Source organism: Talpa occidentalis, unplaced genomic scaffold (genome assembly GCF_014898055.3).
Source record: "Talpa occidentalis isolate TD23 unplaced genomic scaffold, MPIMG_talOcc4v2.1 talOcc4.13, whole genome shotgun sequence".
In the NCBI taxonomy this organism is placed as follows: Eukaryota; Metazoa; Chordata; class Mammalia; order Eulipotyphla; family Talpidae; genus Talpa; species Talpa occidentalis.
In genome coordinates, this window is record NW_023601322.1 from 81390721 (window position 1) to 81450778 (window position 60058).

Here is a 60058-nt window from a genome sequence, read left to right on the forward strand (position 1 = left end):
AGACCTACCCCATATTAGACTTAACTCCTTAGATAAGTGAACAAGGAGTGGACAAGAGCAGAACCTCAGAACCTAGCCCAAATGGAAATCATATTACCACACACTGATAAAAACAGTATCGACATCTCAAACCATTAGGCATGTTATCATAAGATTATCTATTTGTGGTCTGAGTAGTACTATATATTCATCTTCTAGAGGGAAAACAAAAAAGGTTAGCACAAATTGATATTTTAATCTATCTCCCTTCACCTCTATTCCAATCAACATTAAGGGGCATAGTAGGAAAAAAGATATATGATACAAATCATCACGTCAAAAATTCATGCTTGAAATTTGCTTTTAAGAAGACTCTTGAAAGTAGACCAGTGACATTTTGATTACCTTGGAATAATTTCTATTGTACACTCTTCACCAAAACCTTAATTGTTATAAAAAGGATAAAGCTGGCTGCGTAGAGAACTTACATCATGATGTGGTTCAGCACAAAGAAATGGAAAACAGCTATAGCATATGGCTATGTTCTTCTTATAATTTATATTTTCATTGAAAAGTATATTTTTGAGAACATAAAATTTCTAAATTTTATGTTGAATGGAGAAAATGAGAAACTCGTTAAAATATAATTTGAAATATTTTGGAAGAACTTGAACTTCTACTTTGGTTTTTATTCAAAAATACCACAAAATTGTCAATAACTGACATTAGGAATTTTATCTACCAGTTTTCTAATACTTGGTTAAATCTCTATCAGACAACAAAGAACACTATTAGGAAGGTGTGAAATCCCCTAAAGTGTGAGTAGAGTGATGAGCTATACAGAGTACCCTAATTGCTTCTAGGAATCCTTTATGGATGGATCATCTAAATAAAATTATCTCAAGTTATTTTATTCCATCCCTGTCAGCTTCTGAAATTAGACCAATATTCCATGCCTGTCACTCAGCTTCTGTAACTAACTTTTTTTAAAGTATCCTAAATTTACCAACTTCAAGGCATAAAGCTGACTTTTACTTTTTGAATTGAAATATTTACTGAAATAATTATAAATTCCTAAGCCATTGTAAAGAATAATACACTTTTATATTATTAAAAAAATAATATAAAATAAATATATTTTATATTATTATAAAGAATAATACCCTTATACACTGAAATCCCTTATACACTATTCCGTTTACCCCAATAAATCTTTTTGCATAATTCCGGTATACCGTAACCAGGATATTGACATTAATAAAATCCGCCAGTTCTATTCAGATGTTCTTAGTTTCACTGTACTCGTATGTGTGTACGTGTGTGTGTGAAAGAAATACTATATATTTTATCACCTGGGTGTGTTCATGTATCTACCATAATTATGATACTAAATACCATAAGGATCTCTTTTTTAAAAAAACTAAAATTTACCCTTTTATAGTCACACTCACCTTCTTCCTATCTCCCCCTCCAAAGTGCCTTTCCTCTCCCTCACCCCCAAATCCTGGCAACCATTAATCTACACTTTTAAAAGTTTGTTTCATTAAAACCCACCCTTGAAAGCTGAGCACAGATCTGAGACATCCAGATGGAAAGGGGGAGGTGAAGAAGCAGAGGTGAGGCAGAGTGGTGCCAGGGGGGCTAGCAGAAAGGACAGTGGACCTTGGTGAAGGACTGTGGGTACCCTGATGTGGGAGTGCTATGCTGACTACACTCGCCTGGGGAAATCCAAGTTGTTACATTTACCAATAGTCCATTTCCTCTTATTGCTGCATGTGGCATTCCACGCAATGTATTTGCTACAGTTTGTTTATTCCCCAATTGAAAGATACCCAGGCTGATTCCAGTTTCCAGCTACTATGAATGAAGCTGCTGTGAATACTTGAGTACAGGTTTTTGTGTGAACGTGAATTTTCATCTTTCTGGGAAAAATGCCCAGGAATGCTATTGGCTGGACTGTGCAATAGTTAGAGGTTTAATTTTTAAAGAAACTGCTAAATTATTTTCCGGAATAACTGAAGAATTTTACACTCCCATCAGCAGTGTATGAATAATCCAGTTTCTTCACATCTTTGCCAGCATTTGGTGTTGTCACTGTTTTTTCTTTGCTCATTCTGATTGTGGTGTAGGATATCTCCTTGGTATTTTAATTTGCATTTCCCTAAAAATTAATGATGTTGAACATCTTTTCATGGAATGACGTGCCATCTTGTATATTCTCCTTGAACAGAGCATAGACAAAAGTGTCTGGTTATGTCTTCTGTCTATTTTCTAGCTGGATTGTTTATTATTTTACTCTTGAGTTATGAGAGTTCTGAATACCAGGCTTTTTTGTCTGATAGGCAATTTGAAAATATTTTTTCCAATATCTACTTTGTCTTGTTTTCTTAACAGGGAACTTCTCAGAAAAAGTTTTAAATTTTGATAAAGTTTATCAATTTTCACTTGTATGGAAAGTGCTTTGGTACCAAACATTTTCTCCTGTCTTTTTCTAAGATTTACAGTTTTACATTTAAGTCCATGATTCATTTTGATTTAATTTTTGTGTAAATAGAGGTTTAATTTGGATTTTCTTTGTTTTCAGTTGCTTATTCAGCTGCCCAACCTGTTTGTTGAAAAGGCAATCATTACTTCTTTGGATTTGTTTTGTCCCTTGTTCAAAACCAGTTGTGCTTATCTGTATTAGGTTTATTTCTGGGTTTTCTATTCTGTATTACTGACTTACACATATCCCTTTGCCAATACCACAGTCTTGATTACTCTAGCTATATAATATGCTTTAGTATAAGGTAGAGTAATTCCACTTTATTCTTTTTTATCATGATTTTAAAGCTATTCTAGGGCCTGTGGCTTTCCATATAAATTTTAAAATAAGCTTGTCTGTGTCTACAAAAAGCTTTGCTGGAATTATGATAGGAGCTACATTAACCATATAGATGAATTTGAGGAATATTGACATTTTTATTCAATTGAAACATCAAACCATGAATAATTTATATCTCTCCATTTAGTTAGATCTTCTGTGATTTCTTCTATCAGTATTTTATAATGTTCATCTTTTAAGTTTTCTACATATCTTCTTAAGCATCGAAGTATGTCTATGTAAGTATTTACTTTTCTTTTTCTTTTTTTAAATATTTATTTATTTAAGCACAAAAACAGGGGTACAGGCCAGAGGTGTGGGGATGAGGGAGGATTCACCAAAGACAGAGAGGGGAACAGAACAAGCAGACTGACTGAAATGCATTGCTGAGGAGAGCAGTGGGTGAGACAGGAGAAGTCTGCTGCGCCATGTGGGTAGCTCCTTGGCCGGCAGGGGGATCAAACTTGTGCTGCAGAGGCTGTGGATAGCTTCACAGTGCTGTGCTTAACCTCTTGCACCACCAGGGAGGCCCTGTAAGTATTTAATTTTCTTAGGAGCAACTGTAAATGGTGGTGTGTTCTTAATTATAGTTTTGCTTGATAGTAACATAAATAAATGTGATTAATCCTTAAATGTTGATCTTTGTACCTTCTGATCTTGCTGAATTGCCTCACTAGTTCTGGGGGTTTGTAGGGTTCTATTTTATAGATTTCCTGGAATTTTCTGTGTGGACAATCATGTCACCTGCCAATGGAGTTTATTTTATTTCTTCCTTTCCAAACTTCATGCCTTTTATTTCTTTTTCTTGCTTTATCACACTCAGAACTTGAGTACTATGTTGATTAAAATGATGAAATTGGACATTCTTGCCTTGTTCCCTATCTCAGCCTTTCACCATTAGTATATTGTTAGCTATTGGTATGTTGCTCATACTCTTTATTTATTATTCATTGAGAGTTGTGGTCATGAAAAGATAATAGGTTTTTGCACCCAAATGTTTATCCTGTGTCAACTGATTATAATCTTATGACTTTTCTTTTTTAACTTGTTGATGTAGCAAATTACATTGATTGATTTTTTTATTATTTAACCAAACTTGGACACCTAGAATAAGTCCTAATTGGTCATGGTATATAAATTTTTTAGCATATTTCTGGAATTGGTTTGCTAATATTTTGCTGAGGATTTTTGGCTCTATGCTTATGAGAAATGTTGGTCTGTACATTTTTGTTTTGTTTTGCTTTCTGGTGCTGCCTTAGTTCTGATTTTGTTATCAGGGTAATACTAGTCTCATACAATAAGTTTGTAGTCATCTCCTTCCCTTCTGTTTCTTGGGAGACATTATGTAAAATTAGTATTACTTTCACCTATAAAAGCATAGCACTACTGGTCCCTCCCCACCACCACTTTACCTGTTGCTTTGGTGTTTCTGTGTGGGAGAGCACAATGTTAGCTCTGTGAAGACAGAGACTTTCCAAACAAAGCTACTGGGTCTCCTTTGCTACCTCTGCCTGCCTACATTGGTATTTCTCAGTGGAAAAAAGGTATCTCTGGTCCAGCAGAAAAGGAGAGTACGTTCTTGGGTCATTGGTTTCTCATAATGTATCCAGTCTCCCCTGCTTGCTGGTGGTGTCAGGTTCATCTAATGTTGTCAGAGACACTCCATTGTGATCCAGGGAAGGGGTGGAGCCACGGGCTGCCTTCTATTACTAGGTTGAAAGTCAAGGAACTCCGAGTCTGAGTGGCCTTCCTCTGTTGGGTAAGAGCACATGACACACCTGCAGCTTTCATGTTGCTACCATTCTGGAGTCCCAAACCCCCTTTTACTAACCACATTAGTAAACCATGTTTCACATTTCTTCCTTGGCTGTCTTTCACACCATTTCCAGCATTTATACTTGTACTTTGCAGGGAGGAGTAGGGAGATACAGTTCTAGGCCACCTTGTCCTGTTTAGAAGTGACCTTTACTTTTGGTCATAGAGGCACAAGGACTGACTCAGTTCCAGAACATCTTGAATTACTGGAATTCTCTGTTAGTAGGCAAGGGTTTAATATGGAGATGAAGAAGAGGAGAGAGAACCATACATCATTGGTATTGATCTGAAGCGAATACGGCAGAAATAGGCAAAGAGGAAAAAAACCAACAATATAAAACAAGGAACAAAGTTTTTTGTTTGTTTTTTGGTTGCTGTTGTTGTTTTATAATAGCTTCTCTCCAACTGGTATGACCATTCCGCTTCATGTTTTTAATATTAAGTAGTTTTTTTTGTACTTAACAATTTACTAAGAGGATTGTGACATTTGTGAAGCTTGGAGAGCAACTGGACAGTCCAATTAAACAATAGATTAAAAAAGAAGGTTCAGTCAAACTACTGGGTACAGAACATTGTACTATCCATTAGTCATAGATGAAATGAGATATCAGGGTGGTGTTAGCAATAATGTGTTTGTTCTTTATCTTACCACCTTTTCTTCTTTCTTTACTTTTAATCATCATTTATAGAAAAGACATTTTACTTTCTAAAGAAGCATAATGTGGATATTCCTCCCTTGAAGAGAAACTGTTTTGATTCCGTATAGTCATTATTGATCAACTTCTGCCTGTGAACATGAAACCAGATAAAATTTATTGAAACTCCTTATTGAAATTTCATTTAAATAAGCCACCGTTTGAGATTCTTAAAGAGAGTTATACATGCTTTAGCTGAGGTAGATAGCACTGAAATGATAGCTTTATTATGGTTTGCATAGACATAGTTTATATTTGCTATTTATGAATCCAGCCCAGTTACTACATCACTGATAACTTTTAAACTCTCTATTGGTGCATTCTAATTTACTTTTGAGAATGATGCACCGCCTTTAGGTCGAGTAATTCCATTTGCAAACAATGACCTACCAGAAGGAAATTGCTATGATCAACTCTTCTTAGTTAAACTATACAATAATTGTTTTCATAACCCAGTTCAGTATGATGTAGTACAAGAAGTACTTTAGTTATACTCATAACCAGGTAGCATTCCCATAATATTAAGGAACAAATTTAAATCACTACAAAAGCCAACTGAATTTAAAGTAATTTTGCTAAGTATTACTACTCTTAAGAAAATGTTCATAATGGCAACTGTACTTTGGTTCTAAAAATATCATTATCCCACTCAGAATATACTAGCAGCAGTAGCAACAGAAGTTCAACTGGAAATTTTGTGAAGAAAAAAAATACTTCAGAAATAAATGCCTGCAAAAGAGCTGCAGTTTCTTTTACTTAAGTAGGACATTTTAGAAATTGTGCTATACTTACTATTTTTTGTCCTTACTATTTTTTGAATCACAGAAGAATGTTTAGATTTTTAAATGACATGAAGAGGAAACCTAGCGGTTATAAGAATTTGTGAAGTGAAAAGCACAGCTAAAAGCTATCTAACATTGATTGTATACTGTCAATTACTGAAGAAATAAATTACTTTATTTAGTATAGTTGATATGAATATATTCTGGTAAGGTGACATTATGTGCCATACTTTACACATGAATTAACTTTTCAAAGAGCTAAGTAACATAACTTTCTATTCCAGATGAAAAAAACCCAATCTCTTCTTGCTTAGTCTTTCCTCATGATATTCAAGAAATTATCCAAAGTTTGGTAGATGCCAGTTAGTAGTTTATGACCTCTTGAGAGCAGGGATCCAGTCTTACTTACAGCTTCATAGTCCTGGAACTCGGTGCCTCGCTTGATATATACTGACATAACGGTGTGCACAATGAATTAATAGAGAAATGCTATGTGAACTAATATTTATATACGAAGCACTGCACTAGAACATAATACTCAAAACTGGTTAACAATCTTTTGGTGACAAAGTAGCAAAAAATGTAAATCAAAATCTAGCTGAAGTAATAAAGAGAATTCACTGGTTTGTATAATCGGAACGCTCAGCAGTTAGTGAGGTTTCAGGTACAATTTTGACATTACTGTGGCTGAATTTCTCTGCAACTCTCTCAGTTTTGCCCTTTCATGTTCAAATTCAACTTCGGCTAACTTCTTTCATGGTAGCAAAATGGCTCTAGTCATTCCCTGACTCACATCAGCACATCACATCATACCTGAGGTGCAATAAGGGTGCCTCTTACAGCAGGTATCTTAGAAGAGTTAGTATTCTAGAACACCCCCCTACCAGAAATGTTTCATTATATGGCATTTGCCCAAATTGGATGAAATGATGGACTTGAGGCCATCAAAGCCAGCTCTTAGATTCAGGATTGAGTTTTCAGCCTTTCAAAACTGCCACTTGCTGGGAAATATGGGATTTTCTAAAGAAAATGCTGGGTAGACAATTAACATGAGTCCACTAGACATGTTAATTCCAGTCAGGCTCAGAAAGTTTAACCTGCCTGAAGTGGACAAATGTTAAAAACTAGATTCTAACACTAAAGCTCGTAAGTATTCTTTGCACTTTAAATTGTATAAAGAGTTCAGAGAAACTACCAGATAATGTAAAATATCATTCTTGTACCAAGATTAGAAAACTAAAACTGAAGTACTCTTATCCTAAGGGAAAATGTAATTTAAATACAGCGTCTTTTCCTCCCCAATTCCTTCCATCCTTACTTCTCATTTCTCTAACATATCAGAATCCTCCCATTTTCCCAATCCCAACCAAATGTTCCCTGTCTCCAGGTAGTGATTCATGCTCCAAAATTATCTTCTCCTCTTAATTCTCATTGAATTTCCATTCCTTTAGGTGTTAGATACAACATTTCAACATTAACAATAACATAATGCATTGCCACTTCCAGAAATATTTGCTATTTATATCGTGACACTGCTGGACACCCCACACACACCCCACACCCCCCCCACACACACACACACCTTACCCTGAAAAACCTCTCCAGGAGGAATTTAAAGGGGAAAAGATACTGAAAGATTGGTGAGAATTTTGTTGTAGACAAATGTTCCCAGAAATCACACTCAGAAATTGATTGCTCCCATCACCTCCATGAAGGGGTTACCTGGCATGCCAAATTGTCTTTTTCCTAAGCAAGTTGTCTTTTTTCCTGAGGAATTCCCATTGGCTAATCCTCTTCTTTTTCAACCTCTATACATTTTCAAGTGCTTTTTTATACTTAAAAGTTATTTGACTGATGCTTCTTATGAGGTGGTGGTTCATTGTTCTCTTCTCTACTGCACTTAACTTCATTATTATCCCCACTAACAAGTGGCTTCCAGAATTCAAATTGCTTTCAAATGTGACTTTATCGTGCCCATCCTCTAAAATAAGCAGGTTTCACTTGCTTACAGCCTTGAATACACAAGTATTGACAATGGAAGACTGAAAGCCTCATATGCCAAAAGGTCTCAGAGTCATCTTTATGAGAGTGACAAAATATGGGATTTATTTTTAAAAATCAAATTTTTATTTTTTTATTTATTCATATTTTACATCATTGTTCATTTTAAACAATGTTTGCTTTCCCCACCCCGCCTCAGGTGTAGTCCCCATAGAGTTGTCCTTCCCCAATGCACCCATGCACCATCACCTCAGTCCCCTCTGCTCCTCCCTCCCTCCCTTTGACCCCTCTCCCTCCTCCTCCCCTGCAGGATGTCTCTGGTTTATAATTGTCTGTTTTTGTTTTGTCATGTTGTGTTTTGTATTGTTATTTAAAAAATCAAATTTTTAGCATAGTTGAATTCTAATTTCCTGAATCTGCAGATGTACAGTACCTAAGCTATGACATGAGGCCAGCTGTAGTGTGGACTGGTGAGAACTGCATCAAGGGTTGTGTTGGACCCTGCTGTGAACCAGAAGTGGCCTCGGGGTTCTAGGTTGCTGACCCTGACTTTCATGCATGTAGGCCGAGTGAGCGGAGTCAAAAAGTAACTCTGACATTATATTCTTGACATTATCCTCAGCCCACTCTCCCCTTTTTCCATTACAGTCTCAACCCCTAATGGATTTTAAAAATCAGCTTTGAGAAGACGGTATTGTGACAAACTCTTCTGTTAATCTACACCTTGAGATTTCATTCTAGCCCAGGCTTTGCCATGTTACTGAGTTCCATTCTTCTTGTTGATGATACATTATCTTCTTGATAATGTCAAGAATATGGCGTTACTCTCATCAGCTTTACCAATGTTTCCCCAGCATGGCCATCACAAACGTGGTTGCCTCTTAGCTGCCTAGCTCGTAGGACATGTCCCCTTCCTGCCCACCACCCGCGCACAAAAATGCTGCTCTTTTCATGTTCTGAGTTGTTCAGCCACTGCAGAATCAGCCCCCACACAATAACTCTTCAAGTACTTATTCTGTCCTCCTTAGGATCTGATATATTAACTTCTGTTGTTTTTCCTAATAGAAAGCAACATTTTACATATTTACAGACTTTTTCCCAAGTTGGCTTTTAAAAGGCCTTTAATGATCTTTGCAAGACAATGTCACAATTGTTGAAATTTTGAGTAATTTTTACTGCTAGTAGAATGAGGTTTCTTTTAAGGAAAGAAAAAAAGGGTACTATAAAAATCAGGGAATTTCAGATGTGGGTGGCAGCTCACTTCGACATATTCATTTAAGCTCAAATTAACTTATGGGTGTGATTCTGTCTGCCAACATTTATAGAGCATTCTCCACACTCATAATGTGATAGTTAGCACAGTGGGGGTAGGGAACACGCGGTGTGGGTGGTGGTGGTGGGAGGGGGAGATTCAGTGTTCCCATTAAGAGCTCCCGCTCACCGTTTTAGGCTGAATATAAAGTATTCTCCCTGCCCACTCAAGAACAGACAAGGCCAGTCTAAAACAGAGAGTCAGAATTATGAAATAGATCATGTTAGAATAATAACGCACAAGTTTGGAATATAGTCTAAGGATTTGAAAATGGACACCAAAAAACAAGTTGATACCATTGTATGTTAGCAAATTTGATTATTGGTTCTTTTTACTTATTGAAGCAGCAATCTCAGAACTAATTTCTTTGTGCAACTAATACTTAAATGCTATTTTTAGATCAAAGCTACGTGAAGAAAGACTGGGTGAGCTGAACCCTCCCTCTGTGCTTTTAATGAAAGAAACATTTATTGACTACCGACTGTTTGCCAGTTGTTGAATATAGGGAGGTAAAAAGATAAGTAAGAAAGATTACTGCATTTAATCATGTGTAGCTTGAAGGGGAATGTCTAAACACATAATAAACATCTAACCTAGTAACTTCTATAATTGAGCCATGCTCTCCAGGAAACATTGTGCACCATAGATGATTTAATAGGCTGGAATAAATGCTAGTGTTAGGACATGGTTAAATGGGATGGTTAGATGTGTGATGTGCTAGATGTGAATAACTTCCTGGTATGATACCTTCTTACATAACCTTACATAACCTTTTAATTTAGTTTCTTACATAACCTTTTAATTTAGGGGTATGTCTCATGAACCCTCAATGAGTGTGGCTCTTTGTGTATCCATATTGTCCATAGCCTGGACCCCTAGATTCCTATTAGACTCTAAGATCATTCTTTTTTTTTTTAAGATTTATTTATTTATTTATACAAGCACTGGGTACAGTCAGAAGCGCCGGAGGGTGAGAGGATTCACCAGAGCCAGAGCGGGGAACAGAACAGGCAGACTGATGAAGTACACTGCTGAGGGGAGCAGTGGGCGAGGCAGGAGAGGTCTGTTGCGCCATGTGGGACCTCACCGGTGGGGGATAGAACCGGCGCTGCAGAGGCTGCGGGCAGCTTCGCAGCCCAGCACTCAACTGCTGCACCACCAGGGGAGGCCCTCTAAGATCATTCTTACACGCAACCGGCCAGAATTTAAGAATCACTGATTCAGTTACCAATGAACGTCCTATGGAGGAACAAAGTGGGCTTAAGCAAACTGGTTATAGCCTGGGGAGCAGGCATAAGAGGAGGGCGGAGTGCTAGTCAGGTCACCAGAGCATTCAGATAAAGGAAGTATCTTTCTATCTATGAAATGTTACCTATGTTGTCATCTAGGGTTTAGATTGAGGCTCAGAGAGGAGCAGTAACTTGTCTGAGATCACACAGGCAGTATTAGAGCTGAGGTTCTAACAGTTTCCCTGACTTCAAAGGTGAGACAGGCCCGTGCTAGCCAGTCAGGTTGAGTGGCTGTAAGAGAGGTGCAGTTACTGCATCCTGTTTCTTAAACTGGGTAGTGAGTTCATCCAAGTTCATCCTTTGGTCTTACTTTAAACCTTACACATACTATCATTAGGATTTTGTATCTATTCAATATGTACTAAAATGAAAGTAAAAGGTAGAATTAGGTGGGAATATTGGATGAGTCAGAGCTCTCTAAAGAGGTATTTCTGAATTTAAAAAGGGGAGAGAAAATTTGGCAGATAATCAGTTGGCATCAGCAGGATCCCACCAGGAATATCAAGTTTTCTGAGGAAATCACAGTACTGGGAAATCCAGAAGCAATCAGGCAGAGAACCCCAGGGAGTTTGGTGCTGGGGAACAGGACACCAGGCCCTATTAGAAGTGAAAGAAAGCACACAAGCCTGTGGTAGGGAAGAGGCACCTGCAAGAAAGAAAGCAGGATTCTAGTGCAACTCAGATCCAGGTCCTGCTCAGTAAGACTGGAATCTTGAAACAAGAAGAGTGGAACTCACTAACATGGCAAAGCCTGGGCAAGAATGAAATCACAAGGTGTAGATTAACAGAAGAGTTTGTCACAATACAGTCTTCTCAAAGCTGATTTTTAAAATCCATTAGGGGTGAGACTGTAATGGAAAAAGGGGAGAGTGGGCTGAGGATAATGTCAAGAATATAAGGCCGTGAAAAGAGGAGTGTATTGGGATAATGAATCAGACAAGGCCTTAAATGATAGGGTGAGACTTGTAATCAGGGAAATGCAAATCAAAACTACCATGAGATACCATCTTACACCAGTGAGAATGGCACATACTAAAAAAACTAGCAACAACAAATGTTGGCAAGGGTATGGAGAAAAAGGAACTCTTCTGCACTGTTGGTGGGAGTGCAAACTGGTCCAATCACTATGGAGAGCTGTGTGGAGATTTCTGGACCTACTAAACATAGAGCTTCCATATGATCCAGCAATTCCACTCCTAGGTATTTACCCAAAGGACACAGAAACATCAATTCCAAAGAGCACCTGCACGCCTATGTTTATAGCAGCACTATTTACAATAGCTAAACTTTGGAAACAACTCAAATGCCCAAAAATAGATGACTGGATCAAGAAGATGTGGTACATATACACTATGGAATATTACTCAGCCTTCAAAAAAGATAAACACATGCAATTTGAGCAACATGGATGGCGCTGGAAGGGATCATGCTCAGCGAAATAAGCCAGAAAGAAAAAGAAAAATACCGGATGGTCTCCCTCATAGCAGGAATCTAGAAAACTTAAATAAGAGACCAGGAAAATGAATAACTATAAGAAAGTGAAAATCAAAATCAACAAAAAAAACTATGAACCAGAGACTGTTTTTGGGGAGTGGGGGGCGGGAGGGGAGGGATTGGGGTCAGAATGGGGGGGTTGCAAATGTATGGGGAATATAAAAATAAAATTTATTATTTAAAAAAAATAAATGATAGGGTGAGAATATACTGCAAAGGCTTTATCCATTGCTTTTCTCCTGCCCTTCTTATAGTAGCTTCCTACAAGACTCCCTCCCCGATTCATGAATAAAGGTATAACAGTATGTCCGCAAGTGTGTCTTGCTCACCCTCAGTTCAGGGCCTTAAGTTATAATAGCTCAGAATTTGAATCTCAAAAGGAAGAAAGGAATGGGAAAAAATTCAAGTTTCATTCCCAAGTCTGGTCTTCAGTGGACTCCTAGATCACCAAAGGTATTCTGGTTCCAGTCCATTTTGAAGAGTGTATTTTCAATATTTCCTGCAATTTGGAAACATTCATAACCCTCTAGTGAATTACTCTTCCATTTAAATTAGCTAAGGTCATTTCTGTTGCCTGCAACCGAAGCATAGTAAGTGACTCAGTATTGAAGATGACAGCAGAATTCCGGTTCTTTTCAGAATCAGCCTTCCCAAAGGTAGAGTCAGGATCAATGTCCCTGAGTCTGCAGTTTAGAGAGCCCCAAAGAGCTGCCCACTGTCTACAGAATCATATTTCTCCAGGAGCCTGCCAGGCCAGGCAGATTCCTCCATCTTAACCTCCTCCTACCCCACTTCCTCGCAGCTAATGAACACATTTTCCCAAGGTCCAGAATGCTGAAAGCATGACCTAGTTCTCCATGATTTCTCTAAAATTTAAAGTATTTCAATGTTTATATTATCTTTCATGCTCAAAGTTTGAAAGAATATCAGATCTAAAACAAATAAATATATTTTCAATATCTGAAATTGAGTACATTATTTTTATGTTAAAATACATCAGGCTAAGCTTGATGATCTTGTTATAAACGTGACCAAGAAAGTGATGCTTTTCTTATTTAAAAGCTAAAGAATAAATAATCTTTTTTTTTTGGTTCACTATGAAAGATCTTTTTTAATGTACGTCATTTAAGAATTTATAAACTTGACATAACTATTTTTTAGGCCTTTGATTCAATCACAGTATTTTCATTACAAAAACTTAGAAAGCCATAAATGGGGAAGATAGAACAATGAACCTTCAACTACAAAGAGGTAACTGAAGTTATTAATAATCATTTTCACTGACAATCAATACACTATTGATTTTTCTATTCTTGCTACTCTTGCAATAAAGCCCTTGGCTTGCAACTCACCCTAGCTAGAAAATATTAGCAAATAAAGCATTTCCAACCTAAGGAAATGGAAAGCAAAAGCAAGACAGCAAATGCCTGGATATAGTTCAGAGATGAAAATAAGTGTCAGCTGTCAGTTAACTCTGCTGATTCAAAGAAGAGGCCAAGGTGACCCAGGCTTAGAGAAGACCTGCTGTGAAAAATCCAGGTTTCACTCTGTGCTACAACTTTAGCTATACCAGTAGCCTAACCCATCAGGAACATTTTATTAAGAAGCGGCCAAGAGAGTGAATTTCTAGATGGATTCACATCACCAGTAGTACAAAATCTATTCAAAGTACATGCCCTACTGACCCTCAGTCAATAGCATTATCTGAGTACATGAGGAAAAGCAGAGTCTCATTCAAATTTAAAAGGAATTGATCAAATTGGAAAAATTTTAACTATTGTGCATTAAGGCGCAACCATTAAAGAAACCCTAGGGAAATTCATTCCTGAAGTGGAACACAAGAGTTTCTTACAAAACTAAACATGTTGAGACCTGTGTTGAGTAATACAACAGATAAAGATCAAAGCTCTGATTTTCAGTAAGGAAAACTGGATTCAAAAATAACGAAACATTGAATCATGCTGTTTTATTTGTAAGTGTAATGTATTTTTGAGCAATTTGATAAAAACTACTGTCAAAGGACAAATCTGTACCTTCCTGAGCGCGTACTATTTTTTTTAAGATTTATTTATTTATGCATATAAGAACTGGGGTACAGGTCAGAGATGTGGGGGGTGAGAGGATCCACCAGAGAGTGAGTGGGGAATGGAACAGGCAGACAGACTGAAACAAACTGCTGAGGGGAGCAGCAGGTGAGACAGGAGAGGTCTGCCTCGCCATGTGGGTTTCTCCCTCGCTGGCCAGGGGTCGAACTCATGCTGTAGAGGCTGTGGGTTGCTTCACAGTGTGGTACTTAACCCCTTGCGCCACAAGGGAGGCCCTCTTAGTTTTTTTGTTTTTTTTTCTCATCACTCATCAAATCCAAGTCTTTCTCATATACAAAACAAATATAAAAGATGAACTAGGTCGGGCCTCCCCAGTGGCGCAGCGGTTGAGCGCTGGGTTGCGAAGCTGCCCGCGGCCTCTGCGGCGCCGGTTCGATCCCCGGCTGCTCCCCAGCCACCGGAGGAGGGTCCCACATGGCGCGCAGACCTCTCCTGCCGCCGACTGCTCCCCTCAGCAGTGTACTTCGGTCCTTCTGCCTGCTCTGCTCCCTGCTCTGGCTCTGGTGAATTCTCTCACCCTCCTGCACTTCTGACTGTACCCAGTGCATGTATAAACAAAAACAAAACAAACAAACAAATAAAAATAAAACATGCCTCTATAAAAAAAAAAAAATTAAAAAAAAAAAAGATGAACTAGGTCTACTCTAAATCACTATAGCAGTTGTAAGATATCTTACTTTAAATATTTTTATTTCTATTTCCTTTAAAAACTAGTATTCCCAGGGGAATATTTGCTGTCAGACAAGACTTATCTGCAAAAGAAGATGACAATTATTTGGCACCAAAGTCATTTAAATAACCTTTGAAGACCTTTCCAAAGTACTAATAATGAATTTTCTGGAATTTTCATTTAATTTTCTGGAATACAACATTTGGGACATGAATCGTGTTCTTTTTCACAAAGCAAAATGTCTGGTGATCACAAAGGAAATATGCACCTGTTGCAAATGGTAGAAAATCCCACATTGGGAAGGTTTGAAATCCAACATGGCATGTAAAGGGTATCATTCAGTTCAAAAAGGAGTAAGTCCACAGTACCACACATCTAACCTGAAAGCTTAGGGGCCACATGTGTGGTTCCCTCAAAGTCACCCCCCCTTGAAAAACACCACTTCTCAGAATCTTCCCACGGGTGATAGTGATTTCCTGAACTATATCTGCAGATTGCCTTCTGCCAAAATGTGGAATAAATCTAATAGCTCTTTTCCTTTTAGCCCACCTTTCTTACAAGAAGTACACAAAAACAAAACCAAAAAACAGCACAAACTTTGTAAGCATGCACATTTTATCATTTTTCCCCACCATCATCCCTGATATCCCTTTCTCCCTCTTAACCTCAGAGCCCTTATTTATTCATGCCCACTAATTTTTGCAAGTAGTTTGCTTGCAAAATAAAATAATTCATAATATAAATGTCCAATAATGTAATATAATTTATAATGTAAATGTCCAAAGTTTGTTTTTATCATTCTGACTTGCTTCACTATACATCATTCCCTCAAGCGACTTCTATTTTTCTATAATGGCTGCACTTTATCTTTCCTTATTGCTATACCTTCCCATTTTAATTAACAACAATAACTATCCTTTTCTAATATTAGGTGATATATAACTACTCAGGTATTTTTTCATGCTGGCATTTCATAAACACGGAATAATGGATCTGGAAGTTACTTTATAGTTCCCCTACTCCAGCGCTTCTCTTATTGATAATCAATAATCTGGGGGCCTCCCTGGGTGGTGCAAGGGGTTAAGATGCAACTTATGAAGCTATTTGCAGTCACTACAGCATGAGTTCGATCCCCGACCAGGGAGATACCCACATGGCACAGCAGATTTCTCCTGTCTCACCAGCTGTTCCCCTCATCAGTGTATTTCAGTCAGTCTGCCTGTTCTGTTCCCCACTCTGTTTCTGGTGAATTCTCTCACCCCCCCACCTCTGACCTGTACCCCCATTCTTGTATGCATAAATAAATAAATCTTTAAAAAAAGACAATAATCTTCTCTAGAGCCAAAGGCTTGGTTCTGGTCCCCTGCTCCTCCAAAGCATGAAAATGATAGCTTTTACCACATTTTCCATTCCATTGTTGTTTACTCTCTGTAGACAACATTGGAATCACTCATTTATTCTGGGTAATAAAAGAAAGATTAAGCTCTAAACTAGGCAATTAACTCTGCTCATTAAATGAATATATTGCCTTGGCTAAAACGTCCACTCAAATGACTAAATAATATGCTCATTAATGTAGAAAGGAACTAAGTGTAATTTTTTTTGAATAGGTGATAGCCCATTAGAACACATGATAATAATTTGATGTCAGAAATATAATTCAAGGAGTTGTTATGCAGTCTCCCTGGTAGATCTGATATTGGTATCAGTTATAGCAAAACCTCAGGACCATATATCTACCCTCCTAGGAATGCAGAAAAATGCCATCCTATGAAGAAAAAAGTTTGCTAGGATGAACACAGTTACTCCAACATTCTCTGTCAGGTGCCATTTGATCCTTAGACCCTCAACTGATAAGAAACTGGTACAATGAATGAGTGTAGGGAAACTTCTGAGAACAGACCCTGATGGAAATTCAAGAAGTTTATTATCTCATATATTTGGACTTAAAGAGAATAAAATTAAACTATTATTAAGGCCTACTACTTTGGCGGCCTATTCATTAATTATAATCAAATTATTGCTTAGAATGAAATACCCATGGAAGTAAAGACTTTGGACAACCCCATGGCTAATGCCATAAAGCAATATAAAAGAGCATGAATAGAAAGATTATATGTCCAGTTTGTTCTGGATATTTTATGCCTTTTTTCCCAGTGTAACTTTCATGAGCATCCCCTTTCACTCTCCAGAGTTCTTTGGTGTGGACAATAAATCCTATGGTCAACTCAAGATAAGGAAATTGATGAAAATAAGATGGAGTAGTTGTTTCAGTTGCTTCTGGATCTTGAAGTTAGTTAATGGCAACAGACTTCTACAGAAGTGCTTTAAAAAACAATCAAATAAAGAAACCTGCACTCCTCTGTTTATTCTAGCACTGTTTACAATAGCTGAGATATAGAAACAATCTAAATGCCCCAAAACAGATGACTCGACCAAGAAGATGTGGTATATGTACCACATGGAATACTAAATGGGATATCCATACCACAATGGAATACTATTCACCAATCAAAAAAGATAAACTCCTGCCATTTGCAGCAACATGGGTGGAGATGGAAGGGATTATGCTCAGTGAAATAAGTCAGAAGGAAAAAGAATAGTATTGGATAGTTTCATAGGTGGAATATAGGGAAAACAAATAAGGGATTTGTTAGTTTAATAAAGATAAAACTAGCAGGCAAATTATAAACCAGAGACATGCAGCAGGGGAGAGAGAGAGGCAGGGATCTAAACAGGATAGGGAAAAGCACAAGGGACTATGGTGACAGTTCACAGGTGATGTGGTGGTGGGAATTCCGACAGGAGGAAGGAAACATTTTACAAAAATGAACAATGATGTAAAAAATAATTTTTTTCTTAAAAAAGCAAGTAAATAAGATAGAAATCCTTGTATCTCTTGAAGTTGCTGGACCAAAACGGCCAAGAAATGAAACTCAAAATCATTTCAGTGGGGGTGAAATATGTCAAAAGAATTGATAACTTCTCCAGCCTCTCATGAAAATTAGAGCTGTTATTAAAAGAAATTATTGCTTACGAATAGAAATGGGCTATTCGGAAGGATGAGGTTGTAACTGCTTTGCTTGAAGACCCTGTAATAGGTTTAGCTGAGGAAGTCATCAAACAAGGGAAATCTGAATCCATGGGTCTGACCTCCACCCACCTTGATTGTCTCCAGACCTATAATTAGAGTCACCAGAGAATAGCCCCTGGCCGACCTGTTTGACTTATGTAACAACTAAAACACCTGTCTAGACTTGGAGAGCCTGCTTGAGCTACCACAAGAGAGCTACAGCTCTTGACCTAATTCTCAGACCTGAGTCCATACATAGACATCCCCAGAGCATTAAGAGGAGGCGGGATGCGCTGAAGAAAGGACCCTGTAATAACTTCATAAAAATGTTCTATGATTTTCTTTGTAGCACAAATAAACTGTAATCATTTACCAGACTGACTAACTGTACTGGGGAAAGGGAACCCAGACTTTTCAGAGATTATCAGACATGAATCTGACCTATCGCTAATTCCAGGGGTTGAGAGATGGAGGAAGATTATCAGTGGGGTTCACTGGTTAGAATGGAGATTAAAAGAGATGAAGTGATAAATATAACGATGAACCAAATGCAGCTCACAGAGACCCAGTGGATTTCTGCATGTATTTAATATTTGTTTTCCTGGTTTTTAAATGTAATATTGGTACAGGTAATCTCAAGAAATGACCAAGCCCCCACACTGGATCCTTATCCTTGAAATATCAATTCGTATCTCCTTTTCTAGCATAATTACTAATAGGACTCTATTTAGCTATCAAAAATATATGGGTTTAACTACAAATAATGTAACTACTCTGTTATCAAAGAAAACTCTTAGAACTCTCCCTCCCTAACAGAAAGTAAACTGAAAGCTATATCGTATCCTTGGGAAAAGACCAGGAGAGGTGACAAAGACATGGAAAATTAAATGCTACCTTCAGAGACTTAAAAGATGCCGAAATAGCTGGTTTGACCTATGCAGAAATCACTTGGAACTCAGAAAACATTTCATAAACGCTCATCTACTTGGCTATCATAAGCCTCAAAATTTTTTTTCAAATCATTGTAGTCAAACCAGGTAAAGTTTCTTTCTTAGAGCAAATAAAAAGTTTTTGGTTTGCCTTTATTCATCTAAAAATGCTATTTCAATAGAGAATCTCCAAAGTTTATTTTCACTTGGAAGGAGCAATACTATCCTTGTCTCATGATTACAAAAACTCAAACTCTGTGCCACAGTTTGATCCACAGGACATTGTGCTAATCTATACATCATATCTTGTGTTGATAAGACCTAGGAATACAAAGTAGGAGTGACTTTAGGGCAACCTGTCTGAAGCTCGTAATGTTATCTTCATCACTATGAAGGACACGTTTCTGTACCTTGCATCTGATACATTAAGCCCAGAGGCATAACACTTAACAGGGTTCATTGGATTTTGGAAGCAACATAAAATATGGGTGTGTTTCTCTGGTGACCCAAACACTTGGTAGCTTTAACTGGGACCTGAAACCTAGGTAACCCAGATTTCACTGCAGGCAGCTCTGCTACTTGGTCTTCATGATCTAGTTAGTAAACAGGACTCAAAGTTTCTGTAGCAGATTAGAATGCTCCTGAAACCCTATGGAAATCCAATAAACAAATGACAGCAGAGGCCTCCAGGGTTTTGGAGCATAAGCACATCCTTTTTGCCAATTAGTAACTGTTCTTCAGAGAAACAGCTTTTGGCTGGTTATTGGGCTCTGGTAGAGACTAACTACCTGTCTTGAGGACTCCATGCACGAACTTCCCATCATAAATGAGATATTTGCAATTCCCTGAGACACTCTTCTGCTTGCTTGATGAGCTCATAAACAAAGACACCGGAACACATAGAAACCAGTAAGGACTCAACTGTGGACTGTGCCTCACCAAGGCAGGTCTGGTGATTGTCACTGCTAAATGTGCTATTTGACATATGTAGTGTCCAGACATGCACCTCTGATGTGATCTCTAATTTTGGGGGGACCAGAAAGGCAATTGATATCAGGCTGATTACATTTGTTCACAGAGGGGCAGTCTTGGACTTCATTGGAATACACATTTATTTGGAATTGAATTTGCTTTTCTGACCATAGGCAATACTCTCTATGGATTGAATGAATGTTTTATCCATTAACAACTTCTCTTTCCAAACCTTACCTTTATTCAGTTTGCTTTTTAGTGAAATAAGGCAATATACTGATACCCATGAGACCAGAGGTCCATGTGTGCCATTACTTGAAAGTAGTTTGTCTTACAGAATTGCAGGATGCCTGTGGAATATTCAATTATGTAGTTTTGGAAGCAAGAGCTTGACAATCTCGGTGTGATTCAATAGATTCACTGTGTGCTTTCAACAAAGAAAAATGTTTGGCACCTTTCTCCTCCTATAGTAATGTTTGGGTGAGGACCAGTGGGTAGAATTGAGAGTAGCACCTCTTGTTATCAAATCTTATGGCCCATGTGTCCTTCCTTCTTAGGGCTCTGGTGATTTAGAATTCTTAGTCTTCAAAGAGTTTTTTCTACCAGATAAATAATTGTGGTTCCGCTGAACTGGAAGCAACAATCTTCACCTAGTCTGTTGGGACTTTTCTTGCCACTGGAAAACAAGCTGATAAAAGGGATGGCAGTTATGGAATCTTGTATCGATGTCACCTTTCTCATCTTAAGGCAGTGAAGTGTCTTGTTCTAATAAAATTAACATTTTATAATCACAATTTTTCTGACAGATGTCATTAAAGTGTCTTGAAGGAGACTCTTTTCCTAATTTGTACAAAGTCACCATATTAGCTAGTGGAATCTCTGATTACAGTGAGGGTTAGGGGAACTGAATCTGACTATCAAAAGTAGTGGCTACTAGACGTGAGGGCAAAGAGGTGTGTAGATGCAACACAAGGAATATCTGAGATTCCTGTTAGTCACACAAAGTTGTGTCGTGTAGGATTTTTCCTTATGTGTATGACTTGATAAACCTCCCAAATCATTTTGAAGCGTGGCTCTCTGTAAAGTCTTGTAAGTCTAGAGAAATGAGTTTCAATAAGGGTGGATGGTAAGGACAATTGCCTTCCTCTTTTCAGAAATATCCCTTGGATAAATCACTGTGAATGATGTTCAGCTGTCCCCACATTTCTCAAGAGAAATTTCTGTTGAACAGAGTCTTAGTCATGTGTCTGAATGAAAGCCTCCAGGAGCATGACAATAGAATATTTGATGGCTGTGGTTTCTGTAGCAGAAGAGATTCACAATGGGATATTCTGCCCAGATAATAAGGGGCCTGAGATACTGGAAAACTTCCCACTGAAAAAGGCAACATAAAAGCTTACTTTCTAATATCGCACTAATTAATGTCTGCTTTATTTATGAAAAATAATTACATCAACCTATCAGTAAAATAACAAGAAAAATCTTTTCTAAAAATCTATGATTCTGTGAAAGCAATTTATATTTATAACAGCCTTGTTTCAATTAATTCCATATTGAAAAAGAATTTTGGCAACCCCTTACAATTTATTGAAATGAGATTGTCGGTGGGGGGCCACAAAATGCAGTGACAAGGTGATGTCCTTGTGATGCTGAAGGTAACTGATAGTATGGGGTTTTTTGTATGTAGTCTCTTGAATCTCCTAATTACTTATCTATATTTCATCTAAGGGATTGGGGTACACTGCAAGAAGCCTGAGAGAAGGTGGAGGCCAAGCAGGCAAGGTGAAGTGCTTCCCCTAAACAGACAGAGGCAACATAGTCAAGACGGTGAGGAGAAATCCTCATGTAGAGAAATCCTCAAGAGAAAAGTTAAGCGTGAGATCAGCTGCTAAAAAAAGTTGGGGGGAGGGCAGGAATAAATCTGAATGTGGAAGGGTTAGGAGAAAAGCTTTTCTCAGCCCACACAGATGTCAAGATACCAGCTGTGCGCTATATGTACAGCCCAGAAAGTGTGGAGGCCAGGTACGACCAGGCACCAGTTAGAAATCTTCTGAGCCAGGGTGGAAATACTGAGTTACAGCTAATAGTTTAGCTGGTAAAAGCTCATGATTTCAGCCCAGGCTCCAGCAACTATTAAAATAAGTCGTCCATAGAATTGATAAGGTAATGGGCCTCCCCTGGTGGCGCAGCGGTTGAGCGCTGGGCTGTGAAGCTGCCCGCAGCCTCTGAAGTGCAGGTTCGATCCCCAGCCACCAGCGAGGGTCCCACATGGCACGCAGACCTCTCCTGCCGCCCGCTGCTCCCCTCAGCAGTGTACTTCGTCAAGTCTTCCTGTTCTGTTCCCCGCTCTGGCTCTGGTGAATTCTCTCACCCTCCCGCGCTTCTGACTGTACCCAGTGCTTGTATAAATAAATAAATAAATCTAAAAAAAAAAAAAAGAATTGATAAGGTAAGCTTGTCCCCTCGCCTATGGCCATAGTGTAGTTAGCAGGAGGGAAAGCTCTGCTAACTGGCGGAATGACTCCCTTATCTCTTTCTGGGTCACTGGGCTACCTTTGCCTGTAAAGAAGAAAGGTGATTCCCTCTGCCTCATCAAGTTACATGAGGGTTCTCTCAACACCTTTGTTTGGAGAGAGAACTGGGTTGTTTACCTTTAAAGGGATGCCGCCACACAAAGCAATTTGTCTTCCTCTTACATGTTTAAGAGATTAGAAATTGTTCTATGACACATGATAGAATTTGCATGGTTTGCATGGTTAAAACATCCTCAAAACTCTCAAGAAAAAGAATGGCGATATTTATTGTGGGCAGTGCTATTTGTAGTGTATGCAAAATTAAACACACACACACACACACACACACACACAAAGAGAAGAGACTGGAACCAAGCCTTAGTAAATTGAAACAAATGAATGCTATTGTTCGGAAAATTCTAAATAAAACAAACAAAACACAGGAAAATCTTTACATAAATGCTATTATACCCTAAATCCAAAATTATTTCCTATAAAGTGACTTCTAAAATAAGTTTTACATTTTTCTAGGTAGTCATTAAGTTACAAAGACCTTGAAGTCCTAGTCATTGAATATTTGATAAACTTGAAAGTGTTGTGTTTCATTCCATAGTTTTGTGGTCCAATTTTATCTTTTTTAAAAATATATTCTTATTAAACAATTACCTGCAGTAGAAGTAGCAAGAAAACAAAATAAAGGAATCATGTAGAAATTTTATTATATACAAAATAAAAGATATTACCTACTCCTAAAAATAGTGCAAATTGCAAAGGACAAATCCCCGCCATCGATGATGTAAGGAGACAAAAATTCTTGCCTTCACAGAACTTCTAGATGGGTTTGTTTGATTCTGCCCTTCCCCATACTCCTAATACTTCCCAGCTGTCAAATCTTGTCCATCTGATTTCTGCATGTTTTCTCAAATTTATTCTATTCTTTCTGACCTCCTAACCATTTTTACCATGATTTTTGATGTATCTTGACACATTCAGTGCCTATGTTTACTTGTATTTTATACAAGTGTTACCATACTATATACTTTATTCTGTGTCTAGCTTTTTTACAGTTAAAATATATGAAGAATCTTTCTATATTAACACATATCAACCTCATTCTCTTTTTTTTTTTTTTTTTTTTTTTTTTATTTATTTATTTATTTATTTATTTATACAAGCACTGGGTACAGTCAGAAGCGCGGGAGGGCGAGAGAATTCACCAGAGCCAGAGCAGGGAGCAGAGCAGGCAGAAGGACCGAAGTACACTGCTGAGGGGAGCAGCGGGCGGCAGGAGAGGTCTGCGCGCCATGTGGGACCCTCCTCTGGTGGCCGGGGAGCAGCCGGGGATCGAACTGGCGCTGCAGAGGCTGCGGGCAGCTTCGCAACCCAGCGCTCAACCGCTGCGCCACCGGGGAGGCCCATATCAACCTCATTCTCTTTTAATAGCTGCATGATTAATGAATGTCTACTGACCTACAATTTGCTTAAATAGTCTACTATTGTGTTAATCAGGACAGACTAGGTTATGTTACAAGAACAAAGAATCCCACCAATCTCAGTGGTTTATTTGTTGCTTACAAAATTGTCTATTGAGGCCCAAGGCAACTTTCCAGAGTACCTGCCTTCCATATGGCTAATCAGTGATCATTGTTAGTGGTTGCTCTAGCCTATAGCTGTACCATCTGGAACTAGTGGCCTCCTTAGTTGATTGAAGCAAAGGAAGAGATAGCTTTGGCCCAGAAGCACACTCATATTGCTCCAGCCTGAACAAAAACAGTCTATTCTGCAACTCATTCAAAAACTAGTCTCATAGCTGCAAAAGAAGAGGGAGGTAAAATTCTCCCAGGTGCCCAAACTAGAGGAGAGTGAGCTATGCCATATATTAGAAACCCTTTGAAAAATTGTATTTGAAGTCCATATTATTAATCTGAGCTTTCTTAAGAAAACGCCTTACACACCTTTCTTTACATGTTCAACAGACACATGCCAGCTAGCCAGCATTAACAGAGTAATCCTTGATAGCACATCTAACTTGAAAAATTGCATTTTGCAAGTATAAAATAGCTTAAGCAAAAATCACCATCACAATCTGGATATGAATAATCACTACCATTCTCAGACAAAGCAGAGGTAGATGATAAATGGCAAATATTTAAAGAATTGTTTTAATGATGGTTTAGTTCATAAATAAGTTACAGAGCCTCAAAAGTAAGTTATTCCACCTCAAAAAAGGAAGGAAATTTGTAAACATTCTACAACATGAATGAAATTTGAGGACAATATACTAAGTGAAATAAACCAATCACATGTATGATTCCTCATGTATGAAGGACCTAGAACAGTCAGATTCATAGAGACACAAGTAGAATGGTGGTTGCCAGGGGCTGGAATTGGGGACGTGAGTGGGTTGGACACGGAGCTCTTACTTAATGGGTATAGAATTTCAGTTTTACAAAAGGAAGAGTTCTGTAGATGAATGGTTGAGCAACAAGGGGAATGCACATCACAACACAGATTTGTACAGTTAAAAATGGTTAAGATGGTATGTTTTCTGTTGTATTCATCTTATTACCATAAGAAAGAAAGATGAATGATTGAAAACCTTTACAAAAACAACTACAAAAGTCTTTGAATTGCTCTGATTCCTTAAGGAAACTTAAGAAGCAGTTGACTTGCAGGTAGTGAGTTAGCAAAGTAGAGAACAAGATATCAGAGTTAGAGAACAAGAAATCAAAGTTAATGTTTTGAAATGAAAAGCAGTTTCAGGGGATGACAAGATCTAGGTCATGGGAACTAGTAGCTGGGGTGGTAGAGAAGAAAAGCTAATGAAATATGGGCATGTCAGAGAACCCAGAGGCCAGACTGTCAAATATAACATCCACATAGTTACTGAAAGTTCCACAAGCATGACAGAGTTTGAAATAAACGGAGTGTGTGCAAGCAAGGGGCCAAATTCTCTGATGAGTAAGATAGTTAGGAGATCTCACTCTGTTTAATCAACATTTCTAGATTGTGTTTAGCCCCTAAATATCAACATATAGCAGATGAGCTCTTTTGAGATTTTTTTTAAAGATTTATTTATTCATGCATACAAGAACTGAGGTACAGGCCAGAGATGCGGGGCATGAGAGGATTCACCAGCCACAGAGTGGGGAACAGAACAGGCAGACTAACAGAAATATACTGCTGAAGAGAACAGCTGGTGAGTCAGGAGAGGTCTGCTGCCCCATGTGGGTATCTCCCTGACTAGGGATCAAACTCGTGCTGCAGTGCCTGCAGATAGTTTAATAGGTTGCGTTTTAACACCTTGTGCCACCAGGGAAGCCCTTTTGAGATGGTTTGTATAAATGAGAATCACAGCTAGCTGAGAGGGGAAATAGAGCTCTCCCACGGACTTTTCAAGTCTGCAAGAGCAGCACATTCCTTCCCTATAGGAAATCTGTGTGGGAAAGCACATTGCCATCAGAAGCTATTGAGTGAATACGGAATGAGAGACAGGGTGGTGGTTGTGGGGAGGGAGATGGTAGTGTTTAAGTGCCTAATGACATCACCCAGAAATAACCTGATATATTAGCCTCTACAGGAGGGTCACCGGCCACAGGGACTGGTTAGAGCAGTCAGAGAGAGCATCCCCTCAGTGGACATATGGAATAGCGAGAGCCACGTTTTCTCCCTGGCATCTCCTTTTTCCTAGGCATTCATGCTAGCATTCTTAATGGGTCCATTTTTTTCCCCTTTATAAAATCAATGACATCAATTAATTTGTTACCAGTGATGATGTTATTGAGTAATCATTCTGCCTTAGTATGTTATGTTGTATTCATTATGTACTGAATATTTGTGTCCCCCCAGATCTCATAAGTTGTAGTCCTGATTCCCATTGCATTGATGTTTGGAGGAGCATTTTGGGGAATTAACATGAGGTTATGAGGGTAGAACCCTCCAGATGTGATTAATGATTAGGCCATGTGAGGATATAACCAGGAAAGAGAGTGCCTACCAAGAGACTAAGCTTACCGGCACCCTGACCTTGGACTTCTGTCCTCCAGAACTGTGAGCAATAAATGTTTATTGTTTAAGATACACAATTCTGCAGAATTTGTTGTAGCACGCTGAGCTGACTGAGACATTTTTCTGACATCATTCAAAGGTGTCACTTTTAGTAGACTCAGAGATCTATGCATTTACATTAGCTTTTAGCAACTATTTTACTATTTTTATGATATTATTTTGTCATAATCAGCTTCTCAAAATTTCTGATGCTTACACTCTGCTATTCTTTCATTAATTTATTGAATTCAGTGAATCTGCCATGCTTACGACAGTTTCATGAAAACTTTACGTATTAAGTTCCTAAGTGTCCTAAACTGAGCTGGATCCATCATGGAGTGACCTCTGTTCCAAAAAGAATGATCTCTGATCTGAACCAAAAACCACTCTAATGGAAATGGGTGCCTAGTCTCAACTCTGAAGGAGGTTGCCACTAATTGGATCTTACATGAGCATCTTTCCAGTTTTGAAGGGCCATTTTTAGTTGCTATATCTTCCTTTTTGAAGGGTACTTGGAGCTGTGCATTAACACTTTCATGTCTCTAGAGGACCTTTTAACATAGTATTGCATTAAGGAGAAAGTGTGGTGTCCTAAATCTGAAACAGTTTTTCATTTACTCATGTTATTCCAAATTTTCAACGTTTATCTTCCTTTTTTTTATCGTGAATAGCCCATTTAACACGCAGATGGGTGGCAACACTTGTATATATTAGCCCAAATTATTTAGATTTGCATCTTTAAGATTAAAAATGGTTTCCCTATAAGAACAATCCATATCAATAACCAAATAATTAAAAAATACAAGTGAATATAAATAAGAAAAAAATAAACGAGACAGCAAGCACAATTTCACACTCATATGTAACTCTGATTACATATCTTTTCAAAATATGGGGTTTTTTTTTGTCTCTGCATTTCTTTTTAGACTTTCATTGAGTGTAAGTGGTTTTTTTCAAAAATGCATTCATATGTACCATGCCTATTTGGTAACTTGTTAGCTTTTGCCTGTGCTGTAAACATCTTCCTATGTTGATATATATAGATCAATATCTCTGGATATTTTTAAAATATCTCCATGGTAATTGCCTTATACAGACATTTGTCACTTTAATAATTTAACTTAATTGAACATGTAGGTCATTTTCAAATATTTTACTCCTAAACAATTCTGCCATGAACAGCCTCATACTTAAATTTTTTTGCAACTTATTCCTTGGTATACATTTCTAGAAATGGAATTTATACCATGGAAATACTTTCATTTGGGGGGAGCCTCCCTGGTGGCGCAAGGGATTGAGCACAGCACTTTGAAGCTGTCTGCAACCTCTGCAGCACGGGTTCAATCCCTAGCTGGCCAGGGAGCAACCCACATGGCGCAGCAGACCTCTCCTGTCTTGCCTGCTGCTCCCCTCAGCAGTGTATTTCAGTACATCTGCCTTTTCTGCTCCCCGCTCTGTCCCTGGTGAATCTTCTCACCCCCTGCACCCCTGGCCTGTACTCCAGTTCTTGTATGCATAAATAAATAAATCTTTAAAAAAAAATACTTTCAGGGCCTCCCCGGTGGCACAGCGGTTGAGCGCTGGGTTGCGAAGCTGCCCGCAGCCTCTGCAGCGCCAGTTCAATCCCCGGCTGCTCCTGGCCACAGGAGGAGGGTCCCACATGGCGCGCAGACCTCTCCTGCCGCCCGCTGCTCCCCTCAGCAGTGTACTTTGGTCCTTCTGCCTGTTCTGCTCCCCGCTCTGGCTCTGGTGAATTCTCTCACCCTGCCACGCTTCTGACTGTACCCAGTGCTTGTATAAATAAACAAGCAAACAAACAAATAAATAAATAAATAAATCTTTAAAAAAAAACTTTTCATTTTTACAGTCAAGCTGTATAGTTTACTCTGATTCTTTCTCCTGCTACAGAACAACAACAGTCATCAATGTGTGGGGCATTGTTCCTGTTTTCTTTATGTCACTGATAACAGAATTGGTTAATAACTTTGGACTTTCCTGTCTATAGATTTGCCACTGTGGGAAACTAAGAAAAAATGAACCACAAAATGGCAGCTTCTGGATATTGGTGAATTTCTCCATTTCATGCCTTGTCCTGTATCTCCTGGTCTTTGTTTCTGCCTCATTAGCAGGAAGGAAAATCATCTCTGGGCCTGAAGTAGAGCACCAGCACTTTTATTTCCAAAATCAGTATGAACACCTCACACATGCCTTGGTGTAAAACCTTGGCATGTCCCTCAGCCCTCATTCTCTGTATTGGCCTAATCACCATGTAAAACAGACTCTTCTTTTTTTTTTAATTTCTGGAATTTTTTTAATATATTTTTTATTTTTTTATTTTTAAACAATATTTGCTTCCCCCCACCCCCTCAGGTTGAATCCCCATAGAGTTTCCTTCCCCAAGGCACCCGTGCACCATCACCTCAGGCCCCTGTGTTCCACCCTCCCTCCCCCTGATCCCTCTCCCTTCTCCCCCCTGCAGGATGTCTCTGGTTTATAATTGTCTAAAACAGACTCTTCTTTTGCAATGTCTTTGCATCTAACCATCCACTACTCTAGTTCAACACATCTTTATTCTACAACCATTTTCCAAGGCACACATAAGCCACATCCTCCCCAGCTCTCTCCACCCAACCTTCCCTCACATCTAACTGAATAAGCAATTATATATGCCATATTGTGACATAATTCCTTTCTGGAGTAAAGGGGAATCTCTTCAAGGGTACGTATACCTAGTTATTATGTAAGCCTCCTGAGGGAAGTCAATGCCTTAGGTTTCCCCCAAATCTTTGGAAATACTTCATTTCTCTTACCATCACCCTTGTCTCCTCTCCAGTATCCATACTCCATATGCAAATGAGTTCCAAATGAAAGCAGATCTCCCTAAGACTTCACATCTTTCTACAGTAACTATCTTCTAACTAAATTAGAAAGAGGCAGATGGTTTTACAAATCCATTCCCTCTTTCACACTCTCTCCTCAGTACAACCCCATCAGGCTTCAGCTCCACCTACGTTTACCTCCCCCCACCCCATCAATTTTAAACAATCTTTTTCTTTTTGTTTTTAATGGGAAAAGGTGCTGATGCAATGGCTACTCTTTCTTGGAAAGAAGAGACCCTTTTCAGCACATTTTGAGTAAGTTAGTCCATAGGTTCAATGGGCCAGTTGGTGAGGACCAGTTGGAATGGGTTTCACAACTAGGGAGGGCATTGCTGGGCCTCGCCTGTGTGCAGTCAGTACCCTGCTATGGAACTATTGTCCTCTTCATAGGTGCAGCCCACTTTTCATTTATTGGAGATAGAAGGGACTAAATTAGTGTCTTTCTTGGTGCCTGAAGCTGACTGTGGGGTTCAAAGATTATATGGATCCAGTCTCTTCCATGCAGCCACCATGATCTCCCTCTCTAGTCCAACTGCCTGCTCCTCATCATTAGGAACACCAGTGCTCCATCTCTGCAAAGTTGAATAATCTTTTTTTAATGCCAGAATTAAGTATTTTGTTCAAAATAAATAAATAAATCTAATCATATAGCTGCTTGCTTAAAATGTCCCTCTGTTAGAAAAATGGCCAATTACCATGATTGGTCATTTAGTATGGCCAATGGCTAAATGGAAAATGGCCAATTAGCATGGTTAACAAGGCTTTATTTTCCCTCAATCTTATATTATATATGTTTCTTTGTATTGATACATCAATCATTTCTCATCTACTTGGACATGACATGCATTCTCCATACTCTTACTGAAACCTCCTCTACACATATACACTCTTGCCTGAACAACTCCACCTACTTTTATTACTAAAGTCTCACTTTAAACATATGTCAGTTCTGTCCACCTATTATAAGTTCTCATAACACCCAGTTTTCATCAAGGCACTTAGCATAAATATAATTAACCACAGTTTTGGGAATGATGGTAGGCATTTAGGAATCATCATGGTGAAGAATTGGAGAGTTTTCTAAGTAACATAAGTATCCTTTTAAGACCCGTGAGGATTTAAAGTTAGTAGTCATGAATATATACCATCATAGGATTTCTCCAGCAGAATATGGAGTAGACTTGGTGACGAGATAGGACAGAAGAACAGTTAGCCAAGGAGTTTACAATATTTGCAAAAGAATATCAAAGTGTTGCACCATAGTAATAAGCTATATAAGAAAGGAAGTTTAGTCAAATGCTTGGTTGTCAGGAGGAAGAAAACAGGTCAGTGGACTAGAGATCTAACAAAGCTTAGAAAAATGGTGCTAAGAAAACAGTTCAAGAAAAAATTGGAAAAAGAGGAAGCTTTGATCAGAGCATGGAATACTTGATTTAGTCATTCTGTTGGTGGACTATTTTCATTTGATTATACATCCTGAAGAATGACTATGGGGAGAGTGGCTGGGTGAGAGGATATAGGTTATGGAAGATGTGTGAGGCAAGTGCTCAACACTTCAGAGTATAAAAGGAGGGGCTTCCCCAGTGGTGCAGCAGGTTGAGTGCAGCGCTGTGAAGCTATCTGCAGCCTCTGCAGCACGGGTTCAATTCCCGTCCTGCCAGGGAGATACCCACATGGCGCGGCAGACCTCTCCTGTCTCTCCCACTGCTCCCCTCAGCAGTATTTTTGGTCCATCTGCCTGTTCTGCTCCCCACTCTGTCTCTGGTGAATCCTCTCACCCTCCTGCACCTCTGACCTGTACCCCAGTTCTTGTATAAATAAATAAATCTTAAAAAAAAAAAAAAAAAGGAATGTAAAAGGAGGCTTGACCTGGATGTTGGAAACCTGGTTATGGGGATGCTGTAAACGGAAACATGAAAGTATGTGACATGCCTGAGGAGAGCTCATAGCATGAGAAAATGAAAGATCATGAATATTTACAGAGCAAAGAAAGGAAGCATAGTACATTAAAAGGACAGGAAATCTTGGTCAGACATGGAAGAGGAAAACCAATACAAAGCATTGAAACTATAGAAAGTGACAGCAATTGAAATGTGCCTAGTACATGCCTTGTATATATTAAAATTAAACAATGAAATATATCAATGGCAAAGAGGGTTGAGAAGAAATAATAATTATATATGGTAAATAACAAGGTTTGGGCACTCATGGGGAATTGTAGAGTGAATACAAGGCATCGCTTTAAATATTTCTTTTTAAATATTTTAATTTTACTCTTGTTTAAAATATTCTGAAAAAATATGGCATTACTAGGTATTGCATGAGCGATCTATAATGTTTTTTCACACTAAAGCACTTGTCACCCAACATGGACACTACTGGAGGGGTGATATGTCAGAAATGCTAATTCAGAAGGAGAAAGACAAATAGTGGGTGATTTCATGCATGTGGAATATAAAGAAACAAAACAAAGGAACAGTCAAAACTAGCCCAAAAGTAGTCCTAGGAATTTGACTGCTGCATCAAGGCTACCAGAAAGGGAGGGTGGGGGTGAGGAGCAGAGTTTGGAGGGGGCCCAGTGCACTATGGTGGAGGACTATGGGTTCCTTGCTGGTGGATGTGGTGTGGTAACAGATACCTGAAGAGGTTTGAACCTACACCCCTAAATCATATCAGTGTTGCATGCCAATATTACCTCAATGATAAGATAATACATAAGAAAAAGTATCTGTTACTGATAAAATGATGCATTTGTGAGTTTTAATATTTTTTTAGAATACCCCACTCCTCTAGATAAGCTGTGATATGTTCTGGTTTAGGCCGCCCCCACTTTTTTTTCTTTTAAGATTTATTTTTATTTATTCATACAAGAACCGGGGTAGATGCATACAGATGTGCGGGAGGGTGAGAGGATTCACCAGAGACAGAGCGGTGAACAGAACAGGCAGACTGACTGAAATACACTGCCGAGGGGTGCAGTGGGCGAGACAGGAGAGGTCTGCCAAGCCATGTGGGTATCTCTCTGGCTGGCCGGGATCAAACCCGTGCTGCAGAGGCAATGGACAGCTTCACAGCAGGGTGCTCAACCTCCTGTGCCACCAGGGAGGCCCCTGCACATTTTTTTTTTTTTGTTAAAACATTAGTTATTCTCATGAAAGCATTGCAATTCAACTGCTTTCCTATTGAGAAATAGTCATATTTTAAGAAGCTGTGATACTATAAATAAAGCAACTACAACATCAATATTTAGAAGTATTTCTGCTAGATAATCTATGTGTGCGATTTGGTTTGGAATCTGTACTAGCTTGGAAAGTATTTTATTGAAGATTTATCAATATATATTAAGCTACAACTAGAATGTAGTACCAATCATTGTATCACCTGAGATACTTTAAATTATAATATAAAATGAATTTTTATTTGAAAATACATGCCCCATACTCTGTATACTACTACTTTTTGGAAGCTAATTTATACATACTTAAAAATCACCCATTTTTCCAATAGCCAGTATTTGTTGAATGTGTGCCATTATCTAGACACTATACTAGGCGTTCTGGATATAATAGTGCATAAAGCAGAGAAAGTCCTGCTTCTAGAAGATTAAGATTTATGGATGAAAAAATGTGAAGCTAATATAAGTGTGAAGACTACTACAAGAATAAAAATGTCTGATGCTATGGGAATGTGTAACAGGAGATTGAAAAGACAATTCAAAATGTTAATAGAAATTATTTCTGGTAATCTAGAAAAAGTACAGTGATTTTATAGTTTTACCCTTGTTTTTTTTATTTTTCAAAGTTTCTGTTTACAATAATATTTCTGATACTAAAAAAGACATAGGTTCACTCAGTAAAAAAAAAGTCAAACAAAGCATTTTGGCCTCTCTTCCTTTCTTGCAGTTGTCATCAACAGCTTCAGAAATTTAAAGCTTACTTCAAAACAATCTAAAATCTAAACTGACTCACATTGCATGTTCCGCTCCTGGATTCGTCAGGTAGAGTTGCTAATTTTTATACAATCCTAATAGGAATTGGATTAAAGAATAGGTTTATGGGAGGCCTAGCAAAGCAAGCACCAATCATGAAACCCACACATTCAAGACTAAGTTTTATGTAGTTTGTGTAGAATTGTGACTACTTTGTACATCAGTTTCTGCAAAGGAAGTAGGCAGAGCCTGGTGTTGATGACCAGAGTATAGAAGCAGGTGGGGAGTCTTGTTTAAAGCTAACTGTAAACAACATGCACATTTATTGCAGTGACTATACAACTAAAGGCAGTTGGTGGAAAATTCAATATCGGATTCTCTCTGGTGATAACTGAAGGGAAATACCTTTCTTAGCTATGACAATTAACAACTTAAATTATACACTCACCCAGGACACCTCAAACATGTATGACATTTCAAAAGAGAGTAAAGAACTAAAATTACAATGACTATAATGTAATATTTGGGATCTTATAGTTTCTTAAAATTCATTATTATGAATATAATTTACCATAAATATTTGGAAGGATCAGAATGGAAGAGGAAAGACTGCAGGTAGACTTGCTTTTGTGATACACTGTAAATGAATAATAAAAATATAAATCAGGGGGCCTCCCTGGTGGTGCAAGGGGTTAAGATGCAACCTATGAAGCTTTCCACAGCTTCTTCAGCAAGAGTTCGATCCCCTGCAGACAGGGAGCAACCTACATGGTGCAGCAGACCTCTCCTGTCTTGCCCGCTGCTCCCCTCAGCAGTGTACCTTGGCCAATCTGCCTGTTCTGTTCCCCACTCTGTCTCTGGTGAATCCTCTTACCCCCCACACCTCTGGCTTGTACCCCAGCTCTTGTATACATCAATAAATAAATCTTTAAAAATATATATATATATATATATAAAATCAGGGTAACTCCTCATTTCTCAAGTGAAAGTGAATTTCAGCTAAGTTACTGGCATATTATGTGAACTAGTTTTTAATGCTATAAAGGGAATATTTAAAGACACATAAATGACGATGTATGTTATCCTTGAACTACCTTTAAGCTGAATTTCAAGCTTCAGATATCATTGCACGACTATAAATAGAGCATAGTTGACAGCACTGCATTTGTTTGGTCTTTAAAAGGTATTAAGGGACAAATGTAGGCTGGTAGAACATCAAATGTTTAAATGGGAAACTGTGACAGGGATTATGGCAGGGTTATGGCTCTGACAATTAGCTAATTTCAGTGATACACTGAAGAAATAAATACTGTGCAAGAAGGCTAATAAATCATGCCTGCCATAATTAATAATCCATGACAGAAGGGAAAGAGAAAAAAAGAAAAGAGGAGAGAAGCCTAGGAAGGAACACTCAGTAACATGATACACAGTAAAGCATGAAGTATCCTCTAGTTACAATAATTTTTATTACCAGAGGCCCCAGGACAGGCTTTCTAGTGAATAGATCGACAAAGAATTGGGAGGATCAATAAGCATCCTGTCAGATTATGAAGTTTGTATTAGTCCATTTCATTTTAATCGTGTGTGCACGTGCACACACACATATGCACACCTTTTAAAGACAGATGGTATCATACCAGGTAGGTATAATCGGGTTGTGTTTTTACTTCCTATCTGTTCCTAAGGGTATTATAATTCCAAGCAAAAAGCAGCCATATATTGCTATCTCATCTCATTTGGGAATTCTTAACTATGTATTTTCCCTGTGGCAATGTGTGATAATAACCATTGATTTCAGGTTACCCATGTACAAAGAATATTATTATCCTTATCAGTGATACCAGAGTTCATAGTGAGAAGCTGACTGAATTTTTAAGAACTGACTTGGCTACTAAACTAGCAATTACAATATGGCATGTTATGTGGAATGATAGGGAGAGTAGATGATGATATTGTCAAGGCGATGACTTAGGATGACAAGGAAAGCTTTCTGCCAAAAGTGAGCATGAGGTTTTTTCTTTTTTGTTTGTTTGGGGTTTTTTGCATAGAAGAATTAGGGTGTAGACCAGAGATATGGGGAGTAAAGAGATTCACCAGAGGCAGAGTTGGGAGCGGAACAGGCCAATCTACTGAAATACACTGCTGAGCGAAGCAGTGGGCGAGGCAGGAGAGGTCTGCCCCACCATGTTATCTCCCTGGCTGGGATTGAATCTAGGCCATAGCAGTGATAGCGGTGAGACTGAACCCCTAGGCCACCAAGCAGGCTCTGACAAATAGTGTGAGGTTCAAAGGTCTCATAAGAGGTAGACAGTCAAAGATAGAGGAGTGGGTGTGGAGTATATGATTCAACTAGAGAGACTATGGTAGATACGCCTTGATTGTGATAAAAAAAAAAAAAACATGGCAGTATAGACAGTAGAAAGCTATCTACTGTAGATTGGGGGTAAATTTTAAGATGTGATGTGGTGACAGATAAGCCTGGGGAGATAACAGAAACCTAACTAATTGTGGAAATCTGAAGCCAGTAGAGGCAGGAGAGTTTGAGCTGGGGAATTGCATAATCAAGTCTGAAACAATTGCAGGGATCCATAGGAGGGATGATAAAGATTTTGAACAGAAGTTATAGCTGCATTCAATGATGATTAAGAGTTGTTGAAGAGAATGGAAGAATGTTGGAGGCATAATTGACAATATTTACTTTTTTTCGCTAATGAATTACAGATTCTTGAAGGATTTTCTGATTATCACCTTTTGTAGCACAAAGTAAATATTCAATAAATATTTGTTGAATAAATGAATGTATGAAGTAAACTCAAGTACATTTATTTTCTGTTGAAATCTGACTTAGAAAAGGAACTCTCATCTCTCTTTTGTTCTGTTGTATTTTGAATATAGGTACTGCCTAGAGTGTTTGTTTTCATCAAACTGCCCTAAATTGTGAAAGAGAAATTATTTTTCTTACAGTTTTACTATGAAAAATATTTGAAATATAGAGTAGTTGAAAGAGTAATGCAGTGAATAACCAAACATCCTCTTCCTTGTTAGTCATTTGCAATATTTCCTCTGTGTGTGTGTGTGTGTGTGTGTGTGTGTGTGTGTGTGTGTGTGTGTGTGGGAATGTGTAGCCTTTAAAGTTATAGACATCACACTGGATCCCTCAGTAGTTCAGTTGCAACTTCTAAGAATAAGAATATTTTCAATGTTGCTATAATAGCATCATTGCCTCTAAGAGTCAACAATAATTCCCCACTATAATAATTAAAGTATTTTTTCCAAGTACCAAAAATATTGGATCCATCAAGTTTCACCAATGTTTGGTTGTCAGGATTCTGGAAATGAGAGCTTTTTGAGGAAAAAAAAAAGCAATGAACTTATTTAAAAGCTTGGGACAAAAGTGCCAAGCATAACTTAGTATTGAATTAAAAGTACTAGGTAACCAGGTTTGTTTCCTAGTTAGAAATGCTTTCCTTTTCTCCAAACAATGAGTTCACTTGGTGAACGAATTGTATTTGTGAGTTAGAGGTCAAGGGTTCTGTCTTTAGATGGGATCCTCCTAATCTGTGAAGAATAATCTTTGTCCATGTGTTCATACTGTACTCCATGTTCTAGGTAATTACCTGCTAGAAATTTGGACTTTGTCACCAACAGAAACTAAATGTGTATCATGTAAATGAAATCTATTACTCCCTTTTGGGGCAAAATCCCTCAATATATAGCAAATCATTATTAATTTGGAGGGACATCTTCATATATAAAACAGCACATTGGTTTAAAGTGCTTATATCATGGCATATTTTGCATGGTGCTTCCTGTTGAGTTTGTATCTGGGAACAAGGATAAGCTGAAACAAATATCGAAGAAAGTTGGACTTTAGTCTACCCCATTGCACCTGCCAAATCATCAAAGCGTAGAAAATATTAACTGCAAATATGTAAGTGTATTTTCAAGGACTAAGATGTTTGTCCTCCTTTCAATTCCTCCTTCTCTCTCCTCTTCCTCCTTCCGAATAGAAATGCCAATAGTAATTGGATAGTGATTGACAGCTTAGAGGCACCATAACAAAATTGGCAGGTCCGGTGTCTCCTTCTAGCTCTCAAGATTGAAAAATGATTATAATTTCCATCCTTTGCATGCACTCAGATGCAGTACAGTATTCCAGGCGATGACTGTCTCTTCTAAAATTGTGAAACTTCAAGCTGTTCGTTAGTTTCATCATTTGCAGAAGGCTAAGTGAATGTTGGTTTATGCGCTTTATTTTCCAATCACAGAAGCTTCCAGTAGTCCCTGTGAGCTGTATTAGCGAGGATAGATAACCAAAACAAGAACATTAGCACTCTCTGGATACCTACAGTAGTTCCTTTATGGGTCTCTTTCTTCTTTTAAAACTTATAATAACATATACTTTATTATATCATGAAATCTTGTTTTATGTTAAAGCAAGCATCCTGATTTTCCTATGCAGACTGTTGTTTAAAATATAGATGTTTGCATGGCAATATTTACCAATAGTTGCAGGGTGTGCACATGAACAAAATTCTTTTCCATTTGTATATATCAATTTGTTGTTTCTGAGTTTCACACCGCTTACAGAGCCTGGCCTTGATGGTAAGCAGGTGTCCCTACTCTTACTATCCTTCTTAGCCTTTGTTTCAGGAAAGCTGCCTTGTTGTTTTTTTTTTTTATTCCTTTTTAAAAAGATTTATTTATTTATGCATACAAGAACTGGGGTACAGGCCAGAGGTGTGGGGGGTGGGAGGATTCACCAGATGCAGAGTGGGGAACAGAACAGGCAGATTGACTGAAATATACTGCTGAGGGGAGCAGCGGGAGAGTCAGGAGAGGTCTGCTGCGCTATGTGGTTGCTCCCTGGCCGGGGATCGAACTTGTGCTGCAGAGGCTGCAGACAGCTTCATAGATTGCGTCTTAACCCCTTGCGCCACCAGGGAGGTCCAAAGCTGCCTTGTTTTCTATACACATCTCCCTCCACTTACAGCAGGGTTATGTCCAGATAAACCCATTATAAATTGAAATGGTCTAAGTAGAAAATGCCAACCAAGAGCTGCTGCTAGTGACAGCTGCCCAGGTTCACCAGAGAGAGTCTTACTGCTGTTTCTCAAGAGTGCCACTCGTCAAGAATGTAAGTCACACCGTTGTAAGTTGGGACTGTCTGTCCATACACAGATATGATAAAGTCTAACTCATAAATTAGACACAGTGAGAGATTAACAACAACTACTACTAACACAACAATTGTAACAATATACTGTAATAAAGGTTATGGGTCTTCTCTCTTCTTTTTCTCTCTCTCCTTCTCACCCTCAAAATATTTTTCTGTCCTAGTATTTTTTGACCCTGGTTGACCATGGATACTTAAAACTTTGTTAAGCGAAATAGTGGATAAGAGGGGGCTCTTATAATGAGCAGTTGACATTTCCTAAATCATCAACCTTATGACATAGCTACTGTTAACCCGATTTTGCAAGGGGGGAGGTTAACAAGGAGAGAACTGAGGCACAGAAGAGTTAAATACTTGCGTAATGTCACACAGTAAATAAATGATAGAGCCCAAATTAGCCCCATTCTTTACCCCTTCACTGAACCTCTTTCCATATTATCTCCACAGGTCCAAGAACAAAAAGGTTACATGTGTGATTTTCCACTTTTAGGGTCAGCATCTACCCCTTATAATTCTAAGTAAAAATCAGAACCTGCTTATAGGACAAAAATTGATTAGTATTAAAAGATTTCTAAGTATAGTTTGATCTGAAAGATAAATGGCTGTTCAACTCGAGGGGCTAATCAGTATGTAAATACATTGGAAATATTGACTTCTGAATTTGCGCACTGTATCTAAATACTTATGACTAGGGGCCTCCTTGGTGATCTGGGGTTAAGTCTCAGCACTATGAAGCTATCAGCAGCCACTGTGGCACGAGTTCGATCCCTGGCCAGGGAAATACCCACATGGTGCAGCAGACCTCCTGTCTGGCCCACTGCTCCCCTCAGCAGTGTATTTCAGTCATTCCACTTGTTCTGCTCCCTACTCTGTCTCTGGTGAGTCCTCTAATACTTACACACACCCCACCCCACACCTCTGGGGACATTTAAGGGAAGAACTACCAAAAAAATAAAAATCACCAGAAACATGCATAGTTTAGTAAGTAGTGAGCTAGTTAGGAAATGACAGAAAGGAAGCAGAATAATACTAAACCCTGGGGACAGAATAGGCTGGGCAGCCTACTCTCTTTTAATCATTCTTTTTTTTTTTTTTTCAGGATTAATTTAATTTAATTTTATTTTTTTTAAATAATAAATTTTATTTTTATATTCCCCATACAATTGCAGCCCCCCCATTCTGACCCCAATCCCTCCCCTCCCGCCCCTCACCCCCCAAAAAGTGTCTCTGGTTCATAATTTTTTGTTGATTTTGATTTTCACTTTCTTATAGTTATTCATTTTCCTGGTCCCTTATTTAAGTTTTCTAGATTCCTGCTATGAGTGAGACCATCCGTCTTTTAATCATTCTTACTTAACTATTCTACCTTCAGAAACTAGAAGCATTACAATTTGAGGATGGTATTTGCATCTAATGAGAGAAAAGTCTGTCTTGCTCATTAGGAATGCGAGAGGTGGTTTTTAGATGAATTTTTTGTTAAATTCTGTTTTTTTAAGAATTTAATTTTTCAGGGGTTGAGATAATTTTCTTTAACTATCTCATCTGGGCCACATCCTTTACTTTCACTTAACAAGGTAAATATACAGTACTATTAATTTTGAAGGGCACAGTATTGTTAATTATAGCAGCTATGTTGCACCATAAATCTTTAGCATGTATTCCTTTAGCACAATTGAAACTATATTCACTGTATAAGGAAATCATCTTCCCCAACTCTCAGCCTTTAGCAACCACTGTTGTAACTTCTGCTTCTGTGAGTGTGACTATTTTTGATTCCTCATATAAGTGGAAACAGGAAATATTATCCCTCTCTGCCAACCAGCAATTCATTGAGTCACCAGGGTGAATATGTGAGGAAAATATGATAGAACTTCCATCAAGTGGAAAAAAAAATCTGAAATAATTTTTGAGAGGACAAAAGTTTTGTTTTATTCATTAAATCACTAAATTAAATGTCTTCAACTCTAGACCAATGTGCTAGAAGTACATAATAAGTTCTTTCAAGCTGCTAGGGTGCCTTTTAGTTAAACTAAAACTCTAATTTGCTCATGGTACTCTAATAACCTTTAGGCATTCATGAAAACTGCCTAATTTATGCTTGAGGCTAACTCACTCTGCAAATGAAGTCTTGCCCAGAGTACAGGCATAAAGAGAAACAGGATGAAATCACCCCAGAGGCAACTAAGCATCTGCCTGGTGCCCCAGAGGGAACATACTAAGAAAAATATGTCTAGTAAGGAAGCTGTGTGAGGCCTCTTCCTGACTCGGCCACCAACCAACTGAGTGAACTCAGCTGTGGCCAAGAAAAAAAGTAGCCAAACTAGCAGTGCCTCTCGACCAAGAAAAGCAGAGATGTAGCAGCGATGGCATCTCCCAGTCTTCTAAGCAAAGTCTCAGGCATTACCATAATTGCGCAAAGCACAAAACTCAGAGAAAATTTTGTACTGGTGTTTTGTTTTTGTTTTTCCCATGGTGATGGATTCCAGGAGCTGGGTGGATTTATATCGCCAAAGATAGTGAGAACCAGTGGAAGTAGAGTGTCCCTAATGCTTCATCTACACCTTGGCTCTGTGAAGCTAGTCAATTGCTGAATGTTTATGTGGCAGGAGACAAAGCTGGCCTTGAGCCAGAATTGGTTCTAGTCATCAAGCCAAAGCCTGCCCCTTGAAATAATGAGCTTCGAAGAGGCAAAAACTGTTTTTATCCTTACAGTGAGCAGCCTGCTTATGATAAAAGGACAACAGACTCCAAGTTAACAGTGCTCCTATCATTGCCTACAAATCTAATAACCACGTCAAATGAATCTGCCATAGACAATTAAAGTTGCAAAAATTAGAAACGATTGTCATAATATTCCCCTTACACTTTTAGCCATATGTGACAGGGAATTCTTCAGGGTTATTTTCAAGATGATCACTTTCTGATTCTGTTTTATAAAAAAAAAGGATATTTTTACCAAAAAAATTAAATGACACAAAAACGATCATTTACTATAATTGAGAAAAAAGAGAACAACAGTATGTTCTAATTAGCATAATCAGACAATAGAGATTTTATTTTCTACTGAGTTCTTAGATCTCTGATGGGGAAAACAATATGTCTGGTACAACTTATCAAGGGAGAATCATTAAGTATTTTTAAAGATTTATTTATTTTTGTACAAGAACCGGGGTACAGGCCAGATGCGCAGGAGGGTGAGAAGATTCACCAGAGACAGAGCAGGGAACCATTAAGTATTTTGTAGCACTATATAAACAAGGCAGCAAAGCAGAAGGGAGAAGAATAATAATAACCACCTAATAATCTTGAAACAACATATTACTAACCTTTAAAAATTTCCAGTATTCAGGAGTGATTCTAAAGTAGCCTGTTGTTTTTACACTGTAAATCACAATCAGAATATTTTCAAACAGTTCTAAAGGGCAGAAAAAAAACAGAAACAAAAGTATCATGTTGAAAACTTACAATGATGGAAATAATAAGAAACATCAAGGGGGAAGTCAGTATTTGAAAGGTCATGGACTAAAACATATTTATATACATATTACATATGCACACACACCCCAACAAATTTCCCTTTACCTCGAGGTAGAGTAGGCTGAGTAATAAATTTTATCTAGCTCTAGTATATGAGAAGCATCCTGGAAGGAGGAGACTTCTAGAAGCAAACAATTAGCTAATGTTTTCACAGCTGAGAACTCTGACAACCTGTACCTGTTAGGAGATAATTCTCTGTGGGTCTTTCACATTTGTGCATGCATTTTAAGCCAGGCACTGACTGCCCTTTGTTCTGACAATCTCAAGGATGTTTGCCTAGTGAACAGACTTGGAAATTAGAGAAAGTGTTGCCTTTTGGAGCAAAGGGCGGGTTTACTCAGAGCCTTGGAATACAGGGATAGTGTCAGTCTCTGGAAGCATGCTTAAGGGCCTGTCTAACAAAGATTGCACCTCCCTCCAGAGCAAAGGGCAGACATGCCTGCTGCCCATTATAAAAGATTCTGGCTCTCTGAGTGCAGAGTTCCTTTTCTGTAAGCCACAATTATAGCTGCTACCTGGCCTCTTCATGTTGTCCTGTGGGGTGTGGAGCTCAGGACACCAGCACAAAATACTGACAGTCTGGCTACTGTCTGTCACTAATCCTGCACTCTCCCTTTTTCTGCTAGCTTCCATGAAACTGTGGCAGACTAACTTTTGAGCTACTAAATAAGGTAAAAAGCCCAAAAGCCACAGTGCTCTTGACATTGCTTACATTGGTATTTACCTTGGAAACATACTGGTTTCTTCTCTTGAGTTTTGCTAAGTAGTGAAAAAATCAAATGCGTTTAACATGGATGATGTATAAATAGTGGTTTTACTGTCACATAGAAAAGAGATCTAATTGTATGTATTAAATATAACTGACTGACCCTATGAGCCCTTTACCAGTGCTTGCAGATTCAAAAATTCTATTTCAGCTGTGTCCTTAGAGCTGATATAGATCAGAGGACTAAAAAAACTCATGAGACTGAGGACTTAATGGTGATTTGTTTATTGATTTATTTGAAATTTTGTGTGTGTGTGTGTGTGTGTGTGTATCATTTCCAAGCAGAAGTTTGTGAGCAAAGACAAGCCCCATATCTCCCTACATGCAAGTCAAAATTAAAGAGATCGTCATTCTTCATCATTAGTGTTGTCAAGTCTGATACACACATGATCACTTTCGGTTATATTCCAGGTTGGATATTCACATCGAATACTCAAGATACTACCTTTTATGGATGATGCTGAACAATTACACATTTTATTTTGAAGGATTTCCTTTTCTACAAGCCACACAGACCACTCTCTCTGTGGGAATAGCTTTTTCCTCCCAACAGATTGCAATTCAAGTAATTAGGTTTCAACTTTCAGTGTCACAGTCACTTGCAATTAATTTTATTTCACTGAAGATCAACCTTTGTACCTTGGTCGGACTTTGTTGTTCCCAAATCTTTTCAGTCACACATTTACAGATAATGAAATGGCTAATTTCACAGGTTGCATTTCCACTCAAAAAAGTGCTGAGTTCCTTCACTTTCCATTGGAAACCCATGAAATTTGCTACAGTTTGTATGATTTTCATCCTTTGGTTCTTAAAGAGAGGTGCATGTGCCAGCATCACCTGGGAACTTGTTAGAACCACAACTCTAGGGCTCTGATCCAAACCTCCTGAATCCTAAAGTCTAGGGGAGAAGCCCAGTAAAAATCTCTGGTGATTCTAAAGTGCAATAAAGAACCACATTGGTTAAACCCCATTGGATAATTAGAATCCATTCCAGAGGGTGGTTAATTTTTTTTAATATCCACTTTGCTTTATTACAAATAAGTTGAGCATTGACTAGAACTTGACAGATTTTGTCTTGTACAAAAAATCACTTAAACTGTTATTATTGGGGGAAGCTATCTAAAAGATACATGTCCTCTGTCCTATTTTTATAACATGCTCTCAGACTATAATGATTTCAAAACAAAAAGGTACTTTAAAACTTGAAAATATGTGATGTTTACATATTACCCATTTTACTTAAATGAGCACATAGTGATGTTTATTAAGCAACCTGTGTTATATTGAAATCTCTCTTACTTTTTGTTCTTTTTACCAGTGAAAGAGAAACACATCCTTTCCAAAGATACAATACCTACTTGGGAACTGCATGGCAAGCCACAAATAATTAAACTGACGTTTTTCAAACAAAAAAATTACTCAGCATGTATCAATATATTCACAAAAAAATGTGTAGTTTGTGGATATCAGAGTTTAATTTCTAAGAGTACAAGTATAAACTTTGTAGATTTTCGTTAACATGATGATTCTTCAAAGGATAAAAATGACAGTGTGTTTGAGATTGAATTCTTTGTATTAGTGTAGGTCCTCTGAGAAACAGATACCACAGTAGGATTAGATATGCAAGAAAGTGATTAGGGGAAATGATTGTGCAGGATGAAGAGGAGGAAGTAGGAGTAAGCAGGGAGAGGATCAGACCAAAGTGTGGGTCTAGCATTGGTGAAAGGTGAGGGGCATGGTAAGGGGACTGGGTAGAAGTCTGAGGCTATAGCACAAGTTTAAATAAGTCTTGGCCATTTCAACGGGGAATCCTTGAGCATAAGAGACCTTGTAGATGCTGAGTCCCAGGTCCAGCAGCAATAGGCATGTGCTAGTAAGTGATCTGTGCTCAGTCACTAGCTGGGAGCAGGCCAGGTGGAAGTGTGGCTTCAGCTCCAACACTGAGATGGATCCAGAAGGCTGGGCAGTCTGTCAACTCTGCACCCACAACAGGACATCTGAGCAGTGCATTTTCATGACCACTAGAGTTTTCAACCAAGTGATTTCTAAAATTTGAAATGCGTAAATAAAAACAGTACATATTTGGCCTATTCAAAGGACATAGTGATCATAACAATTATGTCATATTTCAGATTATCCACATCATCTTTCTCATAGTTGGAAATCTCTGAAAGGAAAACAGCAAAAAATGATGAGATATTTTGTAAGGAAATTCAGTGCTAACATTCTTGATCGTTTGGCTTGAGACCAGACTATTCTAAGAACCCTATGGCAAAAATTAAAAATAGCTCCTTACTTACTATATATGTATATGTATACCCAAGTCAATTGAGGGTTCTACCATTCATGTGACATGCTGTGCCTTGCAAGACACAAAGCTGCAACCCAGGGATGGACTGTACCTGTGAAAGCAAGGATGCAGGTGCCTTTCAGACCACTATGCTAACGTCAGACCATTTTGGTTTGTTTTTAATCCACAGACTAAGTTTTAGGTTTGCATAAAAATTGGTTTAAGTTCATAGTTCATATTTGGGTCCATCCCTTTCTTTGTATTATAGATTCCATGAGCTTTGAGAAGTGTATGATGAACAACACATACCCACAATTAGTTTCTGTTTTTTTTTTTTAAAGATTTATTTATTTATGCATACAAGAACTGGGGTATAGGCCAGAGATGTGGAGGCTGAAAGGATTCACCAGAGACAGAGCGGGGAACAGAACAGGCAGACTGACCGAAATACACTGCTGAGGGGAGCAGCGGGTGAGACAGGAGAGGTCTGCTGCGCCATGTGGGACCCTCGCCGGCCTGCCAGGACCGAACTGGTGCTGCAGAGGCTGCAGACAGCTTCATAGTGCTGTGCCCAACCCCTCGTGCCACCAGGGAGGCCATAGATTAGTTTCAGTGTCCTGAAAAATCCCCTGTGCTCCATTTATTCATCCCTCCCCTGAAAGTCCCTGGCAATCACCAATCTTTTTACTGTTTTCATAGTTTTGATTTTTTCAGAATGTCATATAGTTGGAATCGGCCAGTAGGCAGCTTTTTCAGATTGGTTTCTTTCACTAGCAATACACATTTAAGATTCCTCCTACCTTCCCAAGACTTGTAACTTCGTGTTATCTTTGTCTTCATGATCCACGGGTAATTTATCCATTCATCTATTCAATGACAACTAGGCTGCTTCCAAGTTTTGGCAATTGTGACTAAGGCTGTTATAAACATTCAAACAGCAGTTTTTAATTTTTTTACTTATTTGCATCATAAAGTTTACATTTTAACTCATTTGCATAAATACCAAGGAGTGTGATTGCTTGATCATATGGTAAAGGCATGTTTAGTTTTGTCAGAAACTTTCAAAGCAGCTGTACCATATTAATGACTTTGTTTTAATACATGAACGACTTCCATGTGACCCCTTTAAAAAGTAAAAATAACAGCTCTGTGAAATATTACCAACTTCTGTATTATCAAATGTGATTCTCTCTTCAAGCAGTAGAAGGAAATAATAAATCAGGGAGGACAGGTAGGCATTTTCTCAACTTGACTAAAGAGACCCCCAGACCTTTCTAGTACAAAACAAAGCTTTAATCTTAAGTGGGAATTTCTGCAGAGAACTTAGTGTTTATGGCTGTTTACACCTTAACCTCAGCTATTAATTAACATCCTCTTGGCAAGTAAACTTTGAGAGTCTGGCCTGAGTCAAAGCTTATATTTCCAGAACTTTGTGAACAGTATTGTTGGTAGTTTCTAAATATATGTTTACTGAAAATAACAACAGAAGGTAAAGCTGGATTGTAGGAAAGGTATTAATTTTCTTCTAGCTTTTCAATGAGGATAGATTTTTAAATCTTTTTCCATCCTCTTAAAAAAGTTCTCTACAAAGAGAAACAGATGGTGCACCCCACCTAGCACACCTGTTTTACTGGTTACTCTTAGTCAGATAAAGCTTCAGACACAAAAGACACTGATTTACTAAAAATACCGCCTAATTATAATGCGCATGTTCCTCTATAGAGTGTAAAAGAACTGGGGTGTTTTCCAGTATTTTTTAAAAAAGAAAATAGACTTTAATAAGAGATTATTCTTCAAAAATGAAGAGATCAACTCCTTCTTGTTCAAACTATAAAAGTAAAGTATGCTCAACACAATAATTTTCAGAATGCAGACATAGTAAAATATGATTTTAAAAAAACACCCCCAATTGTAGTACCTAAAGACAATCACTTGATATTTCGGGTAACATACTTTCAACTATCTCTCAACATAAAATTAGGGTAATATTATGTATGTTGTTCTGTCATCTGTTTGTTAAAATCTGCATTATTTTCTGTACATCTTTCCATTTTAAATATACATCTTAAAAATCACCTCTGGTTTTGATAGCTGCATAATGTTCCACTTCTGGTTACATCATAACTTATTTTACAAATCTCTTATTAACAATTAGGCCATTCTAATATCTTCATTTGATATGCAGAGACCATACATCTATAAAATATTCTTGAGGATTTGAAAATTTTTCTTCAGATTACTTACTAGTGGTGTAATTACCAAGTTAAAGAACATGTACTTTTTTTAATGTTGCTATATTTTGCCAGATTGTTCTCCAAAAGGTTTGCACTAATCAAACTTCTAACAACATTATAAAAGAGTCAGCGTTTTCTCACCAACCCACTAACCAAAGAGATTACACTGATTAAAAAGAAGTAGTAATTAATATGTGAAAAATTGTATCTCAATATTGTAACTACATACGTTTTATTGAAATATGAAGTTAAGGATCGATCATTTGTCTATTGACCACTTATATTACTTTTGTTCTTTGCCCATATTTCTACTAGATAATATTTTCCTTATTGACTGAAGATCTCACTACATTTTAGAGTAAGCAAAATGAGTTTACAGAATTTCTAAAGTAGCTATTGATTTTACATTTCTGACTGGAAGCCCCAAATTTTAACTCTTATCTCTAAATGTACAGACAAGTGACTAGAATTCTCCAAAGGAAAAAATGTGACTTGCTAGGACTAAATGATATACAGACAGACAAAATCTTTTGTTATTCTCTCTGAGCCTGGAAAATAAGTATGTGATACCTTCCAAGGTTGCAAAGAAGAATCAAAGATCAGCAGTTTAACATACATGAGTTAATAGCCATTATTGTTAAAAAAAAAACTTTGTTATTTTATTTCCATTATATACACTCACTTATTGGTTAAGTTTCTTTTTTTTTTTTAAAGATTCATTTATTTATACAAGAACCGGGTACAGGTCAGATGTGCAGGAGGGTGAGAGAATTCACCAGAGACAGAGTGGGGAACAGAACAGGCAGACTGACGAAATACACTGCTGAGGGGAGCAGCAGGCGAGAAAGGAGAGGTCTGCTGTGCCATGTGGGTATCTCCACAGCCGGCGGGGATCAAACTGGCACTGCAGAGGCTGTGGACAGCTTCGCAGCATAACGTTCAACTGCCTGTGCCACCAGGAAGGCCCTATTGGTTAAATTTCTTACCCACCAAGCAGGTAATGCAGTATGTGCAGATTTCCTGTAGCTAGAAACACTAAGGAAAGAGTGGGTTTAAATCCTAGATCATCAAGAAATAAATCTGAAGCAGAATTGCTTAGCCTTTATAAACTGTAAGCAGAACACATCTCAGGGAGAAAAGGAACATCTTATTTAATCTGGCTCCCATCTCACCTGACCATTCCAGTGGAAAGAATGAGCTCTTTATGCAATCAAAATGTGTAAGTCCATGACGCAATTCCCCACTCTTGAAAGACATGGGATCATTTATCCAGGGTCTAACCACAAGGAGTGAAAGATAAACAAGAAAAGTGTGAATTTTTTTCTGCCTCTACCTTTAGGTAAAGGGTGGGCAATGTCAAACCATTCTACAAAATCAGAATAAAATGTGATCTTTGCGAGCATATAAGACCCCATTTTAATCTTATGGCCACTACCAATTTTAAAGAGATATCTTGTTTCCTAATTAAGTTCTCAAACTCCTTTTGGGAAAGCCCTTTATCTCATAATTTCCTTGTATCCCTTCACAGTATATGCAGTGAATCTTCGTTTAGAAATTGCAAAGCTTTGAGATAATGAGCTAAAAATGTCTACAGTTTCGTGACACAATTTATTCATAATAAAATAGAGAGTGCCTTCAAAGAATCTTGCCAAATAGGGCTTATTTAAAAATTATTAAATAAAGACATGGTTCATAGTTTCTGTAGCTATAGTGCATCTCCACTGAAAATAGACCATTATATGTTCTGCTAATATTGTGTGTGTATGTACGTGTATATTTATATGTGTGTGTGTACATTCTCTGCCATTATTGAAAATCAATCTTAGTTGAGATATGATAAAAAAATCACAATAGAAACAGCATTTTAGAAGTATGATGCCTGGATCAGAATACATTATGAAAAACTTTTTTCTTTTCCCTGAAAAAATAACATCAAAATGGAAAAATGACCAGTAGCTACTTGCTCTTCCTTAAAAGGCTGTCTTTAAACATATCTCTAAAATTGAACTGGACCTTCAAGTTAGGTCAGCTTCCCTTTTTAACTGCAACCCCTTATATAGAGAGGAACCAGGAGCATCTATGCTCCTGAAATATACACCCCGCCCCATACATACTTCTAGATAACAAGGGATTAAGACATTTACTGCATGCCTTTAAAATACAAGTGTTTCATTTAGAATCATTCATATATATGTATATGTATATATCACAATATGTATATATCTTAATTTGACATTTTCATAATCATTTGCATTACTGTCATTAGCCTATGTGAACATTTAATAAGGCACAGAGATATGGAGTACTCTTTAAGTACACATTACCTTTTTTTTTTTTCATTTTAAAGGTTTATTAGGGAAAAGAGATGCTTGAATAGACAAAAGCTGGTAAAAGGTGAATTTTGAAAAGAGGAGGTTTATTAAGTAAAAGACACCTGCATAAATTCAGGCAGTCTTAGGGGAAAATCTGTCAAATACACAGTACTCTTAAAACATTTAAAATATTGTGCTGCAGTAGACTATTTTCAGTAAATACCTACACTGGTTTACATAATGAATTTTTTTTTAAATTATATTTTAAAGTGAGACACTTTTTTTGAGATTTATTTATTCATGCATACAAGAACGGGGGTACAGGCCAGGTGTGCGGGAGGGGAGAGGATTCACCAGAATCAGAGCAGGGAACAGAAGAGGCAGACTGACGAAATACACTGCTGAGGGGAGCAGTGGGCGAGACAGGAGAGGTCTGCCGCGCCATGTGGGTTTCTCCTGGTCTGGCTGGCATTAAACCCACACTGCAGAGGCCGCTGACAGCTTCATAACGCTGCGCTTAACCTGCTGCGCCACCAGGGCGGCCCCTACATAATGGATTTTTAACTAATTACACATAAAATAGATTGAGTAGATTTGAACCCAGATTCTAAAATTAAAAAAAAAGGACTATGATTCTTACAACTACTACTATATATAGTTAACATGAGTATTTCCAACATATTTTGGTGGTCAGGATTTCTTAAATGAGAATCTACATGACACAAAGTAGTAATGAAACCAATGATTTGTGTTATGTACTGTGCCCAAATAGTCTATTCTCTATCAATTGCAAATACAGATTCCGCTTTTCTGTAACCTTGGGACCAATGAGTGTAATGAGATTAATACCCACAAGGCACTTAAATGCCAGGTGTGGTGCTAGTTCATCAAGTCCTTAAAGCAATTGTATGAAGTAGGTAATTCTATGGTCATTTTCCAAATGAAGACAAGAAAGTTCAGGAAGGTCAGGCAGATGCCCATGGTCACAGTGCGAGAGAATGATCACAGAGCTGATTCACAGAGCTGATTCACCTGTAGCCGCTGTAGCTTCATAGCCCATGCCCTCAGTTTTCACTCATAACCTCAAAAAACTCTGAGCATATACTATGTGTCAGGCACCTTGCTAGAGGCTGAGAATAAACAGGTCAACTAGAAAATGCCTCATCTAAATGGGGCTTAGCCGGAAAGACAGACAAAAAATATAAAAGACAAATGACTGAAATAATTAGAGATTTGTGTGACGCACTAGAGACATGTTTATAGCTCCTGGTAATGCGAATTGCTGAATCACAGTGTCCTCCCCAAGTCACTGGGTTATCTAGTTAATGCACTAGCAGCTTTCTGCTGTTCTGCTGTCCTGTCCTCTGTCCTCAAAGAAACTGAAGTAACAGAACATAGAAAGGTGTGTGATTTGTATAATTTGTATTAATAACAAATCAGTGGGAGCATCCCTCCTGTTTCCCCCTGTCCCCCAGTCCTAAAGGAAGCTAGAGGGAGATATGCCTAGAGGAAGGCTCCATCTCCACCTCAGTCTTCGGAGAGAAGCCAGCAGTGTGGGTCCCAGAGGCACCTGTAAACAGGGCCAGACAGATGGCTGTTAGCTCATGAAGACAACCTGATTACTATCTCTTTTCTGGCTTACTGTATGGTGATATGGGGATCTAATTTTGGAAAAGTACCAATTGCTTCTTGTGACAAGGGCCACGCTGTAAGAACATGTCAGTCGGGCCCACAGCTCCATTTTAAGCTAAGACTGCTTCTGCCCTCGAAGCATCCCTCATAACATCAGGGACACACAGGATTGATTTTAATCTTAATCGCACAACTTGTCACAGTGCCTTCAGTATGTCTAGATTAGTAGATGTCTCTCTTTCAATACAGCTTTTAAAATACCATTACCACCTAGGGACCAAATCCAAATGGGCTCCACATGTGCTCTAGACAGCGGTGCTTTTGTCATGTTTCAGAAAACAGGTCAAAGCAATGGTAAAAAAATCTGTCTTCTGAATTTGATCCTATATGGAAGATGTATTTGTTTGATCAGACTATCCTAACAAGTACCACAAAGGAGGTGGCTTAAACAATCTAAGTTTTCTTCTCTCACAGTCCGGAAGGTTAGAAGTCCAAAGATGAAGGGGTCGGCACAGCTGGTGGCTTCTGTTGCTTCTTTCCTCGCCTTGTAGATGTCTGTCATCACCCTCTGTCTTTACATGGACTTTCCTTTGTGTGTGTGTGTGTGTGTGTGTGTGTGTGTGTGTGTGTGTGTAGACTAATGTTTTCTTATACAGATGCCAGTCATCTCGGATGAGGCCCACCCCCATATCTCATTTCTACTTAATTTTTTTAAAGATTTATTAATTTTAGCATACAAGAACTGGGGTAGAGGATGGAGGTGTGGGGAGTGAAAGAATTCACCAGAGACAGAGCGGGGAACAGAACAGGCCGACTGACTGAAGTGTACTGCTGAGGGGAGCAGTCAGGAGAGGTCTGCTGCACCATGTGGTTTGCTCCCTGGCCGCAGGTGATCGAACTCTTGCTGAAGAAGCTGTGGACAGCTTCATAGGTTGCCTCTTAACCACTTACACCACCAGGGAGGCCCATATTTCTACTTAATTACCTCTGTCAAGGCCCTATCTCCAAATACAATCACATTGTGATGTACTGGGGTGTTGACACTTCAACATATCAATAGGTTGGGGAGCAGGTAAAGAGCTAATATTCCCTGTTCAGGTGCCTTCCTGGTGGCTCAAGGGGTAAAGACAGTGCTATCAAGCTATTGCCAGCCACTGTAGGCCAGGGAGCTAACCCACATGGCACAGCAGACCTCTCCTACTGTTATAGGACAGGGAGAGGGGCAGCCCAAACCCCGCAAACCTGCCTATTCTAAATGGGTTCTGCCATCTGCCGCATCAACACAAAACATGAGACTTTAATGGGAAGGAACTTTAATAAAACTAGGAAACAATACAGGAAAGGCAAAGAGTCTAGTTTCTAAATAAAGCACCCAAAGTTACCCATCCCCTTGTGGGTAAAAGTCCATCCATATGGGATTGGCCCAGAGCAAGGCCCCAAAGCCTGCCACAAGTCTAAAGCATCTTCCAGTGGGGACCCACAGAAAAGAGTCAGAAACAACCGGACAAGCCCGGAAGGAAAAGAGCAAAATCAACATCAAGATAAAAGCTGCCATTGTCACCTCCCCATGGGTCTCACCCACATCTGTGTCACCCCGTCCACGACCAAAAGACAAGCACAGTTTCTTCACATGTCTCTAGGCTCCATGTGCCTCCTCCAGGTCTCCTGGCTCCATCCTGCTTCCTACCTCAGTCTCTTCTGCAGCTTCTTCTCTTCCTGCTCAGCTCCACCCTTCCTTGGGTGGGGCAGGGAACCTGGAACCTCCCCCTTTCCTGGGGACCACCCTGTTACAATCCCCCCTTTTAATTTTTATTCCACCATATCTATGGTGGCACAATGTCAGGGTGTAGTCTTCCTGGGGACCACCCTGTTACACTACCTCGCCAGCTTCTCCCCTCAGCAGTGTATTTCTGTAGATCTGACTGTTCTCCTCACTCTCTCTGGTGAATCCTTTCATACTCCACCCCCCACACCTCTGGCTTACACCCCAGTTCTTGTATGCATAAATAAATAAATCTTAAAAAAAATACTCCCTGTCCAGCTTGTTATTCAGTTATACAGTATTCGGGGTTTATGGTAACTCAACTCCCAGTAATTCCTAAGGTTGGCCTAAGGGTAACTTTGGCATCTTCTCTTTACCCCTTTTCAGAAGGCGACTTCTCCTAGCATAGTGTTTGCTAGAGAGGGATGTACAACACTGTGCAGGAAGCTAGGTGATATAAATAACCCAGAACCACACAGTGAAAGTGATTCAATTCCCTTGCAGTTCTGAGGATATCCTTGGGCTGCCTAGATTTGCTGGTAATGTTTTTAACACTTGCTAATTCCTCCCTACCCATCCCCCCTTCTCTACCCCACACCCATTTTTATCCCAAACAAACAGTCATCAGGCCTCAGGCTCAAGAGCCTTTGGCAAACCACAGCTTCCAGGCCTGACTAAATACCAGTTTTGCTGCATGTTTGTTTTCAGTGAATTCATTAGGTCACCGACCATGTCCATTTTTGGCAAATGATACTGCTTTCCAATGAAAATATTGCTGTGCATTTTAACAAGAAGTATTTAAGTTAAAAAAAAAAGTGAGTCCACAGAAAGAAAAATGCTAGCACAGGTGGTAGGCAGATAAGATAAAATGATTAAGGTGCTCCACTAAGATCCCAAGCCTGAGAAACGCTGCCCTTACATGTAAGATAAGCAGAATTATGGTTTGAGTGGCTCTTGAGATGTCCACTTAGAGCAGTGGCACTTGTGGCTCTACCTTGACTCTGCATATTCATTTCTGGTGTGAATGGAACACATCTATATAAGGGAGGAGCAAACCAAAATTAACATTAAAAACAAAACAAAACACAGGGACCTCCTCCGTGGTGCAGCTGGTTGAGCATGGCACTATGAAGCTGTCCACAGCCTCTGCAGTACAGATTCAGTCCCAGCCGGCCAGGGAGATACCCACATGTCATGGCAGACCTCTCCTATCTCGCCCGCTGCTCCCCTCAGCAGTGTCTCTGGTCTGCTTGTTCTGCTCCCCTCTCTGTCTCTGGTGAATCCTCTCACCCTCCCTCATATCTGGCCTGTAATCCAGTTCTTGTATAAATAAATAAATCTTTACAAAAAAAAACAAACAGGGCCGCCCTGGTGGCCCAGGGGTTAAAGTCTCAACTATTAAACTATTCACAGGCACTGCAGCATTGTTATAGGACAGGGAGAGGGGCAGCCCAAGCCCCGCAAACCTGCCTATTCTAAATGGGTTCTGCCATCCGCCGCATCAAAACAAAACATATGAGACTTTAATGGGAAGGAACTTTAATAAAACTAGGAAACAATACAGGTAAGGCAAAGAGTCTAGTTTCTAAATAGCATCTTCCAGTGGGGACCCACAGAAAAGGGTCAGAAACTACCAGACAAGGCCAGAAGGAAAAGAGCAAAATCAACATCAAAATAAAAGCTGCCATTGTCACCTCCCCATGGGTCTCACCCACATCTGTGTCACCCCGTCCATGACCAAAAGACAAGCGCAGCTTCTTCACGTGTCTCTAGGCTCCATCCTGCCTCCTTCCTCAGTCTCTTCTGCAGCTTCTCCTCTTCCTGCTCAGCTCCATCCTCCCTTGGGTGGGGCAGGGAACCTCCCCCTTTCCTGGGGACCACCCTGTTACAATCCCCCCTTTTAATTTTTATTCCACCATATCTATGGTGGCACAGATCTCAGGGTGTAATCTTAGGAGACAGTCTTTTTTCAGGGTTACAATGTGTGTAAGAGAAGCAACAATTAGTCAGCAGCATTGTCCATGAATGTTCAGTATGACAGTTTTCCATTACTTGAAAATAGTCCATTATCCAAGCCAAAAGAAAAAAAATCTTAAAATTGGTTCAACTTATGCAAAAACGAATTTTCTCAACCTTGATCCCAAACTTTAACAGCATAGCAAAAGTTTGCAAATTAAATTTACTTTTAAACCATTTTTTCTATTTTTGCATAAAATCACAGGGCAGAAATAACTAACAGCAATTTTTAGCTGGCTTTGTTGAAATATTCCACACAGGATCAGAGCGAACCGGTGGCATCCAGTCGATGTAGGCTTCAGGTATAAAGTTGGTCTCATCAGACTCCACCTGGGCTTTCCTCTTCTCGAGGGTACCAGGGCATTTTCGTTGGCCGGGTTGTCCAGTCCTGCCAATGGAGGCAAGCTTCCTCACCTTCTTTGGAGGTCTCTGGAACCCTACAAACAAGGCAAACAGGTTCTCCTCTTCTTGGTTCAGCTCTTTTTCAACTTTCTGGAAGAACTCCACACAAAGCCACACAATCAAACTCACGTCCAATTTTTTTGTTAAAACAGGCAAAATCCCTATGGAAGTTACGCAAAAAACAGACTCTAAGATAAGTAGCAAAATTACTACCACTATTTGTATGCCGTGTTGGTATCAAGGGGAGAGAAAATGTGACAAGTTAGCTTTGCTGGAAAAAAAATTGCAACCTTTCTGCAGATCCTGGTTACTCAAAACAAAACAAAACAAAACAAAACAAAACAAAACAAAACAAAACAAAAACTTCGTGGAGTGGATTCAGGACAGAATGCATAAAAAAAATTTCCAGTATTATGTCAAAGAAACCTTAGTAAATGTCAGGTGTATTTCCAGGTCTATTCAGTCCTTTGTAGGAAAGTTTTTTACTCTCAACAGTTCCATCAATAGGAATCTGTTGAGACCTTTTCTCCCTATATTTCCAGAAACAATTTCTGTAGATGTGAAACAATTGAATTATACAATATTACAAGGTGACAGGCACCATTGACAATTTACATACATACCAGATACTGAGAGGTTTTTTTCATACACATTTTAGAAAACTACTGTTAACATTTTGTACATACCAAAGTTTTACCATTTTCACAAGTGACAATGCTTCCCTTCCAGTTTTACTTCATTAGGTAAAAGCCAAATAGAACAAATTCATGTAATGCCTTCCCAGGAGGAAAGGGAGAAACTTCGTGGAGTGTCTCAGGAGCTCTACTGAGGTTCCACAAAATTTCCTTGCATCAGTCAAATGACAGGCTACCAAATTTGTACTTGAATTTAGATTTCTGGGAAGCTTTGCCATAAATATCAGAAAATTAACAGAAACAACAATATTCAATCTCTATGAAGGCACCGGCTTAGTTCAGTAGCACAATGTTGACAGTCAAACCATAACTTTTTTGTTTTTATCATAACTGGAGATTTTTTTTTTTTTAACGTCTATGGGCACCACGTATACCAATTTTTCAACCTCTCTAGGTCAAGACAGACACAAGGACATACAGACATACAACATATAGACAAAGACGGTTTTTTTTAGTTATGCCACGTAGAATATGTTATGTAACTGCAGTTTTACTCCATAGGCTCAGAAAAAAAAAATGTCAAAGTCCAAAAAAAAATGTGGAGTGTTGCTGGCAGAAAAATTTCCAGTTGTCATCCTACAAACCTAAGGCTTTGGAAATAGGAAGGAAAAGTTTTATTAATCACAAGAGTTACATGACCTTGTTTATCACCTTAGGGTTTTCAGTGTTGAAGACTTTTTGTTAGAAGTCAATCCTGGGGTATTCTGTACAGCAACTGAAAGAATAAAAGTAACAGTTAACTTTTAAGCAAAAGGAGTCATCTCTTGTTAGCCACCAAGCAGGCACTCCTTGGGTTTCCTGGAATAGAACCTGAAAAAGCAAAATCAAAATATCAGTAATTAACTTTCAATTAAAAGGAGTCATCTCCTTACTTCTGTTAGCCACTCTGGGACAGAAGCTGAAAGAGCAGATTAAACATCTAAGCACAGATTACACCTCCCCCACACTAGGGAGGGACAACAACAACACAGGTATGAAAACCTGGTACAGTTACATGATGCACCCTAAAGAGTGCTTTCCATAACAGACCTTCCTCAGTAGGAAGCAGAAACTTAGAATCTTGTCTTACACCAGCAATTGAACAAATCCAGGATTCAAAATGGCAAACATGCCCAAAACAAATTGTGTAGACAAAATTCACATTAGCAAATCCTTTCAGACTCAGACAAAATCTTGTTAATTTTTCTGATCAGACTTTGCAAAAATTCAAGTTATCTCCAAGAATCCATCAAGGATACCAGCAATTACCAGTTACTGCTTAAGGCTACTCTTTCCTTAACACCCAGGCATATATTTGCTAATTTAAACACCACTACTCCACAATTGGCTTGCAAAATCCATCAGGCAGAGAGCAGGAAGTAGCCAAAGACAAAGCAACATACCACTGAAGAACCATTATTGCCTTTAGAAATGCTAATGAGACAGCAGAGATTACAAAAAGAAAGGAAAAAAAAAGTTCCAAAGTCCTAGCAACAAGAACCTTTGAATTTTACAAGAGCATGCCAAGTGGCCTCAGACGCCATCTTTGATCTGGCCACATGGTCCAATGTACTACCTAATCTTTTGAGTAAAAGTGGCACAGAAAAATTTCCACAAATTAAAATCTCTTAGCAAGTCACTACAAACAAATTACACACAAACACACAGACTCTTCACAAAGCCCAAGCCAGTTTTTTAACAGCAAAACGACATATGAAACAAACACACTGGAGAAACCAAAAATCACATTTGCGCTTATGGTAGCCAGTGCCATAGAGAAGCCCAATTTCCCCATGGGGCTGACTAACCACGGATGGCTCTGTCCTAAATCACGTTGGACGCCAAATCTGTTATAGGACAGGGAGAGGGGCAGCCCAAGCCCCACAAACCTGCCTATTCTAAATGGGTTCTGCCATCCGCCGCATCAACACAAAACATATGAGACTTTAATGGGAAGGATCTTTAATAAAACTAGGAAACAATACAGGTAAGGCAAAGAGTCTAGTTTCTAAATGAAGCACCCAAAGTTACCCATCCCCTTGTGGGTAAAAGTCCATCCATATGGGATTGGCCCAGAGCAAGGCCCCAAATCCTGCCACAAGTCTAAAGCATCTTCCAGTGGGGACCCACAGAAAACGGTCAGAAACTACCAGACAAGGCCGGAAGGAAAAGAGCAAAATCAACATCAAGATAAAAGCTGCCATTGTCACCTCCCCATGGGTCTCACCCACATCTGTGTCACCCTGTCCACGACCAAAAGACAAGCGCAGCTTCTTCACGTGTCTCTAGGCTCCATCCTGCCTCCTTCCTCAGTCTCTTCTGCAGCTTCTCCTCTTCCTGCTCAGCTCCACCCTCCCTTGGGTGGGGCAGGGAACCTCCCCCTTTCCTGGGGACCACCCTGTTACAGCATGAGTTTGATCCCTGGCCTGAGAGCTAACCCACATGGTGCAGAGACCTCTCTTCTCTCGCCCACTGCTCCCCTCAGCAGTGTATTTCATCTGTCTGCTTGTTCTGCTCCCCACTCTGTCTCTGGTGAATCCTCTCACCACCTGTACCTCTGGCCTGTACCCCAGTACTTGTATGCATAAATAAATAAATCTTAAAAAAAACAACAACATGGGCCTCCCTGGTGGCGCTGCGGTTGAGCGCTGGGTTGCGAAGCTGCCCACGGCCTCTGCAGCGTCGGTTTGATCCCCGGCTGCTCCCCGGCCACCGGAGGAGGGTCCCACATGGTGCGCAGACCTCTCCTGCCACCCGCTGCTCCCCTCAGCAGTGTACTTTGGTCCTTCTGCCTGTTCTGCTCCCCGCTCTGGCTCTGGTGAATTCTCTCACCCTCCCGCGCTTCTGACTGTACCCAGTGCTTGTATAAATAAATAAATAAATCTTTAAAAAAAAAAAAAAAAAACCCAAACTTGTTTCTGGGGCCCTGGTTGTCTTCCCAGAGTGACATGCTTTTGTCCCTGGAGCTTTTGTGGAGAGAACTGCCTCCCCTTTTGGGGTCCTGAAAAATGGCCAAGTCCAGAATCTACAAACATCTCTACCAATGGGTTAGGGGCTTCACTCCCCAGATCCTTTCCCTTGTACTTCAGTTCCAGCTTTGACCTTAATAAAGCCCTCTTTCTGGGCCTCCCCGGTGGCACAGCGGTTAAGCGCTGGGCTGTGAAGCTGCCCGTAGCCTCTGCAGCACTGGTTCGATCCCCGGCCTCCGGCAAGGGTCCCACATGGCACGCAGACCTCTCCTGCCGCCCGCTGCTCCCCTCAGCAGTGTATTTCGTCTCTCTGCCTGTTCTGCTACCTGCTCTGGCTCTGGTGAATTCTCTCACCCTCCCGCGCTTCTGACTGTACCCAGGGCTTGTATAAATAAATCTTTAAAAAATTTGCAAAATAAATAAATAAATAAATAAATAAAGCCCTCTTCCTTTAGAGCAGCAAGTAACACAAGTGCAGAGCAGACATTTGTTGAAAAGCAACAATTTTAATGGGATCTAAAACTTCCAGGCAACCCAGCATGTTTGATTCATAGTTCTTTCTCATTCTTGTTTTCTCTTTGTCACACTTTTGTTTTATAGCTAAGATTTGTAGTCCTTGTTTCCCTACTGGATTGTAATGTCACACTAAGTTTAGGACTTAGGTTGCTCAAAATGGGAGACTAGGCTTCTGTTTGTATTGAACATTCTCGCTTTTTAAAGAGTTTTATCTGCAAGAGTAAACTATCTCCCCCAAATCAAGATTGGTTAAGTATTCCGTCACTATATGAGGGTTTCAGAAGAATCATTAATATATGGGGGAAATGTTCAGCAGGAGGAATTATGATAATTATTTACTTTAGCCTTTCTTATTTTCTCCATGTTATTCATTTGTTTACATTTGATTATTTTACTGATTTAAAAAAAAAAGTATTGAATTTAAAA

At 38.9% G+C, this 60058-nt stretch overlaps 1 long non-coding RNA gene across 2 annotated transcripts; it reads left to right on the forward strand.

Annotated features, from left to right (window-relative positions):
- The first annotated feature begins 4567 nt into the window (after positions 1 to 4567).
- LOC129145678 (uncharacterized) lies at positions 4568 to 44227 on the forward strand. Of its 2 annotated transcripts, none has more exons than XR_008551605.1 (3): positions 4568 to 4601; positions 33321 to 33415; positions 44144 to 44227. It is a non-coding gene; the product is annotated as an uncharacterized LOC129145678 (long non-coding RNA). The 2 variants fall into 2 exon arrangements; XR_008551604.1 differs by lacking the exon at positions 44144 to 44227 and adding an exon at positions 43237 to 43330.
- The last annotated feature ends 15831 nt before the right edge of the window (positions 44228 to 60058 follow it).